This window comes from Microchirus variegatus, assembly GCF_963457635.1.
Source record: "Microchirus variegatus genome assembly, chromosome: 18".
Lineage (NCBI taxonomy): Eukaryota > Metazoa > Chordata > Actinopteri > Pleuronectiformes > Soleidae > Microchirus > Microchirus variegatus.
Window position 1 is genome coordinate 12,273,117 of NC_139819.1, and position 72,089 is coordinate 12,345,205.

At 40.5% G+C, this 72,089-nt stretch overlaps 3 protein-coding genes across 5 annotated transcripts in view; 2 read left to right on the forward strand and 1 right to left on the reverse strand.

The window, feature by feature from the left end:
* Window positions 1–29,549: 29,549 nt before the first annotated feature.
* On the forward strand, window positions 29,550–33,028 carry LOC310940304 (homeobox protein orthopedia B-like; the record flags this gene model as incomplete). Of its 2 annotated transcripts, none has more annotated exons than XM_083905241.1 (3): window positions 29,550–29,625; window positions 29,882–30,279; window positions 32,528–33,028. In XM_083905241.1, the coding sequence occupies 3 exons, from the start codon at window positions 29,550–29,552 to the stop codon at window positions 33,026–33,028; spliced, it is 975 nt and encodes a 324-aa protein (XP_083761367.1). The 2 variants fall into 2 exon arrangements, with proteins under 2 accessions (XP_083761367.1, XP_083761368.1); XM_083905242.1 differs by having other exon boundaries at window positions 29,550–29,586.
* A 12,471-nt stretch (window positions 33,029–45,499) lies between these two features.
* On the forward strand, window positions 45,500–53,846 carry LOC310939619 (corticotropin-releasing factor-binding protein-like). Of its 2 annotated transcripts, XM_083904423.1 has the most exons (8): window positions 45,500–45,548; window positions 46,672–46,764; window positions 46,847–46,931; window positions 47,194–47,351; window positions 48,007–48,217; window positions 49,530–49,684; window positions 53,061–53,181; window positions 53,302–53,846. In XM_083904423.1, exons 2-8 carry the CDS (start codon window positions 46,684–46,686, stop codon window positions 53,454–53,456), a joined length of 966 nt encoding a protein of 321 aa, XP_083760549.1. In that variant the 5' UTR covers window positions 45,500–45,548; window positions 46,672–46,683; the 3' UTR covers window positions 53,457–53,846. The 2 variants fall into 2 exon arrangements, with proteins under 2 accessions (XP_083760549.1, XP_083760548.1); XM_083904422.1 differs by lacking the exon at window positions 45,500–45,548 and having other exon boundaries at window positions 46,665–46,764.
* Window positions 53,847–68,237: 14,391 nt separating this feature from the next.
* Window positions 68,238–72,089, reverse strand: part of LOC310939947 (creatine kinase S-type, mitochondrial-like) — a gene marked incomplete at both ends in the record, with an annotated part of 4,516 nt that continues 664 nt past the window's right edge. The window contains 8 exons of the mRNA XM_083904830.1: window positions 68,238–68,354; window positions 69,955–70,080; window positions 70,175–70,309; window positions 70,539–70,662; window positions 71,125–71,210; window positions 71,340–71,561; window positions 71,650–71,745; window positions 71,840–72,038. Of these exons, the coding sequence (XP_083760956.1) occupies window positions 68,238–68,354; window positions 69,955–70,080; window positions 70,175–70,309; window positions 70,539–70,662; window positions 71,125–71,210; window positions 71,340–71,561; window positions 71,650–71,745; window positions 71,840–72,038 (1,105 nt within the window). The remainder of the gene's footprint in view (window positions 68,355–69,954; window positions 70,081–70,174; window positions 70,310–70,538; window positions 70,663–71,124; window positions 71,211–71,339; window positions 71,562–71,649; window positions 71,746–71,839; window positions 72,039–72,089) is intronic.

Consider the following 72,089-nt stretch of genomic DNA (forward strand, 5'->3'; position numbering starts at 1 on the left):
GTGAGCTTAAGGCATGTTGAACAACATCTCTCTTTCACCCACAACTGTCTCTCTTTAATAACACTTGAAATATCATGTGCCGTAGTTTTCCGCGGAAAAGTAGAAAATCGTGATTGTGATTGAACGTCTCTTTCCCCCCCGAAATGGCTCACGTTTAAGCGCCGCTGCTCAATGAAGTGTTCTCTGGCCACCTGTTCCCTTCTCTCTGCACTCAAAACTTAACAAAGTTCAGAGCAACTGCAAAACAGAGTGCCACAACAATTAGTTGGCAACAATTAAATATCATTACGCTGCAATTAATCTGCACACAATTCATTAAATACTAATTCCATATGAAAATCAGGGAGAGAAAAATGCCATCAATATGCTGCTTTAATTAGCGTGTGATTGACAGCTTGCTGAAATAGCGGGCCTTTGTATAGGATGTCATGGCCCAGTGTTTGTGTGCGTGTGTGCGCGTGTGCACAAAGTGGATCATCTTAATGTGTTGAAAGGTAAACTCCCCTCTGTCTGTTGATGGTAATTGAGTTTGGTCCCTGTGGGGTTGCTGGTACGGCCAGGTTGGGGAAGGTTGGTGGGGGCATGATCTGTGCTAATTATTGTACACGAGAGTCTGTTTTGGCCCCCGTGTGTGTGTGTATATATATATATATATATGTGTGTGTGTGTTGTAGATGTGTGAAACTGAATGGAGCCATATGACTCCGGGTCACACCCCGAGTGCTGTCGCTAGGTAACAGCATCTGAAGCATCGTGGAGGGGTGGTACTGGGGTACTCCATCTTCGCCCACTCCACCACCGACACCACCACCCCGATTCTGCTTCCTCTGCTGTGTCTCCCCCTCTGCCACTTCCCCCTGGGGTTTGGCTGAATGGGCTGGGCTGACAGCGGCTGAATGGTTCGGGGTGACAGGGGGGTGGTGTCCTATTTGTCCCTAAATGCTTCTTTATAGACCCCTGATAATAGACTGGCTGCCTGTTCCACTTCCCCACCCGCCTCGCCAAACCTCTGCCACCCTCACCCACTCTGTCTCTGTCTCCTTGTCTCATTGTCTCCCCCCTCATCCCCTCTGTCTCGCTTTCCTCCCTATAATATCTCCTTCTATTCCCATCTCTTTTTCTGTCTCTCTTTTTCTTTTCTGCTTCTGCACCTCTTCAGGTGCAGCTGTTGTTGGGCCCAGTCGTCTAATATTTATGCAGTCTTGCTATGTTGTTAATGGAGTGCATTTAAAAGCAGAAGGTCACTGCTTATTACTCACCTCTCCATCTCCTCAACATCGTCCAGCGGCTCCAGCTCAGCCCCTGGTAATAGGAGCAGCTTTTGATGTTGGTCTTTCATGCTTTGTTTGCAGACATAGCTGAAGATACCTTTGAAGACAACAAGGTCTGTTAGTCAGGCTGTGTGATTAATGAGAGGAAGTAGGGGAGAGTTTTTTAATGACCAAACTGTGCTCAAAAAAATAAAAAAATAAAGCGATGAATATTATGCGAGAAAAAGCTTTGACAAGAATTAAAAAAAAAAACTCTTTCTGTATTCACTACACACTCCAGGAAGAGGTCACCACTCTGCATCTGGATCACCATCTGCTGAGTGGATTTACTATGTCAGATGTTTTTGAGTACTTTCACTGTGGGGAGGAAAAAAAAAAAGAAAATCTGTTTACTAACTTGAATCCGCACGAGTGCATGCTTGATTTTATGTAAGTCTGTGTGTGTTTAGGTTTCTGTGTCTACGCCTGAGCATGCTCTCCTGTGTTAGGGGTCAGGAGTGAAGACGTTACCCTCTGGTCATTCATCACGCGCTCTCCCTTGCGCTCCAGTACGCAGAGGCAATGTTTTATAAAAGAATAACACGTCAGCAGACATTCGCTGGCCATCCATTACCACCCTGTGCGACCTGCACACACATGATAGACTCACAGATTACATGCTGTCACGTCGCTGCATACAGTAATATTCATAAGCTTTCAATGTCCTTTTAGGAAGAGACTAACAATTTGGTAAGATTTTGGAGTAACCAATAATGTCCCATGTCCTCTTGCACACCTCTTGTGCTTTTCTGCAAAGGCAGACTGAGGATGGAGGAAATCACAGGAGGCCCAGCAACCAGAGGCTAAGTTGGTTTATGGGATCTCAGCAGAGTTTGAAGGTCTTGGAAGTGTTAGTGGGTAACATGTCTTTATTTTTTCGTTTAACACACACACAAACACAGTTTTTTTTTTCTTAGCCCTAAACGTAACCAGTTCCTCAGAAGTAAGATTCTACCTTATAGGACCAGTTTTTGGCCTCCATTAGGACAAGTGGTCCTGACAAGGAGAGTGTTTATGGCAGAAAATGTCCTAAAGAGGCTGCACGTACAAGTATGTACACACACACACACACCCACACACACACACAGATTTATGGCTAATCACTCATCTACCTGACAGCAGCTGCAATGACCGTAACTAAACACATTCACATTTTTCAGTTTACTGCATTAATCAACAATAAAGCGCATTGCACAAGTAATGTAATTCACGATGTTACAAATATTTGCAATTGACTGCTCTGTTGAAATAACACAATTTAGAATATTTTCAGTCAATGGAAAGAAACATTGAAGTTGAACACAAAAGATATGTTGTATATGTTGTATGTTATTTAGTGAAGCAGCACAGAAATCAAAGTGTTATCATCTTTTAGTAGGTGGTAATTATATTTAAGGGTATTTGTGCAAAAACAAGTTAAACAAATGCACGCTGCAGCTTCACATTTTGGGAGTGATGGTGGTATTAATCTCATTTAAACATTCTCTCACACAGCAAAAAGGTGCATTGTGCAAGATTTTTTAATCTAACCCTAACCCACATCCAGCTGTAATCCTGGATATGGGTCATTTTGTCTTGATGTAAACAAACCAGCAACTGTTAGAGACTTGGATTTGTTAGAATCGGTTTATTTCATTGCCCGACTCGAGGTCCGTTCGAGTATCGTATTTTTTAAAGAACAGTGATCTTATGATTGCATTTACGCTGCATTTTGCGACATTTGGGCCATCGGTATTTTGGATGCAGCGGCATGTGCTGTGTAAGACAGAAGAAGTTGAGGACGCCGTGAGTTATAGAGCTCTTAGACCAATTTACGAGGACTATTATCTCTCAGTTAGTCTCAGTTTTATGTGCATTTTCTCTGGGCTGGTCTGGAACCATCAATTTAATGCTTTCATAAAGCAAGGTTAGATAGCACTGAATCAAACAGAACACTCGCTGACACTCTCCTCTGCTTTAGAGCTAAAGTCACAAAGAGGAGATGGAAGGAGAAGATGAGGAGAGGCAATGAAAGATGGGAGAGACAGTTTTATGATGTCTTTTTAAAGCCAATTTAGAGCAAAAGTTTTGTTTCTGGCTGCAATAACAATCGGAAATGTAGTCACATAGTGAAAGCCAAACAAATATATTTCCCCCATCCATTTGAGTGTCTGTTGCATGGACATTTTATTGTCTGACATGACTCTGTGTTCATGTATCAAGCAGACTTATGTGTTTTGTGAGACTCCCATTTCCATTGTGCTTAATGCCTGTTTTATAGCGGGGCCATTCCTTTCATGATGTTGCTCTATCACCTGCTGCTTTCTGTCAGCAGTCTGAGGGATAAAGACTTCTGTGGTTCCTCCAGCTTTGTATGAACCATGAAACATTCACTTCAAAAACAAGTAACATGCAGGAATCAATAAGTGTTGGGAAAAAAAACCCAAGTGTAGTCCTTATGGGCACTGACACAGTTTCTCAAGCAGGTATTCAATAAGAGCCTGTTTCCATTTCACCTCGTTTATGAGTTGAACGTGTTACTCTGTGTATCTGGTGTAATCCATCTGCTCTAGTGTGACACCTTATTTCTGAAGGCTGGTAGAGACACAGCGGGCGAAAAGGGAACGACTGGAATGAGAGTGAGGGAAGAAGGAAAGTGGAAGACGCTAAAGAGGGGCCAATGTGACGATTTTGTTGCTTTGTCGACGGAGTTGTGAGATGCAATGGCAGCAGTGCCTGACGGGGACGAGGAGATTTATCACCTCTTAGGACTGAACGGGAATGTTAAAATTCCCCTGACACGCACACACGCAAAGATGTACCCCAGTGTGTTGATTGTGTGTGTGTTGTGGTAGGCATGGTGAGTGTGCTGCAGGTTCTTTTGTTTGGCTTTGATGAGCGTGTCGTTTACCAGACACACGAGGAGAGACGCAGGGCTCATCAGTATTTAAATACACTGACATCTCTTGCCACTGCATCTCTGTCCTTCTACTTACCTTCCATCCATCCTTTTCTTGGCTCTCATGCCCTGTCGATACCCTTTTCTGGTCTTTTTTATCAGAAACTGTGAAATGTATTCCAATTCCTTTCTCTGAGTGTGTTGGGATTTGTCACAGGGCTTTTACCTGCTGTGCCTGACTACCTGGTGTTAAGTATTGGATTGTCTTTACTTTGGCTGTTCCGAGTAAGTTTTTGCTCCTTGTGAAATTCTGCGAGTTAGAAATGGTCCTGATTTTTTAATTTAATTTTTAATTTTTAGGCATTACTCCCTGGAAATAATAACAGCTTTGCCAAGAGGATGCTACTTACTCTTGACTAACACGTCTCACAGTAGTTTTGTTTATGCATATTGCTACTCATTGCAGGGCCGCCTCACTCTGTGCAAAAGAAGTACTTACATTTTCGGGAGAACGGCGAATAATAAAAGTCGGGTCAGGCTTAATTGTGATTTGAATGAGAAAGCACCTTGATAAAAGGGCCATCGAAGGCAGAGAGGTAAAAGGTTTTACCTTTAACAAGTGCTGTGCTAAAACAACTCTGAACCCAAAGAGGTGTGCACTGAAAGGCATTTTTAAAGCTCTTTGTGTCTGTTGTACATGTGTTTATACACACACACACACATACACACGGGTGATTTATTCCAAGCACATGGCAGGTAAATTGAAGCAGGTCTTTCAGGTTGGTTTTCAGCTCCAGGTCTAATGAGAGCAGCGTTTCCCGTCTCTCCAAACAATGCACTGCTGTCTCTTAAGAGCCCTTCCACCCGCCTGCAGCCTAGCCACTCTACATTAGATCTGTGGCCTGCAGCCTGTAGCCACTACAGTGAAAGGCCTCAGGCTCTGAAATGGCTGTTTGATTCTCTTCCTGCTTTGCTTCTAAATGAATGATTTATTGGCTGTCAATGAGGAGGCCAAGCGTAATGGACAAAAGCAGCACTGCAGAGCCCCAGTCAAGAGGATGCTGTTGTGGATGTTCTCTTTGAGGATCTCCCTGCCTCTGTCTGCAGCTGTAATGAAGAGTAAACAACCCTGCTAGTGCCAGGCCAAAGATAGTTTGGGCGCATTAAGAATCCTGTGAATCCAAGTTGAATGTTGACATCTTGCACCCTTAGCCCATAATTGAAACATTTCTTAAAGCTAATTCACATTTTGGGGAGGAATTGTTGGAAAATGATACTCCTTTTGACAATATTGGCGCAGCATTGGTTTTAAATTGGCGCCAGTCGGGTAAATACAAATATCACACAATTTGTTGACTCGGTTTTACCCACAAGTGACCTTTAACTCTTAGAATTACCTTCAAGGAAACCACAATTTCTTTGCCACAGATGCGAGATGATGTAAGCTCTCTGATACACCGCTTTCTTTTGCAAACACACACACACGACTACAATCAATTAACACTGCTGAGTAACCTACCACACACACACACACACACAGTGTGACTGGAGTGGCCGCAGGCGGCAATGGAGACATGTTATTTAAAATCCCCGCTGCTTTTGTCCCCGTAAAAGGGGACATTAACACCAGCTCGTCCTTTGGCCTCCGCTTGTCATCCAAACTGCTAATTTCTGCAGATCCCCCCCTAATCCCCCATGAGAGACAGCAGGGCGCGGGGCCAGCGGGGACAAGAGCCTCAGAGGACGGCCGCTAGAACTGAGTCGGTGGATGCTTTTAGAATTGACATTCTAAAATGGGCCTTTGTTTGCATCATGCTCCCTGGTGTCCCACCTTTCAGCAGCTCTAATGATAAGTGACAGGCCATTAATTGAAGCTCTTTAGGAAGCCATCATCAGACACGTCTGATCCTGCGCCACTAAGAGCAGTAGAACAGTATGCTTGGTGAGGAAATTGTTGGATTAGGTGGTTTAATGTGTTTGATTTTTATTGGAGCTTGTAAATCAAAGTGATTTTTAAAAAAAAACAAAACAAAGAATGGGGTTATTATTGGCTGGAAAATATTTTTATTTCTCCTCCGCCTAATAACCAAGTGCATCTTGTGCTTTGATCAATTAGGATTTAATGCCGGTAATCAAAAAACACGAAGCTTAATGTAAGTTGTATGAAGAATCCTAAAGAACTTATTGTTATCACAAAACCTGCAGGAACTTTTATTTGTTTTATGTGTTTTTGCGATCATTACTTTTTTATTCTTTCGGTAATCAATGGAAATACAATGCCACTAGTAAAAGCCAAATCTACTGGCGAGGTCATTTCTTTTGTTCCACGGTAATTTACAAACCTTCCAAGGAATAAAAAGAAAGAACGTAAAGATGTCAACACTCCTTTGTTTTGTAGCAGACTAGCTCTTGTCATAGTCGTTGCTCCAAAGAAGTATATTGCATTTATAAAACATAGTCTTGTGCAATCAATAGTTTTTATTTTGTTGTGATTGTGAGCGTCGTCCGTGGTCTTTAGTTCCCTGACATTCTACAAACAAATAAACAGGAGTGTTTTTCTCTGCATAATTTGACAATTGCTTCCCGCTGATGTAGAGATAATAAAAGCAAATTTATCATATGGGCTCACTGAGCTCTTGATAAGTACATAAGTATACGGTAATATTACTGTGCAATTGTCCAACGTGGTTAAAAAAAAAATGCATTAAAAACAGTGATTCATGTCACTTTGCTTTTTGTCACCCGTGGGTCTTTTGGAAATTTTAAAGGCTGAGAAATCTTCCAATTGAATACAGTCAGTTTGCACCCCCAGTGAACAGAGGGTAAACATAATAGACTATGTGGAGAAAGTGGAAACCACCAAAATGACACACTAATGATGTTTTCACACACTTAATACACTTGCGTAATCTTATACAGTCTGTTAGTTTGTTCAAATAAGAATTGTCTTTAAAACACAGCATGACGTATGGATTTTAAAGTATTTGTTATTGCTATTATTTCAATGAATTTTTTCACAAACAAAATTTGTTGCCTGTAAAAAAAACAACAAACGGCTCACTTAAGCGCACTGTCGTCTTTCCCGTGACACTATCATGTGAATGTCATAATCTCTAAGGTCAAAACTGACACTGGCCACAATAAATAGGCCAAATAATCCCAGCCTCTGAACTGAAGCCTGCATTGAATTTACGTTCCCAAGTCCAGTCATCCAGCTACAGTTCATTCCCCTCCAACCAATTTACCATCTGTGCATCTCTCCATCTTCTGCCTAAAACAGGGAAGGAAACAATTGACGCTGTTTGGGTTTTAGAGGCTAAATGATGTCGCTAATCACCAGCTTTTAGTGGGGCTGATTTATGGAAGGGACATGAATTGTTATAGGCAGACTTAAATATGTGAGTGTGTGTGTGTGTGTGTGTGTGTGTGTTTGGGTAGGTGTCAGAGAGGCAGCCTGTGGGATAGGCTAAATAGTCCTATTATTTATTGTCTCAGAGCGGCCTCTCTGAACGGAAGAGCAACTCTCCAAATTGAAATATAGCTGAGTTTACCCTTCTGATTACTGCAGTAGTTTACTCCCAGAGCCGAAGGAGATCATTAAACAATGGCCGCCACTAGCAACTCGGCGCCCATTATGGGCCAGGATAAAAGCTTAGACTGAAACATAGCTAACCCAGCTGACGGACTGTAAGTGTGCCTCGCAGGCATCGTTGTACCCCCCCCCCCCCCCCCCCCCCCTCAAAACCCTCGCGTTTATTTCCTGAGCCGGGGCGACCATCAAAACAGCAATCGTGTCTTGACTGATGTGCGCTTCTGCGCGAAAGATCCATTGTCTTCTCAACAATTAAAGGTACTCAAAATTCCTGCTAATGGGCAGAGCCACTTTGAGAGTAAACTGGCCCGCTAATGTTGTGACAAGCGCTGTAATTGGTTGGAAATTCTCCGAAGATAATTAAAATATGGATTAATAATGGATTATGAGCAAACACTCGGCACGCTGGGCGCCTTACTTTTCCTGTTATCGTCCAATTAGCTTAATTGCTGACATTGCACTGAGCCACCAAGGCAAGATACTCACCACTGAGGCAGCGAGTTGAGTTCAAAAAATGAAAACAAGTTATTTTATTTAGTTTTCTAAACAAAAAAACATTGAAATTAAATTTGCAGTTGCCCTTTGTTATTTGTAGGAGGAATGTTGGCCTCTAAAGAGTTAAAAGAGCCACTGATGGCTGAAGTATCGATGTGAGGGAAAAATGGAACCATGTCTCATTCTGTCCCGGGCATCGCCATCATCCAGCATTTCCACAATGACCTTTGCAGGCGTGATGCCGGTCGGGGTTGCAGGCTGAGTCCTTCACACGCTGCTGCTCTGATTACTGCAACATCTGTAACATAAACAGCAGGAGCAGGACATCAGCACAGCAGACCATAACAGCCGTGACAATGAAGTGACAGTGTCAGCTCGAGACAAGATGACAATGATGTTTCTGTCTCAGTGTGTTGATTATGCGCTGTGTACAGTGTGTCTCATGGAGCCCTGAGGCCGTTCTGGGCAAATGGGGAATGAAGCTCCAGGCTGTACATCACGGCAGCTTTGTATGTCACAAAATTAAACCTTGACCTGCCGTTGCTTCTGTGATTAAAAGGAACTGCACACATACACACACACACACAAGGAAAAAAAACATTTCTGATTACACAATGGCACCGTCTGGGTTGTGCTTTTATACGTTACCCCCAGAGACGTCCTAGGTTTTATTAGAAATTAGTATGTATGTCTGTGCACAAGTCACCCTGGACTGGCTGGAGAATCATTGCCAGTAATAATCAACCTTATTCGATAATAGCAGGATAAGAGAAAAATAGGCTTGCATGCTGCTGAAACTGGAGTTAATATGATGAGTCGTCTCCAGACGGGCATTTTATTGGAGCACTGAATGGAATTCTCCAGCTTTGTAAACAGTGTGAAGACACTGCTCATGAAGTTCACGAGTACGAACTGCATGTGAAACTTTATTTGACTTCTTAAATGAATTTGTGATTAAAATCATATTGTCGTAATGCACTGTTATCGGCGGAGAAAAGGGAGCAGGATTCTGCCTTTGAGCGCGTCGGCCGTCTCTCCCATGTAGCTGGCTGTTTTTTTGTGTGGCTGTTGTTGCTGTCTGTCCTAACACATTTACCTTAAGCCATCAGCACTCATTAAATGCCTGCTGGTGCAGGGAAACAAAGGCTGCCTGGCGAGCCAATATGCGCGTCTGACACGTCAGCCAATCCCCAGACGGTCCGCAGAGCCTGGCTGCGCCACGGAATTCTCAAACATATTTTTCTAATTTATGGATGGATAATAAATCAACATTAAGGCTTGGACAACGAGTTATACATCAGAAGGAGATGGCTGCAAACTGGGGCACAATGCAGCAGAGGGAAGCAGGCGCACATCTGCACTGAAGTCACACTGTGTGTGTGTGTGTCGTGTGTCGTGTGTGTGTATATTGCGTTGCTGTTGCGTGCATGTGCAAATATGTGTATACCTTTCGCTGCCAGACTCGGTTTAATTTCAAACCTCAAAGCCGCGGTGGAGACGCAAACATTTTTAATGTCACTGCTTGGAGGTGGCGAGTACGAATAGCATGAATAGGAAATAAGACCATTAAGATTTACTACTGGAGGGATGGTGCTTTAAATGCTTCATAAAATTTAACACTGTGAAATATGCCCGCGTTTGCATTTTAATGCCCATGAATTGGCCTCTCACTGATGTGGTAGGTCACTGGTTCTATACAGGGCCTATGTGCTGTAGACCTGCATTTACTGTTGGAGCCCATGTCCTGGTGCTGACTGACTGATTGACTGACTGACTGTTGCCTCAATATCATTTTTATTCTGAGTGCACACTTCAGCAAACCGTCAATATACCAAAGCAAATTGAGACACTGGGGCTTTTAAAATACCTCTGTTATACCATGACTTATATACGTCATGCTATATTGTTTTAACAGAGCTGTGAAAATTATGCAGATTCCCATATATACTGTATGTGATGTTTTGGAGCGTTTGGTGCGACTGATGAGATCCAGTTAATTTTGTTTCGTTTTTCGTAATTTTTTTGTTTGGTCTAATTTAAATTACAACGCTGACTGCAAATGTGTGCGTTCAAAAATCAAACTATAGGGCTGCAACTAATGATTATTTTCATCAATTAATCTGTTGATTACTTTTTTCAATTAATCAAGTACTTAAGAAAATGTCAAAAAAAAGGGTAAAAACTCTATATGAGGATGATGAAATTTCTTGTTTTGTCCACTAACATTATTCAGTTTAAATGATTTTGATGTGATATGGAGCAAAGAAAGATTGCTTATATTATATAGAAAACACTCAATCTGATTACTTAATTATCAAAATGTATTTAGTAATTGATTTCAAAATCAAACCAAGTTTTTTCAGTACTCTAGAGGCTTTCTCCTCTTCACATGGCATCCCCTGTTTGTGTCTTAGTTTCAAACCAATATATAAAGTGTATATATATATATTTAATTTGCCAGAGGAATATTTTCAGTGTAGTTGCAGATTTGCATCTCAGCTCCATGAACAGCACGACTGATGATCAAGACTTAAAATTCACAATTTCAATGCTGACGTTTTCCGGGGCGTTCTGAGGCATTTCCTACATCGCATTCCTGTCCTCATCACAACGCTGATTGTTTCTTGTTGCCGACGCTCTGACTCTGTTTGATGCGCCATGTGACTTAGCTCCAGCTCTACTACTGAAATTATTAGACCTAATCATTCATTAACCTCCATTAGACTGATAGGAGCGTAAACCTAACGCCTGATTACATTCTCAGTGTGTTGGTACGAGTGTGTGTCTATGTCTGTGTGTGTGTGGGAGTGAAGGATGCACTCCTGTACATTTCTTCCCACATTGCACATGTCTTTATTGTTCTGATACACAGCTGAATGGCTTCCTTGTTTGTGTGTGTGCACGGCGTGCGTGTGTGTGTGTGTGTGTGTGTGTGTGTGTGTGTGTGTGTGCAGCAAACACCGAGCTGTGCATGGAGGTTTGTCATTCATTAGAGAGGAGCACAATCAGAGCTAAACTAGCCATGGCGGCCTGACTCATTATAAGCTGAAGGTTTATTTAAAACCTCACTCTGCCTCATTCCCAATCCACTCACCACCATATGCATACAGTAATTACACAAGTGAGGAGGAGGAGAAGGTTAGTGAGCTGCTGCTGTTGTGTGTGTGTGTGTGTGTGTGTGTGAGAAAGAGAGCGAGCTTGAAAGCCTGTGAATATGATTATTTTTCATTCCATGTTTCGCCTGAGTTCTGCCCCTATAACTGAGGATCTAATCAATCTGCCGGCTATTAAGTTTGTTAATTGATAATGCATACTAATTAGGCCGGGCTCTGTTACCACAGTGATGACGAGAAGGTGATTGTAGGCAGGAGTCCAAATGGACTTTTAAAGCAGGGAGCGTGGGGTGGAAGCCATCAAGACATGCACACGTGCACACACACACACTGTGTACATGCAAGAATAATACATCGGACGTATAATTGAAAAATAATGGAAAATATCTGCACAAAAAATATATTTATATATATATAAAAAGAAAGAAAATGAATTAGAAGAGAAACATTTAACTCCAATTAAGTATTTATAGCAGTCTGTCAACCTTTAATAAAAGGTTTATGGTTGTGCGCAGATATAAGAACGTTTCCAAGTAAGCAGAGTACAATATTTGTCAATCATTTCAACGTCTCACATTAAACCCACATGCGTTTACTCTGTTATTGTTCGTTATCTTGTCATACAACAGCCGCCACTGATGCATGTTCACATAAGGAGATGAACAGTGTAAATATAATTGTATATTGTTCACAACTGCAAGAGGAGGGTTTATAATGCAACTAAAATAAATATATAAGGTGCCCTTATGTGAATGGTTTATAATATATATTTTTAATTATTGATTAAAAATACCGAATTTGCCGTTTTCTTTAATGCTTTGATTCCATCCTAATGTGATTATTTCTCATTCTCCTTTCTGTACTGCATTAACTTCAACGTTTTAAAGACCACCTGTTTTTTTTAGGTTTTTTTTAGAAGTTACATCAACTGTGAAATATGCAAAACTAAACCAAAGTTTGACTATTTACATTTAGGAATTGCCGTGCAACAGTGAGTTAAAAGATATGGAGAAACCTGGTGGAGCTAATAACCTGCGTTCATGAAGTTATCTAAAGTGGGAGCTGAATATCAAGGTTTATCTAACAACTAAACCATCATCAGATGTTTGATTAGACTTGTTACTATCATATTGTAAAAAAAACATATAAACTTTCTGAGACATCACCTTATAGACAGCCCATTTTTAAGGAAACAAGCAGTGGTTTGTGTGTTTGAATAGAGGAGGAGCTATGTTGCATGCACATACATGTGCATAGAACAGCAGCCATTAAGGAACATGCTTCACTTTGTTTCTTTTTTAAGGGGGCTTCATCTGTAGAGGAACCTTAAAATCTCTTTGATTCATTCAACATACATGATACATCACAATATATTCCCACAATATTAATTTTTTATATAATTTTATTGATTTAACCACAAAATAAATAAACAAATTTAGGTTAAAAATCCCTTTTTACAAGAGGATCCTGGCCAAGAAGGACAGCAGCACATGAAACATTAAACAAATAATACATTACAGTGCAATTTATAGAATGATGATGTAGTGAAACTGTGGTAAAATGCTCCTCACTTTTAAATTCATCACTCACAATGATCATATGATTTAAAATAACATGCTTAAACACTCACAGGACCAATTGTCTTACTCTTGTTATACATTTTTATACCTACTTCCATTGATGGGTTATTAGAAAATTAGAAGCCCATGAGCATTTATTAGGCTTTAATTGGAAGGACTTTTTCTGTTTTGTTTTTTTTTACATAAGTAAATGCAGCATTATAAGGACAAGTTTCTACTCAAACCATGTATAAGCAAAATAATATCTCAGGAAAGCACCGTCTTATCCGTTTTAATATAATATAATATACTGCACAACAAAGGCTGAGTCATGGTATGTATTTACTCCCGTTTGTTTAGTTTGCAGCCTCTCCATTTTTATTCCTGCTTCTTTAAAAAAAAAAAAAAAAAAAATAGATACACACACACAAGCACGCGCACACATGAACACAGACCATTTATCACCTGCAGCTCAAGACCCTGAATTATTATCTCTGTGGTTCAAGGTCAAGGAGATGCAGCAGGTAAATCGACCGACTGAGAGGTCAGTGTGGTTTGATCTCTCTGTTGTTCATTCAGAGTGAGAAAATGGAAGAAAAGTTGCATCCGGGCCTCGTGCCCCGTAAACCCGTGTCACTTCCTGCTGTCCGACAGGAAGCGGCTCCAGCGTCTTCGCGTCGCCGCACAGAGACGGCTTGTCAAACAACACTGTAAACTCGCTGCATGTACTGTATGTATACTTGTCTGTTTGCTTGGGTATTGCAGAGCTGAGGAGGATATTCCCCTCATTACCACATGATGAAGAGCTCACTAAATGGTCATATCACTTATTTATCCTGCCCGCTTTGTCTCTGTGACTGATGGTGATGCACGCGCGGGCCGATCCTTCATCAAACTATTCAGTCTTCGACAGCTTGAAATTTATAAATGACCCCAAACATTTTCAGGATGATTGAATCCGCTTCACTAAAACACTTTAATTGAGTCATCTGTACGTTTTTTGATTTTTTCCCCGCTTATTTTTGATTTTTTTTTTAGACTTTTTAAGGCTTTGATTTGTATGCATGTGTGACCGTCTCATAGCTTTGTTAAACCATAAATATGAAAAGTGTTCTGCTCTCTCCTCTCTCTTCATCCATACCTCCAACCTCCTTATTACCTTCTCTTCACCTCCTTTTCTCACCCTAATCAGCCGTCTTTGCTCTGTGTATCTCCAAATGTGCGTGTTGCGTGCCTCGTGTGTGTGTATATTCACTGAGCACATGGCTGCACGCACTTGTGTGTTTTTGTTTCCCTGGGAGCTGTGAGTGTGTGTGTGTGTGCGCACAGAAGGGGGGGGGGGGGGGGGCAGAGCAGCCAGCTGGGTTGGAGGGGTAATAAAGAAGGAGAATCAATAGGCCATGCAGTAGAGCCAAGGTGCTGCCATTTATCACACCGCCTCCCTGACTTCCATCATTCATCATGCCCAATGAGGCAGCAAATAGGAAAATGACTATTTGTATCAAACACATCTGCACTCATCCACTGAGGTATTTTATTCCCATTAACTCAAAGAGTCGAATACGCCAGTTTCAGCTGCTGCTGCTGCCGTTGTTGCTGTTGTGTTTGTGTGTGTGTTTGTGATTCTATTTGTTCTAGGCTTGTAGTTGTGGATTCAATGGGAACACATTCATGGCTGCTGTTGTTTTTTCCTGGGAAAAAAAACAAACCCTGAATGTATTCTGTGATCCACCCCCCCCCCCCCTTTTCTCCCTTTCTGTTCCCTACTTTATCTACTTTATTCCACATTGCTTCTTGTTTCTGAATCTTCCCCTCTCTGAACCCATGGAGTGATGGTGTGAATAATATCTCCTGGCTGCAGGAGCCATTACATTAAAGTTGCCTTTCATTTTCACCTATAAATTAGCCCCCGACACTGGTCTGCCCAGAGGTTGAGGTGTATATCCATATGTGTGTGTATGGGGGTGGACTGTGGTCATTATGGTCTAATATCCCATGAAATGGTGAAATTATTATGCAGTCCATTTTTATGAGCTGCATGTGAATATTAAAGATGGATATTCTGTGTGAGATCCCTCCCATAAATCAACGGGACTGTGTTTGTTTTTGGCTCGCATTCGTCCCTCTTAATAAAACCACACAGTCGCAGTATAATTCAGGGTCTTCACTGACGGGCCGAGTGCAAACTTTTCCCTCTGTGTCTCACACTTTCAGAAAACTAGAAATATCAATATTTGTTTGCCCTCATTTTTTATCCTGAAATTCAAACACATGAAACAACACTGCACCAAAAATGAATCTGCAAAAGTTATGAATGATTATCCATAAGTTAAGATGAAGCTAAACATCCTGTATGTGGACTGTGGACGTTTTTCTTTCGCATTTAACAGGACAAAATCATCAATTGTCAATTAACACATTTATTAATAATAATAATAGTAATACTAATAAATGCAGTGCATGCACATAAAATGCCATAAAGTGCTGTTATTTTAAAATCTTGACCGTCTTTGGACAAAGACAAACACACACTTGGTGAGCCAGATTAGACCAAACTAATCTTCATTTCTCTGGTTTTGAAGGAGAGTGTAATGCACCAAGGTCACTTAACACATCTATCTCTCAGACATTCATCAGTGCTCATATAGTGTCCCTCTTTTACTGCTTTCAGAAATACAGCTCTCTGTGGACCAAAGCCCTCACATGAAGAGGACACACACTCCAACACCGTGCGCCGTTATTAGGTGAATCCTTCAGGTAATGCATTTAACACCACGTCACACACAGTCAAATGACAAATACTGTACCTGAGCTATGGCCTCCTGAACTCCTGAATTTAAAAAAAAATATCCATTAACTTTGGAATTTTCTCCGAATGTTAATATATGTGAACTGGGTATTTCCTCTTATTATATTTAATATTTGATTTGCTGGAGGTGGACTGTGTAAAAGGCAACTAGGGTTAACATCATTACCTACTCACGGTCTCATAATCATTACTGATTGGACAAATTTCTAAAATTACCTTCTTTATTACCAATTACATAGAACACTTAGCTTTCTCAATATCAATCAGCTCACTGTGATAATGCATAATTAAGTCTCACAGACCAATCTGGTTGAATTATCTAATATAAACCTAATGACAAAATCAAAGGCTTCTTAATAAAACCCATAGAATTGTTTGTAACTGATGGAAAATGAAAAAGAAAACCATGGCCCTTGTGTCAGTGTTTAATAAATCAGTGAACAGGAGGCATAAAGCAAATGCCATTGCAGTTCGTTTAATCTAGTCATCCTGTGCTTTTATTTTGTCATACTGAATATCAATTAAAACAAATAATGTCACTATTTCCGCCACTACTGTATTTACAACGCGTGGATTGCTGCTGCATCATTTCCTGCCAAGTTTACTTCCAAAGCTCTCGCGTTCACCTTGAGCGCGTCTGCAGCGCACACGCGGACACGAGGCCGTGCCCCTGCACGCGCGCGCGCGCGCGCCCCCCCGCTCAAGCTGCTTCCTCTGGGAGCTGCAGGCAAAGTCACCGAGCGCAAGGGGGTCGGGGGTGGAGGGGGCGGCTTTCGGATTCATAAAATTCATAGAATCTTTCACAAATGGATGAACACAATTTCCTCCCAATTTCCTCATCATGCAAATATGCAAAATATCAAATCTGGACCAATTAGGGACAGCCACAGCTTCAATTTTTAGCGGCTTAAGCCATAATTGCAGAAACCTTCAAATAATTACGCAGCTAATTGGGAATATTTGTGACAGATACAACAAATTCTCCCCACAAATTACATTTCATCCGCGGAACCACCGCGCCTCAGTGGAAACCTATCGAAGTCTAATTTCTCTTACATAATGAAAGGAACTGAAAACTTGTTATCACATTTGAGCACTACGCCGCTTTTGTAATGTGGAATGATCAAATAAATTAGGCTGGAATTCATACACATTTCTCTAATCTCTTTCAAAGGCACTTTATTTGTGTAGGAAATAAGTCGGGGTCGTTCTAATATGAGCCATAATTGGCAGTTAGAGCGCAGTGGAGCCCAAGTGAGGCGGATGGATATACAGATACAGGGCGCGCTGGCTGCAGGTTTTCTCCACGTGCACGAGGAGTCACCTTCGAAACTTCAGCAGATTTTTTTTTTTTTTTTTTGCTGCTGGAAGGTTTTTTACCGGAGCTGTCTGTGTCCTCAAAGTCCCGGGTTGTCTTCTGTCTGTCGGTCAGGGATGCGTCACTTCCTCACGGGTGACCCCCCCCCCCCCCCATCCAAGGTCATCAGGCCGTTTGAGGAGCGCTCTCTCACACACACACACGCACACACGCACGCACACACACGGTCCATAAACGCCTGGCGCTGAGATTGAGCTGGTCTGTGTAAACAGGCAGTGCGCCGGCGGAGCGTAACTGCGCCTATTTGTCAGAAAGTCTCATAAATATGATCGCTCCTGATATCTTCATTTCTCCAATCCCACTGGATGCTTCACACACACACACACACACACACACACACACACACACACACACACACACACACACACACACACAATGTTTGCCTTTCAATGTATGTAATTAATGTAAATCAAAATAAATAAACACCAAAAAAAATAGGCATACCTATAAAATAAGTATTTTTTTTGTATTGATACAATTTACATTATTTTAGGTAAACCTAGGTAAACCTTGTCAGGACAAGTAGTCCTTATGAAGACTAAAACCTGGTCCTAATGAGACAGAACCTAATTTCTGATGTGTACAGCTTTAAATTGTGGTTATAGTTGAGGTTTGGTTAAGCCATTAAGGATAAGGTAAGGGATAACGCTTTGGGTTATGGTCAGTGGAAATCCTTTAAATGACTGAAAGGATGTAAAGACAAAGTGCCCCCCCCTCCCCCTGTGTGTGTGTGCGTGTGTGTGTAGTGTACACACACACACACGCAGCCCTCAGTCAGACCCGTTTATGCTGTGATTTTCTGGACACGACCGTCACTGACACCGGATAGATGAGGCTAATCTCAGGCGCGAGCAGACTGTCAGACGGCTTTGCTCTGACTCTCTCGGTGTAAAATGGCGCTCGGTTTGTCTCGTGTGTGTTGTTTTTGTTTTCCTCCCTCTGTCTGTCTGTCATATGCTTAGAGACCAGAACATTTCAAACACAATGAATGATGACTCACTGAAAACCATTCATTGTTGAAACCAATCCTCCTCTATTATTATTATTACTTACAATAATACTGTTATTACTAATATTTGAAGTAGTAGTAGACTGATTAGTAAAATTTATAATACATTATATTTCTCCTCTTCCCCCTCACACTTCTTTCTCCCCCATTTTCTCCTTTATCCCCAACCAGCCGAGGCAGATTACTGCACATCTGAGTCTGGTTGTGTCAGATTCTTTCTCTCTGTCTTGTAATGATAATGTATGTCATGATTTTAAAATAAATAGAATTTTATATTTGTATTAAAAATCTATATAACCTTGATAATGTATACATTACCTACATATACAACTTGCATAATGCCATCTAACATAATGACACAAATTACCAGCTCACGTCTTCACAGGTGACACCTGCTGGCAACAATGAATAATTACAGGTTTCAGAGAAGGTGGATTTATAACATAATATAATGTATAATAAAACAGTGTGAGAATGCAACAACAGCAGCTCAGCCTGTAGAGAGAGGGACACTATATGTCGTGTGGCATATGTGAATGCATGGCTACGTGTGTCTGTGTGTGTGTGTGTCTAATGCCCTGTTAATTGCGTGACAGTGTTCCCACACACACCTCCGCTAATGTTCCGCTTGCTATTCAGTCTGCGGCCTGCCTTCTTCTTCTTCCTCCTCCTCCTGCTTCTCATCTTCCCCACTCCTTTCAGCACGGATTGTTCCGTTACAATAGCAGCCTCGCTCTCTAATTACCTTACCTCTCCAGAATTGTGATCAGGTTCTTGTCAGATATGGCCACAAATTGAGAAAATGTAGATTAAAAAAAAAAAAAAAAAAGATTCTAAGGCATGCATTGCTGGCTTGGAGTTACCCACAACATTCAGCACATTGGACAGCTCCTGTGCACTCAGTTCATTTGGTGCCATAAGGTCAAGTGTTTTCCAGCTGAAAAAAAAAAACAAGTCCAGTTCCCTTTATAGTTTTCTTAAATACCGACAATTACATCCAATATTTTTCCCCCGGACCCCGACAGACGTTGCTTGTAAGTCTCTTTTCTCTCGGAGCGTGCCGCCACTCTCATTACACACGCTGATTAAAGCATAGATTAGCCAGCAGTGGCCCCGTGCGCTCCTCACCAGCAGCTCGCTCAATATCAATTAGAGGCTGCGCCAAAAGCAGCATGTCCACCAGTGGCCCTCCGTCTCCTGCTTCCGGCCTGCAGTCACAGCGACTGGCAGCCCCCTGCTATAGTAACCTAATAATATATATATATAAAAAAAGAAAAGAAAGAAAACTAGAACACATTAGAGTCTTGCTGTTGGTTTTTTCATTGTGAGGGATGAATAAGAAAGGACAGTTGAGGTAAAGCCGCAAGTCCACCTAACATGAAGCCCAGTTTTTAAGCAGTCACAGGCACATATTTGTAGTCAGGCTTCCGCACCTCAAGAGGCGAAATAAAGGAAAACCCACTCAGGCCTATTAGTCAAGGTAATGTAGCTCACCTCTGCGGAGTTCGTTTTGGAAATAATGAATAGTATGTGGGGATATGAAAAACCTTTCAACCCAGCATCAGTAGGTCGTTCCGGCTTCGACAGAATTAATTCACATTTCTCCATTTGTCTGACCTCCTTCTGTCTCCACAGAAATGAGGCTAATGGTGGCTGATTTCATTTACTGACTTCATTAGGTGCAGATATTTCTGTCAAACCTTATTGATCTCTCATCTTAATCATTCAACTTATATATGTTTTTTTAGAGGCGCTGTGTTTGGGTTGTAATAGTCCCCACTCACTTCAATTATAGGCTGAAATGGCATTTTTTAAAAGTGTCTTTATTTTTTGTAGCACTGGAAACGACTAAACACAAAATGATGTGTGAGATGCTAAACTGTGGAAATGCCTTTCGTTGTTTGCAGAGTAAATAATATTTAATTATTGTGGTGAAAGCACAGAGGCTGGACAAAACCACCAGGTTCATGTAGTTTTACTGTAAATTCATTTAAATGTGAGTGAACAGACATATTAATGTGTTCATCAATGCTTATTATGTAACAGAAGATTGATGCATTGTTTGGGGGGGGGGGGGTCCTTGACTTGATTTGAAACGTTTCTAACCTACTTATCGACAAAAGACACGTGGTGAACGCAGTGTTGCTCCCCCCCCCCCCACTTGCGCAACCTCTGCTGTCCACTAACAGACAGCCTGTCCAATTGAAAGTGGCCATCGATTATAGATACCTGCCTGCTGGCATATATGAGAGAGACAATGTTGGATGCTATGCCACTGCCAATACTGGCCGCACTTAGCCACGCACTAACCAGAGCTGACACCAGCATATTAGATCTGGACCGGGTTAATTCACCTGCAGTTGGCCCCCGTGTTGGCTCCGTGGCGTGGTGGTTTACCTGCCCAGTCTAAATGCTGATCATTAAGTTGCTTCCAGCGGCCATGATTGGTGCAGAGGGCCTCATATCGTTGATTAAAAGAGAAGGCTGATATTGCAGTTATTTTAGCTCCCTCCTCTCTGCCTGCAGGCACAGTGGAGAGGACACATGTATAAGAGCAAAATCACCTTTGTATAGGGTTTCGTTCATCCTCAATTTAGGTTTTAATGCATCCTCTGACTCTTCTATTAAATGTATTCTACACTAAGAAAATTGGAGTAATTTAATAGGGTAATATGAATCAATATTCTGGTGTTAACATCTTACTATCGTAGTAATATTCAAGAAGTCGTTTGAGACATATGGCAAAACAAAAAATGTCGTGAAGATATTAAAATTGTAGCCTCTAGTTATTTTAATTACCAAGCCATAACCTGGATATTACTTTAGATATCATTCTGTATAATTGTGATATCATCTCTGGAAATTCCAAAATCAGTCATTTGTAATCAGGACTATATTAGGCTACAATCACTGTAGAATTAGAATTAGGAATTTTTGCACACATTCCAATTCAATTAAATGCAGTTCAAATTAAAACAACTTTGTTAACAGTTGTCTAAAAAAACTAGAAAATATAGAAATACCATAACATTGCTTCCATATTACCATGTTGTTACTGTTACCAAAGGAACTAAAAGATCACCTTCAGGTGATCACTTTCATTGCAAAGCTGTGAAGAAAAATGAAGGCACTAATTTGTATGTTTGTGTGGAAACAAAGCCCGTGGCTCACACTTATCCCTTATTATGTGTGTGAAAGCCTCACAACCTAATTCTAATTTTCCCCTCTCCTATTTTCCAGCAAGCTGCTTTTCCATTAACTTTGGGAAAACACGTTGGCAGGTCCATTTAAAAAAGCCTGTGCTCCACCCTTCCCATAAGTGCCACCGCTGCAGGAAAATAAGAAATTAAGAACAGGAGCCATTTCATCATCAGCGCTTGTCTCCCCCTAAACACAGAGACGGCATCCTCCAGTGGAGGGAGCTCCCCGAGGGCGGGACAGAGGAGCTTTACCTTAGCATATGTTAACTATTACAAGATGTCTTGATGGAACACAACGAAATGACTGGTAATTGACATAAAATATGACAAAGTGTTTGAGTCTTTGTGAGGAAAGCGTCGCGTATTACGGCGTATCAGCTCCGTAATGTGACTGATTAATGAAAGATCGGCCTCACACTCACTCAGCTGATTGTGTGAAAAATGAGTTTTGTGTTGTCATTCCGACAAGCCGGCAACCACGGCCGGAAAAGACTATTAGTCGGAATCATTATCAATAGCCATATTTTCAAACTCTATTATGGCAATCAGGCTGGAATTTATTCAATAGATTTAGTTCATTTGGGTGTAATTGATAAATAATCAAAATTTATCAATGTACTTGCACACATTTCACTAACAATCAGGGAAAACTGCCCCATTTACCAGCTGACTTGGTCCAAATTAGAGCTAAATTGATGATCAATTAATCTTGGGAGGGGTAGTGCCGCCGTGTTTAACAGAGGAGCAGCAGAGATGTGGCGGAGAGGATGGAGGAGAGGAGAGAGAGAGAGAGGGAGGAGATGAGGAGAGGGTGATAAAGAGAACGGATGGATGGGAAAGTGTGGGATTTGTGAAGTGAGAGACGAGCTGAACTGGGCTGGGTGAGTACAACGCACTGAAAACACCAGGAAGGCTGCGAGATGTGATGGTCAGCGAAAGCAGAACCACATGCAAACAACACACCTCTCTCTCTCTCTCTCTGTCTCTCTCTCTCTCTCTGTAAGCCAAATATGGACGAAAACATTGTCTTAATTTGTAATGGCTTCTACATTTTTTTTCATCACAGATTGGCATTTCTACTCACACTGATATTAGTCCAGTACAATCTTTAACTTACTGTAGCTGTCAAAAAGACATTATTTACCTGTTTTGCCATCACCAGCCATTTAAAAAACCATCATGATCAAACTGCATGGCAGACATTTGCAGCGCTCACTCACCTCCTGGTCACGACAGTGCTGACAAACCGCTCTATATCTGTTAGTGAAGCATTTACATATACTTATTTTTTTATTATTATAATTATTATGATTTAGGGATAACAGATTGTGTTGGATAAAAAAAAAAATTCTGATATTGGATCCACTCATTATACTGATATTATATCGGCTCATCCCTAAAGTTCTAATGTGGGTCAAATTACAGGTGAGATGTACATTGTGGTATATAGAGGATTAAGACCTGGTTTAGGGTTATAATTGAGTTAGGGTTGGGCATTTAGTTGTGATGGTTAATGTTAGGATAAGGGGATAAATATATAAGGATCTATGAGTGTCCACATGTGTGTCCCATTGTAAGGAAAATATTGACTTATAAAACATGGAAAGCAAGGACATTTTGGCTGTTCTTCACTTTAAAATTAGTTTTAGGTTAGGTTAAGGGATCAAGTTAGTTGTGATAGATAAACTAGACAATGCATCATCATCTATAAGTGTCCTCATTAGGGGTGGGTCAAAATATCGGTTTGGTGATATACCGTCATCCTTCCTCGTGCAATATGATAATTGAATCCCTGGCGCAATTTTTTTTTAGATATTTTAATTAACAAATGAAGGCGCTCTAAATTAAAGAGTCCCTTTCAGTTTAACTCGCGTCACTACTTTGCGTCTCCTCACGGTGGCACTGCTCAAGTTGTCTAAGAAGAGGAAGTTTACTGTTCAATACACAGACTTTATGCACGTTGTTCTCTTCGTTTAAAGTTTTGTTTTCTTCAGTTAGACGTATACCGTGATGTATCGCTATATGATTGTCTTATATATTGGTTATCGCAGAATCGCTGCATTATTGGTATCGTGGACCATGTGTCATATCATATCATAAGGGTTCCCTGTGATTCCCACCGCTAGTCCTCATTAGCTGTTTACAAAACAGTGTGTGTACCATCCTGTTTCATTTCATGGGCGTTCTGCTTTCACATCTTTATCACAGGATGTGTTATATGTACATCTCTTTATTGATCCCTCTCGTAGTCTATATGTTGGCCCCACCTGTGTGTGTGTGTATCTTTAAGTCTGTGTGAGGTTCACCAAGAGTGAGCAAGGTCAAAGCGACTAATCCCATTTATTCTTTAATTTGCTGAGGCATAAAATTGCATGATGTGGCTTTGCTGCAGTTTGATAATTACTGGCACATGTTTCTAATTTGAAGCTACTCAGAAACACTACTGACCCAAGTCCTCCTCTTTATTTGGTATTTTAGGAACCACAAGTGTGTGTAGGAGGTGTATGCACGTGGGTGAGAGGACAAAATGTATTCTTACCACCTGCAATGGGGATATTTCATTCAATCACAATCTTCTGGTATTATTGTTAAGTCAAGAAACACATCTCAAATGTTATGTTTGACCACTGGTTACTGTTTAATATGTCACCATCACCTTACTCCGACAGCTTCTGGGCTAACATCAGTAAAATGCTGTGTTGTTTTCAGGTGGTGGTTTTAAAAAAAAAAAAAAAAAAAAATGAGGGTTTCATTCAGTGTGTCGATGGCTCGCTGGCGCCAGTAATGTAAGACACTCATTACCTTCAATGATGCATTACAGCTCCCTAATGATGGACTCACAGTAATGGACCTAACTAATGACCAGACTTAAGAAAGAACATATTCTAATAGCTGGAGCAGAACTGGAGGGGAAGTCAAGGTGTCTGGGAGGAGAAGGAGTTAGATCTGTAGGTAGAAACCTCAAAGACTGAGGTCAGGCTGCTACATTAGATGATTATCTTTAATATGTTGTCGGTTAAATATTTTTTCTGCTGCTTAAAATGAGATTTATCAAAGATAGGATGAGGATTCAAAAAAAAAAAAATCACCCTGCCTAGTTCTGCTTGTGCTGTTGAAACATCACAGGTCAAGCACAGCTTGTGACGGGCACTGCATCAACAGAGGTCAAATAAATGGGAGGGGAAAAGCACATTCAAACAATGATGCTTCACACTGCTGCCAGCACAGAGAAAACAAATGGAAACATACAGAGCTCATGATCAAGCGAAATCAAGCTTCTTCTTTCTTTCTTTTTTTTTTTATCACAATTGCACTGCAACGCTCAGCAGATACACTCTCAGTCAATAAACTGTCAAAATAGATTTGAAAGCAGATTTGTCGTGCTGTTGGCCTCTCACCCTGTTGTTTCCGGGGTGTATTCTCAGAAAGAGAAGAAAACTACTTTGATTTCAAATTGATCACCATGCTTCTGAGGAAGAAGAAGAAGAAGAACAAAAAAAGGGATTCTCAGCAGTTCAGTGATTTTCAGATTACACTACATCAGAATCAACGTTACAGTCGCTACTGAATCAACAAAATTAGATGCAGTTTGAGCGCAAAAGCACACATACTCAAACAGATATGAACATTATTAAGAAAAATAACAGTTCAGCAAAGACATTTGTAGATGCAAGTCCCTCCGGGTTCTCCAGTTTCCTCTCACAGTCCAAAAACATGCAGATTTGGGGACTAGGTAAATTGGACACTAAATTGACGTAGTGTGAAGAGAATGGTTATTTGTCTCTATATGTGTCCCTGTGATGGACTGGCGACCTGTCCAGAGTGTACCCCGCCTTTTGCTCTATGTCAGCTGGGATTGGCACCTGCAACCCTCGTGTGGAGGATAAAGCGTTAGAAGATGAATTAATTAATTAAATCTGAAGACCCTGTTTGCATTTAGGGACTTTATTGATCCCACAGTGGGTAAATTCACGTGTTGCAGCAGCCAAAGGACAGAGATAAAACAAGAATAAAATAAAACACCATTGTAGTGCAAGTATAGAATGAGATATACAAAACAAAAAGAAGAATATGCAATAAAATCCTTCAAATATCTATGACACTGTTTTCAATGACCTGAATATTAACAACTGCTTGTTACCTCATAAGGGCCCATTAACATGGGGAGGCGGCCATGTTTGTACAGTAGCCTACAATGGACAAATGACACTCAATGCCTGACAATGCATGAGGCAGAACGTGCTCAGTTAGTTGCAATATAGAACTTTGCCAGTAAATACCGTTAAATCCGACATACTGGTCCTTTAAGTGTGAATCTGTGTTGACTAGACACTATACTGTACATTATGTTGTCAATGTTGTATCATAAATATGACAGTATACAGTGATATTGGGCTAGTTTGGGTAAGTGTATTTTAAGTGTGACAGCCAGTGGTTGGTTGTTGTTGGTTGTTGTTGTGGCAGTAGGAGACAATGTGTGGGTCCAGAAACTTTCAGAAATCCTTCAGATTAGACTACAGTGGAGAAATGGCAGGTCAATGAATGATGTATATAATCGCAATACACTGTATGCATCGATAATCTAAGTATATACATCTCGTTTTGGCACACGTTGGCTGTTAAAATTCAGTGTAAGAAGTTCCATAGCCTTTTTTAAATTTTATTTATTAATGTTTTTTTTTTAAACGGCTATTTGATTTAAATGGCTTCATCTATGTTGTAGTATAAATAATATCAATAATAAAGTTTTTATTATTTTAAGAGGCCTTTTTACACTGAAGATTGATGATGCTGACGACAGCATTTTCAATGAAATCTTCAAATTAATGGGTTTAAAAAAAGTGAAAATAATTATCAGTTCCAGATGCAGGACTATATGAGGTTTGTAGTTTTATTTATTGTTAATAATTTATGAATTCAGCTGCAAGCACCCCCATGTGTCTGCCTCCAAAGTTGGTGCCACCCAATACAGATTATAGGAGGGTAATTTTCCTTGATGATGTTTAGATATCCCACCTTTTTGACTGACACTATAGGGGCCAACATTTACCAATTTAGAGGCGTTTTAAAAGGCTGTGGAAACGACGTACCAATGACGCCTATTGTGACTTGTCCATTGTTGCGTTTAATAACCACACACACACACACACACACACACACACACACACACACACACACACACACACACACACACACACACACACACAAAACAAAGAGAGGAGAAAGAGGTAGAAGTCCACGCGCGCACTCACGCCGCCACCTCACCACAGTGTCCGTGACCGACGCCTCGTCTTCCTCATTAAGGAAATCGCTCCTCTTTGCTGATTATTTTATTTGAAGCCCTGATTACCGCTCCGTGCACCAGATCACGCAGTGACGGAGAGCAGGCGGAGGGCAGGAGGCCTAATTGGGGCATGAGATGCGCAGGAAGGTTGCAGCCAGGTTGGGTGGCCGGAGAGGGAAGCCTCTAATGGCTTTGGCTGTCTGCGGCTCTCCACTCTCGCGTCTCTCTGCATCTCTCGGGCTCGGATGCAAAGCTCTTATTGGTCCGCTCCAATTATTCCTACGACTGTCATCAAATCACCCGCACAAAACTACAGCGTTAGGGAGCAAATGGAAAATCGATTTTTTTCCCCTCTTCTCTCCTTTCAGATTTCTATAACTGGGTGAATGCAGAAACAGGCCAGAACATAATATAAAACCAGTTCTCCTCCTGCTCCTTCATACAGTGCGGGTGGTGTAAAGAATCTCAAATAGTGCATCTGCTTTGCCTTGTGCTCGTCTGCCTCCTCTGTGGAGAAACATATGAACAATGGATTTAACGCAGTTTGATTGCTAAAAAAGCGCGGAGAGGGTGGACACGGAATTCTTGATCTTTGAAATTGCTCTACAAAATTGCATTTGTTTTTGGTGCGCTTCCATTAAAAAGTGTCTCCTCGCGTGTAAACAGCCGTTCCGCACTCAGATGCGCCGCATTAACCCGCGTGGATCGCGTGTGAGTGTGTGTGTGTTTTTTTTTTTACTGGGGAAGATTGATGTGGTCCAGTTAGGGAGGCTGAGTGAGATACAGACCCATTTCAAGTGGGTTCCTCTTATTACAGCAATAAGTTAGAGCGCGAGGGTCGGACAGCTGGACTGTTTTCAATGCAGCAAACCACACACATCAATATTTATCACGAAAGTCTTTAGATATAAGTAGACTCAAGGAACTACGACCTTTTGATTTTTATTTCATGCATATTTAGTAAATAAATAATAAATTACAATTAGGCTTTTTTTTTGCTTTAAAGGGAAAGGCATACAGCTATTTCCAAAAAAAGAGATTATGTTGTTGTCATAAACAAAAGTGAATAAATTAAAAAACACAACTTGCAGGACACATTTTCTGATAATAATAATAAACATAATAATAGTAAAAAATATTTGCCTAATTGTGAGGAGAATTAGACTTTTAATTGAATTCGCCCAGTATTTTTTTTTTAATCCTGAAAATAATCCTGAAATGTAATGAAAATGTTATTTAAACTTGATTGACTTTTTCTGATAATATATGAAACATTCATAGTTTCTGATTTGAGAGTACAGTTATTAATTGTTGTGTTCCATCATTCGTGCGTATATACACTTGGAAATCAAACAACTTCCAGAGCGCACACCGTGCGTCCTGCACGACTCAAGCCCTTCACCATCACATGGTCTGCGGCCTCGCAACTCTCAGCACAGACGCTCCATTTTCTCCCTCCTTGTCGACACATGTGAATGAAATGAATCGAGGCTCTGCTGTAGTTGCTGTATAGTTGCTGCTGATTGCTTATCCTAAAACTTCTGCACCTGTCCACATGCGCCAGTCCATTCCCTTAAGTTCCCATGCTGTGCCACATTATAGGCTACTTCCCTGCGCCCCGGCAGATTGCGGTTAAGGAGCATAAAGGATGAGCTGCCTCCATGTGGTGCAGCGAGAGAGAGAGAGAGAGAGAGGAGTCCTCGCTCGGACGCCTCCTTTGTGCGGCTGCAAAGAAACCTATTTAGTCCCAGGCGGTGGTCCATTCAGCAGACTCACCCTGACATCTGCCAAGAGCCGCGCGCTCTAACCACGACTGTCTGGAGAAGTGAGAGTCGAGCGCAGATCAATGACTGTCCCGTTAATTGTATAATAGACCTACTTATAGACCACTGCTAAAGGGGGCACGATCGTTTAGGATCCACCACGTCTGATTTTGTTGGAGCCTAAATAGCTTTAATTGCGCCGGTGTTGATGAAAAGTCGATGGGAGTTAAAGCGGCCGATCAGTAACAGAGCTTAAATCCATCTATATTCGTTTATTTATTTATTTCCTCGATTTGTTTCCACAAATCACCTGCCACGGGAGCGATATTCGTTCTGTCTGTGATCCAAGGCCGTGGGAGGTTGAGGGTGAGGTTTCCAAATCCAATACTGTGTCACCACAAATACATTTAATTAGCGTTTCCTCCCAAACGCAGAATTCATTTTTTTAATCAACAAAACAAAACTAAGAGTAATAAACTGAAAATACCATTTGGGAACTCATTTGTCCATATTCTGACCTGAAGCAGAATCACATAATATAGTAAAACTGATATTTGAACATGCAATTATTCAGTTGGAACCTCCTTCTGATGGCGACAACTGTAAAGGCCCAATCTCCAAAACAAGCCCGAGCTCACTCCAATATGTTACACGTATGTGTGTCTACAGACAGGAGTGCTGTCATGGCACAGGCTCTATATGAGATTAAACAAACACATTAGGACGTTTAACGTGGAATAATTTGAGCATGAAAAGCTAATAAATCAGAGGACGCAGTGGCAACAGTGGCTTGAATTGAATTGTAGAGGGTTTCGTGCACGTTTTGGTATGTGCGCGTGCGTGTGTGCGAGCGTATGTGTGTTTAATAAAAAAAAAAGAGAAAGCAAAAGAAAGGAGGGAGGAAAGGATGGAGAGGGGGGGAGTCACGTCGTTGACATTTCCAAGCTCTCGCTGTGATTGGCTCTGATTTGAGGAAGCGCACGGCTTCTTTCAGCTAATAAGCGCCTCCCCGTCGCTCTAAAGGACATTATAATGCAAGGGACCTCCCTTTTTTAACCACAAACTGAATTTTCGTTCATTTAGACGAGATATACTTTTGAAATTGCCCCAAAGTTGTAGGGATTTTTTTGGACCGCATTTCACCCTGGAGCGGTACGCCATGCTCTCTCACGCCGACCTCCTGGATGCTCGGCTCGGCGAGTTATCATCCGTCAACCCCGGCCCTAAACTCCAGTGTAAGACTTCCAACTTCTTATTTATTCATCTTTTGAAGTGATAGATAGGCTGTGTAGTTAATTGTGTTAAATGGTTTGTCTCTGCGAGTGTTTTCGTGTAATTTATCAGCAAAATGACGCATGAAATTGTGTCTTAGGCTACTTGTGTGTATTTATTTGTATTAACAATCTACATTATTTCATATAAGGACGCCATGCTCATTGAATACAGCTTGCCGTGTATTTATCCACTGAAAGCCTCTCTTCTTCCTCTCAGGGATGAAGGATGCTGCAGAGTTACTCGGACACCGAGAGGCTCTCAAGTGCAGACTGGGAGGCGGCGTGTCGGACCAGGGGCATCCGGGAGACATGGCCCCTGGTTCGGATTCAGTGGAGGGAACCACTCTGTTGCCGGGAGAAGACATCGCCACTGTGGGATCCAACTCTGCCGTCATGTCAGTAAACGGGAAGGAGCAGGAGAAGCAGCAGCAACAGCAGCCGCAGCAGAGCTCCAGTCAGTCCGCCAGTCAGCAGAAACAGAAGCGGCACCGGACACGCTTTACCCCGGCACAGCTCAACGAGCTGGAACGCAGCTTCGCCAAAACCCACTATCCCGACATCTTCATGAGGGAGGAACTGGCGCTGAGGATCGGCCTCACGGAGTCCAGAGTTCAGGTATTTACAAGCTGCAAATTCTGACATGGCAAATAGTTGGTTTTGGGTCCACATTCGATCTTAATTTAGCACGAATAAGGGTCCAAAAGCGATGATATATAACACCTCATAGGGGGCAGTGAGAAATCGGCTGAAATCACGTCAGTTTCCCATGTGTGTTTGTAAGATGAAGTCATTCACCATAGTCTATTTTCAGTTATTACTGTTGTTACTCCAAGTACAAAATCTTGCCATATTATCACTTGTAGATATTTGTAATTTCGAAATATATACATTGTATGTATTTCTTGAAACAAGCACCGAGTATATCCGTTGTATTGTGACATTCAAGAACCAGATAATATAATCGAAGATTAAAATAATAATAATAATAATAATAATAATAATAAACAATGCTGTTTAAATAAACGATCTTACGTTTATTTCTATAGTACATTAAAAACATCAGTTGGCCAAATGCTATAATACAAACATTAGAGATATAATTAAATCAGAAATAAAAATGTACCTCAAGATGAACGATAAATACATTAAAATAATATAATAAGCATACGTTCATAAGTTGTTTAGCTTTATAGTAAAATAGATTTAAAGTTGAAGAAACTGTTGCTGATCGAACCTTTACATGGTCTCTGTCCAAGGTGCTGAAACATTTCTCGCCTTTTTTCCACGACAAACGAGAACGGGATGCAAATGAAGTTAAATAAATACATAAATGCTTATATTATATGTCTATTTAATTTTTCAGATATTTAATAACATCACCTTTGGTGCCTGTATACCCTGAGGAATTAATTTATTTCTGTTCCTTTTTGTACGGAGCCATTGCAAATTGCAGTTTTTTACTTTTAAGTGGTGCCATTTAAAATCCTATAATAATAAATTTTTACATTAGGGGAGGGAAGTAGTACACTCATACTAAAAATAAAAATAAAACTTTTTATACTGCATAATGCTTATTTTTCGAACAATCATACGCCGACTCCATGCAAACCACACACATTATCAGCCATTTTCAGTCTTATTTATAATAGTAAACGGGTTATTAAGCAGTGATGTAAAATTCATGCAAATTATCCCACTGAAAGCAATAAAAGCAGCGCAATCATTAGTCACCTTAATAATCAATTCTTTGCTGCATCCAGTGCTGCAGGTTCCAAACCTCGGCTCCATGGTTGCTGTTGGTAAACATTTAATGGTGGCTCGTGCAGGTGCAGCTGAGCCTTCACTTGGTTCGCGTGCGTGCGCGCGTGCCTCCACGCGGACTCTATTTTTAAAATGCTCTCTCAGCGACGTCTTAATAGGACTCAAGAATATATTGTAGTTTTTTAATGGAATGAGAAATTGCATTTTCTTTCCCCCCTAGTGTAATGGGTTTGGGCGACGTTTCACGGATGGCTGAGCGGAATGAGAGCGAGATTTCACTTTTAATACGGAGGCATCGACTCAAGGCCTCGCGCGCGCATTAATCACTCCCGAAGATGATGAAGTCTTTATAAAGCCCAATGCATTTTCTTCTTTCTTTTTTTTTTTGTTTGCTGTGTACGTGTGTTTTGTGCGCCTCGTGCACGTGAGTGGATGGATGGATTTTAAATTTTCCGCGTATATAAGTTTGTATTTAAGACTGAGTTAATCTGTTTGTGGATACGAATAATTATTTCTGCTCAAAAAACAGTGAAGTGGTTGTCACATTTTTATAAAACGCCTTCAAAATAAAAGCACCGTACACACTTACAATAGTGTATAATAGATGTTATAAAATTGTAAATAAATAAACAAATGAGTCGTTGATTGGTACATTGATTGCCATTGAAGAGAAATCAAAGCTTTATCTATTCTGCTGCTGCAGTGAATATATACGTTTATGTGGGTCCATAGGGCAGCTGGAAAAGGTCGACATTTATCTCCTGTTAATTCAGATTGTCCAGTCATGTGATCATTGCTTATGAAGTCAGACTCTGACCAGTTCTCGTTGCAGAAAAAGAATGCATGATGCTCAAATCCGCTGTTGCTATGGTGCAGAATAAATAATTATATATCAATCTTTCTTGGAATAATAATATGCAGACCGAGATGGAGCCATATTTTTGGAGATTGTCGTGCGTAAAGGTGGATTATTACTGTGGAGACCTGCTTCCTACACATCCACCATCACAATCATCTGCAGATAATGTTCCTCATATCATCATCATCATCATCATCATGCTCGTCCTCCTGGTTATTCACGATCTCGATTCTCTGCTCGAAGGTTTGGTTCCAGAACAGACGCGCCAAGTGGAAGAAAAGGAAGAAGACTACCAATGTTTTCCGCTCCCCGGGGACGCTGCTCCCAACACCGGGCCTGCCCCAGTTCTCTGCCGCGGCCGCCATGGAGAACAGCCTGTGCTCCTTCCACGCCAACGACTCTCGTTGGGCCACGGGGATGCCGGGTGTCTCCCAGCTGCAGCTACCGCCCAATCTGGGTCGTCAGCCGAGCATGGCGCAGTCTCTGTCACAGTGCAGCCTGGGCCCAGGCCCGCCAAATTCCATGGGTCTCTCCAACGGCCTGTCATCCAACGGCTCTGGTCTGCAGTCCCACCTCTACCAGTCGCATTTCCCCGGAATGTCGGCCTCTCTCTCTGGCCCCACGAACGTATCGGGCTCCCCGCAGCTGTGTACTTCCCCGGACAGTGACATGTGGAGAGGGACAAGCATCGCGTCACTGCGGCGCAAAGCGCTGGAGCACACAGTGTCCATGAGTTTCACTTAGTGACCCAATCCCAGCACCCACCACCACCACCCTGTGGCTCATTCCCCCGCTTCCGCCATTTAGATCAACACGAGAGAACGAACGAGCTAAAATGGACTTAAATGGAGACTGTGTGTGTGTGACTTCATCTAGACATAATGACAAAAGAGGGATGGACAAACGGAAGGGGAAAAAAATGACTTGAGTTTGTTATTTATCTTGTAAACTCAAAAAGGATTTTATCAGCTATTGATAATAAATATTGTATTGATCTCTAGACTATAGGCCCTAATTACCGAGAGCCAAACAATTGTCGTATTTGCGTTTTCATTGAGTGTGTCTTTACGCACACGTTATTGTGTTCAGGTGAAGTTGTGTTAAGTCAAAACGGTTATTTATAAGATTTGGTATACATTTTTGTAACAGCCTACCAAACACACGCATCACATACTGTAGGTGGGGGCCTGTGGGTCTCGGGCATGCACAGTTGCATGTGGATTTAAACACTTGGATCATTTCTGGAGAAAAAAAAATGGTTCCCACTCAGATTGAACAGAGATACTTTTGAGGCGACCATGTCTCCGTCTGCATGAGACGGGAGCGACAAATCTAAAGAGGAAAACATATATACAACAGTACACTTATCTTTCAGTAGGCCTACTATGTTTTAGGATGTTTTGTGTAGATGAAACATTCTTGCTATGTACCCGCTGGTCTTTTTTGTGACATGTTTTAACTTATTGTATGTGCTATTACTTGACACATTTCTTAAGTGTTTGATCTTTCATCGAAATGCACCACATTGACGGGGTTTGTACCAATTTAAAAATGACAAACGAATAAAGGTAATTTTCAAGAATGTCAACACAAGGATGATTCGTGTCTCCATTATCTGAGCACAGTGTTGTGTCATCGTCGCTGTGTGACCTATATCCTGAGCTTTATTGTGGCGTCAAAATGTGCAGGTTTTTGTTGCGTAAACGTGTGCGCCCATTGCTCTGCAAGATTTATTTATTTAGGCTATTTATTGGAGTCTGTGCGGTGGCTGGGGTTGAGTCTTTTTTGAAGGGTGAATGGTTCCACGGTGCAGGCAGACAGCACCGGTAAAGATGTCAGTGCTGTAATGTGACGGTCATTGCTTTTATTTTAACCATGACGGTCATCTCACTGATCACACTGTCAACACTAGACTATATAGTTTTAAGTTTCCTGCCATTAGATATTATAGCTATAATATATTTTATTAGATTTAAAGTCAATTGAGGGCCCCCCCCCCCAATTTTGTGGATTGTACACCTGTATAAAAACTAATTCCACCAGATTTATTCTCATAATAATACAATAATTATCATAATTCAATACTGCGTTACTAGCGGGGAATATTTGCTGCGTAATTTGGTCTTGGCTGTTTGCCACATTTGGCCCCAAGTTCATCAGTGTGCAGATGATTCTAACCAAACCTATGCGTTAAGAGGTGTTTTGCGGTAAATATGGCTCACCTATTGTTTTTTTTGTTTTTTTAAATTAAATTTATTTGTAATTTTTAAAATATAACCTGTACTCGAAGGCAGTTTGTTGGAGGTTGACTTGCAGCTCGGAACTGTTTTGTAAAATGATGGATGAGACGTAAAAAGTCCACATAATTAACATTTGGTGAGTGTTTAACTAAAAAAAAACACACATCTATTCACAATATGGTGAATACAATGCAAACTTATATTAGTAAAAAGTGAAAAGAAAACGTTCAGAAATGGGCGTTTACAAGACCTCATTATTATTTACAAATCTGTCACAATTTCTTCCAATCCCTTTGATAGACGTGCGCAACAGCAAGTGTGTGCTCATTTGGATGAAATCAATCATCTATTTATGACTTAACTGTCATTAAACTAACGTGTTTTCATGATTACACTCATCATGAAAGGGACCATGCGCGTCACAGCAAAAAAAAAGACAATAAATAGTTGACTTTTCACCTCTTGATTATGTGTTTTCTTCTTTACCTTCTTCTGCGTAAAACATTCAAATGAGCTTGAAGCTTCCAAAGAAGTAAATAAAATGTTTAGTCCGTGATGAGAGAGTGCGGACCTCAACTTATACTGTCTGTGTCAAAGATTAGAAGTGTCAACTTGAGCCTGAAATCACAGCAGCTCAAATTAATCAGCGTGTTAACCTCATCTCGTTGTCAGCGCTGAGGCCAATTTACGGTCACGCGATGGTAATTGATGAGATATGGCATTACCATAAGCAGTCCCATTGCCGGGTAAACTTATAATTGGAGTTTCGGTAACAATGCAGCAGGGTTAAACCAAGGATTAATCATAATTAACAAAAGTATATTACTTTTTTTCCCCACGTTAAACAGTTGGTTCCACCTTTTTTATTAACATAAATTTGTTTGCAGTCACTTACTGAATTATTGAAAATACCAACCTAAGTCAAGACCCTGAAAAATTCATTTATTTCTTTTCCCTTTTCCGCGTGTGTGTGTGTGTGTGTGTGTGTGTGTGTGTGTGTGTGTGTGTGTGTGTGTGTGTGTGTGTGTGTGTGTGTGTGTGTGTGTGTGTGTGTGTGTGTGTGTGTGTGTGTGTGTGTGTGTGTGTGTGTGTGTGTGCGCGAGCAAAATCTTGTTATACCCAATTAACTTGAATGAAATGACCTGAAGTTTTGAGTTGGTGTTTTTTATAACATGAGAAACATTATATTTTTATATTGAGATTATATACAGTACATGCCCATATGTATGTATATATGTATTTATACGTATATATATATATATATATGTATATATTTATGTGTATATATGTATCTGTATATATGTATACATATATATGTATGTGTATATATATGTATACGTATATATGTATGTATACATATAAATGTATGTGTATATATATGTATACGTATATATGTATGTATATATATGTATATATACGTATATATGTATGTGTATATATATGTATACGTATATATGTATGTATATATATGTATATGTATATATACGTATATATGTATGTATGTATACGTATATATGTATGTATGTATGTATACGTATATATGTATGTATGAATACGTATATATGTATGTATGTATGTATGTATATATACGTATATATGTATGTATGTATGTATATATACGTATATATGTATGTATGTATGTATGTGTATATATGTATACGTATATATGTATGTGTATATATGTATACGTATATATGTATGTGTATATATGTATACGTATATATGTATGTGTATATATGTATACGTATATATGTATGTGTATATATGTATACGTATATATGTATGTGTATATATGTATACGTATATATGTATATATATATATGTATACGTATATATGTATACGTATATATGTATACGTATATATGTATACGTATATATGTATACGTATATATGTATACGTATATATGTATACGTATATATGTATACGTATATATGTATACGTATATATGTATACGTATATATGTATACGTATATATGTATACGTATATATGTATACGTATATATGTATACGTATGTGTATATATATATACATATATACATGTGTATATATATATTTGTATATGTATATATATATATACATATATACATGTGTATATATATTTGTATATGTATATATATATATATTTGTATATATATATATGCATATATATTCTTACTTTTTATCCATCTATCCATCTATCCATCTCTGTTGCATATACACACGTACACACACATACTGTATATATATATATATGTAAATACATACACATAGTTGCTTATTCCAGATGGAATTAATTGTATATATAAATAAATGAAAAATAAGTCATATTAAACAAAATACTTTGTTGTGAAACAATTATACCTAAATTTCATGACTGCGCTTTTTCAAATGGTATAACCACTATACAAGCAAAAGGACTGCTTCTCCATCCATCCAGGCTGGAGCAGCAGCCTGAGAAGGTGTTGTGTTGTCCTGGTGAATCCAGCTCGACTGAGCTCAGCCCACTCGATCCAGCTTGTGCTGACTATGCTGTGTCCTGGGCTGCAGTAACAGATGTGAAATCACATTACCCAAACGCTGCAATTAGTCTCACTCGCTCGTGGGTTAATGAGTTTGTGGAAATGTGCGACCCATTCCTCATTAGGTAATTTCTCATGCACTGATGAGAGAAAGAGAGAGAGAGAGAGAGAGAGAGATGTGGGCATAGCAACTTGGTGGCACTGGCACACAGTCTGCTGCAACTCCTGTACTGTAAAGCAGACTCACAGCTGTGGAGAGGAGGAGGAGGGGGTGCAGATGGACAGTTTGGTGGACGTGTCACCTCATCATGAATTATTGAGTGAAAACTGCATGTTTGCTTTTTTGCTTGTGAGGCCATGAGAATACAACAAATATACAACATTCACACTGTCAGGCTGTTCAGTAACAGTAAAGCACTTTTCTGCTGCCTGCTAGAGTCACATCAGTCTGTCTCATTGTGGACTGTCTATGCTTATTCCCTCATTGTGAGGCCAGTGTGTGTGTGTGTGAATAGACAGCCCCGGGTAAAGCTCTGTCAGGACACAATGGACGACAACAAAGGGACTAATTAGCAATCAATTACCGACATGTTTCTGTCCTGCACCTTTTATCTGGTTAGAGTGTAGAGCAGGTTACCACTCAACATATCCCATTCTCTCTCTCTCACACACACACATACACTCTCACACACACCACCTGCTGCCTTTGTGTGTGTGTGTGTGTGTGTGTGTGTGTGTGGTGCAGCCAGTGTGCAGTGAGTCTGGATTATTGCAGGGATGTAAGGTAGCCCAGTGATGCACGGTTTAATGCAAGAGAATGTTACTGCTCTCCATGTGTGAGATATAGAAAGGCCTTAATTAATCCAATTAAGGCCTTTCAAAGTCTTTGGTGCTTATGAGTGTAAGTGTGAAATAAAACAACAACAACAAAGATAGTTGACCATCATGCACATCTGTGCCAGCCACTTACTATAGAACATGCTCTGCTTTTCTTTTCGTCTTCGTGTTTTGCTTTTATCAGTGTTATCTGCAATCTGTTCATCTGAAGACTCACCTCTGTGCCGTGTCTTGTATTTTGAGAGGCTTTATTCAATTCTGGAACGGCATATAATTGAATTTTCTTACAGCGCTCAGTTTACACTGCATATAGGAAAAGCAGTCTATTGTATTTATTTTATTATTAGCAGGGGCAGCTCAATTTAGGACATTCAATTTACATAAAATGACATCAATATGACCTATACCTATTACAAAATTGGATCATGTGCGATGGAATCATGACAAAACCATAATCATCACAGCCCTAAAACTGACATATATTATTTTGTATAGTATGTTAACCTAGTTTTGGCCTGTGGTTTGCTCATTTCTATCTCACACACACACACACACGGACATCTGGGGGGAAAGTGTGTGCTGTGAGGAGGCAGCAGCAGCAGCAGCGAGAGCCTCTCATGATAACAACTCTGCATCTCAACAACCTGCATCCATCATCATCAACAATAACATCTGCTCTGAGCCTCAGCCTTAAATCTCTTTCTAACCCCCCCCCCCCAACCCCTTTCCCTCTCTCTCTACTTTTCACCCACTCTTCCCTTTTTTTTTTTACACTCTCTCCTTTTTTACTTCCGCTTCTATTCTGTCCATCTTTTTCTCTCTCTCATCATGCACAGTAGCTTGCCTTTAAAGAAGAAAAAAAAAAGAAGAGGATTCCGTTCAATCTGCTTTGACTCTCGTCCAAATCCCCTCATCTGCAGCCTGTGCCTGGATTTGTTTTTGTTTCAACCATCCTTAAAATCAATATTTAATGATGATGTTATCAGTGCTTTTATGTGTAATTTAGCCGGTGTCAGTATGAATGAGACACTGTCAGTTTTATGGCGTCAAGCATTTATTTTCTGTTAATGGCTGCTCCTGGTGGATATACAAACCAAAACCCATTGGACGTCTGATGGATTTCTCTGTTTCATTTCTGTTCATGCGTGCGTTCACACAGCCGTGCCTGTATGCATATGCAGTGCTACAAAACTCTCCCTGCCTCTTACACACAAATACTAACAGATTAAAAGACCATTTTTGAAAGTATAAAACAAAAAAATGCCTCAGCTGGAGGACGTTGATGTGACATTTCTGGCTTTAAAAACACAGAATGAGGGACTGAATGTTACAGCGTTGTCTCCCATTGCTTTCCTCTTAAAACACAATCAATCAAAGCAAGTGTTTGTTCCAGAGGAGACTGCGTCGCCCCGATTTTGACATTTTTTCCGTGACAATTATGTTGCCTCTTGAGCTGTGGGAGCCAACATTGTTGAGAGGCAATAATCATGATAGTTTTCTCAGTCATTTTTCTCCCAATAACAAGCCATTTTTAATCCAATTAGGGGTGTTAACGTGAGAGGCATAATACCACAGCCCCTGGGACAGATGAGAGAATATGCAGGACATCTATCCCGACAGTCAATATTGGATTTCTCACTAAGCAGCTGTGCCTGCTCTCTCTCTCTGACATTCTCCACCTCTGCACAGTGATCCGTCCTGATTAAACCAGCTTTTCTACTTTATCAACATTCATTACTTGACCTGATCATGCATGGCCATGGAGACGGAAGAATAGAAAAGTTACAGGGCCTCACATTGGGGTTTTCCTTTCATGCCTTTTTTCTTTGAATTTCACTGTTTAACAGTGAAAGGTGATACATCACACGGCTCTTGTTTTGTTTTATTTGACGGTGCCGTTGAAACTTTATGAGCACATTGTGTTGCGGTATTCCCCAAAAACTTTCCTCACAGACTTACAGGTCAGGTTAGACACCCCCCCCCCCCCACCTCCCCCATACATGCTTATCTTGACTGCAGATGGGTGAATTTGTTTTGTTTTTCCCATATAGTTCTGCGGTTATAAATATAACATATAAATATACTCCTGCATTTTCAGATTATGAATTCTAAACAGTTTTTGCGTCATACTTTAATAAGGACCTCTGTTAAAATACAAAATATTTAACAGTTAATGATGAGAAAGGAGCCAAAGGCTGCCAGTACTATAAAGCCAACAGCAGCTAAACACTGCCACCTTCTGGTGGTCATTCAGATTTTTTTTTGAAATTAATTTATTATATTATTTTTTTTATTCTACACAGATGGTGCATTGATTTTTATCTCATCTTGGTACCACTTAATGAAATATGTCTGTTGATGCTGCAGGGGGGTGGGGGTGGGGGTTTGCACAATTATTGTTTTTCCATCAAAACTTTACTAATAAAATGCAGAAAATGCATGAAAAAGAGGGCCGCTGATTGCAGTCAATACAGTCATGCAGTGCACTGAATCATTGTCATTGAGTGCATTGATTATGTGGACTAATCAATGTTTATTAGGCTGGGGGGGGGGGGGGGCAGACCACAGTGGAGGCTGAATGATGAAGGAACACATTTATGGAGTGTCAAAGGCCCACCCAGCAGAATGTGAGGGAACCTCAAACCAGAGAATGTCAGAAACTGTACGAGGAGAGGACCCCATACGGTCAAATTTACATACATTTACATGAATATAGAGTCGTTCCATACCACTACTGCACAGTGACCTCCTGGCTCCATCCTGGTTGCACTTTAGTAAAATAAAAGCACCGTACAGGAGCATCCACTTGCAAAGATAGTTGATGTCTTGGAAGCTGACGTTTATTTCTGTCATGTTTAACTTAGGATTCTGTATCAGAGACAGAATCAGAGGATTTGGCAACAATCAAGTAAACCCTTAAAATAAGACGTTCACTGTAATTTTGATGTGTTTCATTTGTGTTATCCCTGCAGTTAATAGCCTAGTACCTGTGTTTTATAATGTCCAGTGATAAACATTCTTATTAGCATTAATTAAAACATATGTCAATGTTTAATTACGCTGCTTTTTCCATTACTATATTAAACCATCTATACAGAGGCTATAAGAATGTGCAATATAGTGTCTTATATCAGTTTTTTTAATATATTTTTATGTGCACACCTGAGCAAAAAGTACGGAAATACGGAAATATTTTTTTTTTTTTTTTTTATGAGCAAATATAGAAGAAAAATTGTCTATTTTGCGACTTTGCCACAATTATTACTACTCGATATAGAATAATCGAAATGGAATTAATCATGACTTTGACAACACAACACATAAAAACCCCAAAAACGCATTTTGTAAAGCCTGAAGACCTGAAAAACACACCCCCAGGATGACCATATATGGAGTTGTTTACTTTCTGTGTCGTGCGAGCATGAAGGGTTAAAGTCTGAATCTATGAAACTTCCCAAAGAAAAAACATGTTTGTGAATCTTTTCTCTGTCATAATGAAGAATTGTGTGTGTTTGTGTGCTTATTAGGATGCTGGGACATCTGGGCCTCTGATGGCTGTACTCCACTCATGTGACACCTCAGCCACAGCTGGGCCTGTGCTGCTTTTATCGTCGCTGATGAGCCAAGTGAGGTCATGACTCTGGAGCTTTCTGACATCAGCATCGACCACGGCACTGAAGATTTCATCAAGGTTGGCCCCCCTCACCAAAAATAGAAGCCACACATCCAACACTGAAGAGAGAGGAAGACAAGAAGATCAGTTTGTGGCTGGTGTTGAAAACTCTGTTGACTGACAGAGAAGCTTGCACAGATAGTTGATGCCCTGCTGTTTTTTAATAGCAGTAATCAGTTGCAGGTGTTTTGAGCCCAAAAACTCTTCTTCAGATTATTGACTACATATTGACCCATGTTGATCAAGGGGTCAGACTGAGGAAGAGGCCTTTTTATTTAAGCTTGGAACAAAATAACACGTCGGCATTTAAAGCCTTTAATGGGAACTCTAAGGTGTGCGATCTTTGTTTTGCCAAATCTGCTCTCTGAGATTTTGATGATCCATGAAATTAGTTTCCTTGTTTAAAGTATTCTTATTCTTGAATTACACCTCTTACAACCATTACAGGTTTCTAACGTCTGTCCTTTTCATTTTTTCATTTTATCATCACTAACCCCCTTCCCTACCCTAAGGCCTTGACCTTACCATGTAAAGTGCCTTGTATGTTATGAATCAGAACTATCATGAGGAGCTGTGCCAATCTCAGCTGACATAGGGCAATAGGGGAGGGTACATCCTGGACAGATCGCCAGTCCACATATAGAGACAAACAACCATCCACTCTCACACCTATGGTTAATTGACATTGTCCAATTTACCTAATCCTCAAATCTGCATGTTTATGGACTGTGGGAGGAAACGGGAGAGAAAACCCATGCACACACGGGGAGAACATGCAGAAAGAACGGGTCTCGAACCTGCAGTCTCCTTGCTGCAAAGGCCAGAGTGCTTACCACTACCATTTAAGCAGATTAGAGAATTTTTTTTTGAATTATCATGATTTCTCTCCCTCAGTCAGTTCTAGGCCTATTTGCTGTCCGATTGCATGTCAAATAGGCCCAAAGACAACACATATATCTTTACATGATGCTCCAGTGTCAATACATATTGTCCAAGACCTTGTTTATAAAAGTTTATTGTGCATATTCTTCTGCCATGGCTTAACCATGAATAATGAATTGTTTTTTGTATTCAGACTAAAACAAATTAGGTGAAGAACTCTTACCGTCCTGAACGCAAATCCAAACCAAAAAGGCCCATTAGATGGGAGTCGCCCGACCTCCGCTGACGATCTCGGATGGAAGGTAATTAAAAGAAGAGTGTGTTATCCATCGCTCCTCATTAATATACTTTGAATTAACCGCTTTCAGGGAAGAGGGATGAGCAAGGAGGGGGCAACCGAGAAAATCCATGGAGGCTTTCGTGTAATCTCTCTCTGTCAGGTCAGTCCAAACGGGGAGGGTCAGCTCATTACAGCCCCCCCACGGGAGATGAATGGGTCAGTCAGGCAGTGAGGAGAGCTGGGCTTAGACTGCTGCATTGACAGACCCACACAAGGTGTGTGTGTGTGTGTGTGTGTGTGTGAACATTTAAGCAGAGATACTTAGCTTTATGTGCTATCTTTGACAGGGAGCAGGTGTGCAGACAGAGGTTCCATGCTGGGACGCAGGGAAAGGTTTCGGACACTAATGCCTGGAGTGAACACGCGCTGCTTTAACTTTGACCACATGGAGAGGGTCCTCGAACATCAGGCCAGCTGAGGCTATCATCACACACTCAGAGGAAACTCACACACCACTGCTTCTGTCTTTTCTGATCAACACTTAGTTGCACAAAACTGTATTTATGATTCTTACATTGTAGAAAACCTCTGACTAATAATTAAACCTATTCCTACATTTGCCACCAGATGGTGTTATAGGCTTTTGTCTTGTGTGTGAGAGAGAGAGAGAGAGGCTAAATTTATTTTAGTAATTAGACCAGGAGCTTTGTGAATGAATTGAACCTAAAACGGATGAAATTGAAGTCACACTTGCATAACTTTCATAAATCATCGCTCAATGTGTACTTGGTTGGTTCAAGCTGTGTTTTTAAATCACATGTTGGTGGGATATCCCACTAATAATACTTCATTCTTGTATTGTTACTTTGCCGCTCCGTCAGCGTGGAAAAATTTACGAAAACAGCGGAATCTTAAAGAGCTGGTTTTTAAATGATCTTTGAATCACCGTGAGTCACATTCTTGTGGCTGTGTTCCATCACAGTTGAGGGTATATACTCTGTATACACTTGAACAGAATCACACAACCATTTTCTTTTTTATCACTCAATATTCTCACTCAAAGTTTTATGACGTATAATTTGATACCTTATCGTTCTGCCACTGCCTGCCCCGACTGCCTCACTCTCTTGGGAAAAATAGTTTTGATCTCATTAAAGCCTTCCTGGTGTAAAAGGATAATTATAATTTTGCTACTTGTGCATTTTTGTATTCCTGCAGAGTGACATTTGCAGAGAAATTTCACCAGGACATTATGTTTATTAATTTGGAATAGTATAAACCAGGGGTGTCCAAGAGGAGGGCCAGGTTTTTTATTTTTCAGAATTATAATTTTTAAATGGAAATGTAACCAGATCTTAGCCACGCACGAGTGAACAAATGGAAAAATTCTGCACATGGAGTCGGATATGCACTCTATTTTCAAAGAGCAAAGTGGTTCCGTCTCACGTCGTCACTGGTCGTAAATAACACATTATAAAACAGAAGCTGGACAAAAGATGTGATTGGCCCGTGGGCCGGACTTTGGACGTACCTGGTTTAGACCGATGTTCTCAAACTGAGGAAACATTGAGCTCTCTCGATGTTAAAAGACAGCGACGTAAACAGACCGAGCAAAGTCAGCTACGCACAGGAGGCAGATTTATGCCCAATAAATCTCGTCATCGTCCTTTGCCTCACATGTACTTCACACACTGGTGTAGTGAAATTAGAATAAGATGGCGTGAGAGATAAAGTCACTCTAATTCTTATTATTTCATGTATTATAACTAGTTTTCTTACTTTCTCAACTCCATGATCACATACCCTGGTGTATACATACTGCTTTTCCTCCAGTTACCACACTTTGAGAACCCTGGGTATAGACTGTTAGATATGATTATGTTAGATAAGAAAATATAGAATAAAAAATAAAGATATGAGCATGACTAGCATAATATGAGTTGATATCGTTGTTCATTAAAATCCATCGATTCATTTGATAAATTGGATTAAAACAAATTACAGTATGTGTCGCAGCACAAGGCACAAGAACTTGTAGCAACACGACGTTACACATGCACATAGATGCACACACACCATGCTGCATTATGGGAACATTTTTCATTCCCGCTGCTGTCGTTCACATTAGCAAAACACACTTAAGCTGCCACGCGTCCGCTAATCGGTTCAGACAGGACTTTGTAAGATGACTAATTGTTATCACTGACCACTGGCTTTAAAATGAAAGTAATACACCTTGAATAGGTCATCATCAGCACCATAGACAAAGAAGTGAGGGTGGGGGCGTTTGCTATTCATTATTGTTTGTTTTTTTTCAGTTTCGTGCCCTCATACATGGCATCAGAGACCTTCAGGACTGCGGGATCACGTCAGCCTTCGTTAGCTGAAGATAATCGCGAGGCAGAGTCTCACACAGAGGCTTTTGTCCTTCCTTCAGATGTGGGTTGTCAGACACGTGTCGCTGCTGCTCCTCAGTCGGTTAAATCATTTTTTTAATACCACGTTTTAATGCTTTGGCCAGCTGTAGACCGCTCCAGAATAACACAAGCGTAATCTGCATCTCGCTGTCTGGGTGTCTGGTCGCAGCTGCAGTCTATAACCTGTGCCTGCCAAGAGCAATTGGAAACAAACCGTATAATTATCATAAAGGTAACTGCACAAAATTCACACAAATGAACCTCTGCCCTGATTATATAACACACTCTGTCTACACGAGTCCGAAGAAAAAGAACTGACAAGTGAATGTTCCATTTTGTTTCAGGACAGAAATCCCGTTTGAAGGATTTGGTTTTATGTTTTTTCTGCAACAGCACAGATTGAGAGCTGAGATCGATTTTCAACGGTTCTTTAAAAGTACGTAAACCCTTTTCTTTCCAGTAGTTCCCCCTTAGTTTCGCTAATAACGACGACCAGCTCAGTGAAACAGTTGTAGGAGATTATTTCTGGTCCAGCCTGTGGTTTTATAGAGATCACAATCACTGACCCTAGAGCAAAGAGAAGGGAGAGTGGGGGGTAAGATAAGAGGGGGGTAAATGAGGTAGAGGAGGCAATTTGATGTCATCAGTGAGACCAGATGGAAGCTTGCGTCCTCTCCAGGCAATCTCTGGCTCCTATAAATGCAAAAAAAATTGAATGAATCACAGTGTTTGCGTAAACACACACGCATTTGGATGAAGTTCAGTCCAGTCTCCTCTTCAACGAGCGTGTCCTCTAAAAAAAAAACGTTCACAGATGTGTGGATCTCAGTGGCCGCTGTCCTGTCATCCCTCAACTGTGATGAGTTCCACGATGAACAATGAGAATCAGAATCTGATAACGTGCCCTGAGATGACTCTCCTCTACTGTGACTTTATACCAGGTCACCACAGGGTGCAAACGGGAAGCATTTCATTCCTTGAAAATACATTTAAACGCATTTCATGCTAAGCATCAGGGACAATAAGCCTCTGAACTGCAGAGAAAAAGTTGTCCTTTAATGCTCAGTGTTCGAAGAAAGCACTTCATAAATACACTATAATGCATGTGATTGAGGAGATTGGCTTCATCAATAACAATTTTGGAGTGGAAAGAATATGCCATGACTTTTAATTCAATTACTAAATTAGACGCGGTTGCAGCCGAGCGCGTTTTCCAGTGCATTAACGTGGCTTTGAACAACTGCGTTTCATCTGAATCACTGTAAATACCCTTGTTTTCCAGTGACCCTCTATGATGTAGGCCTGTTTGTCTGTGTGTGTGTGTGTGTGTGTGTGCGTGTGTGTGTGTGTGTGTGTGTGTGTGTGTGTGTGTGTGTGTGTGTGTGTGTGTGTGTGTGTGTGTGTGTGTGTGTGTGTGTGTGTGTGTGTGTGTGTGTGTGTGTGTGTGTGTGTGTGTGTGTGTGTGTGTGTGTGTGTGTGTGTGTGTGTGTGTGTCATGCTCCTATAAAAGCTGCCACCTCACAGTCGCAGCCGTTATTTCCCCCCACACTCTGCTTCAGAAAACACTCAACATGTCTCTGCCTCTGCGCGCACAACTCCTTCTCTTTCTCATCTCCCTTTCTTCAAAGATGGGGATCAGTCGCTACATTGAGGTAAGATCCAATTTCTCTAAGAGTTGAAATGTTGTGTCATTAAAGTTGAAGCTGTAACCTGTAAGTGTCACGTTTATTCCAGGACTCTGAATCTTCAGAAGAATTAGATTCTCTCTTCGGTGTGGAGCAGAAAATAAAAGAGGATTTTATTTACCGCCGACCTCTGAGTAAGTGTTGCTGAAAACGATGGCTTTGTTTACTCTGCAAGTAAACCCTTAGAATAAGATGTTCACTGTAATGTTGATGTATTTGTGTTGTCCCTGCAGTAAATAGTCTATAGTAGCTGTATTTTAGAATTTCATAGTCCAAACTAATGAAACTTCTCAAAGATGAAACTCAATTCAATGAGTTTTGTTCGGATAAAAACTAAACTCTCTGTCATAATGAAGAATTGATGTCTCGCTGTCTTGTATTTGTGTGGTTTTATAGGATGCTTGGACATGCTGGCCACTGATGGCGCCTTCACTTTCGTGGCATCTCAGCCACAGCTGGCCTGCGCTGCTTTTATCATCGCCGAGCCAAATCAGGTCATCAGCGTGGAGATCTCTGACGTCAACATCGACTGCAGCGCTGGAGATTTCGTCAAGGTTGGCCCCCGTTCACAGAAACTTAGAACTCACACAGCCATCTAATAATTGGAGTGAGGAAGACAAGAAGATCAGTTTGTGGGCTGGTGATGACAGCATTGTTGGACTGACCTTAATTGTCCTTTAAATGTTTCAGTCTTTACACAAAGTGGATTGTTGAGTCAAGGTTAAGTTATTGTTCTCACTAGATTTAAAACATTTAGTTTCCACTTCTTTAAGGTGCATTATGTAATAAATCTAAAGCAACTGGTCATAAAATCCTCCTAATATGTCACAGAGACTCAGGAATAATGTTCATATAACAAACTGAACTCACCAACAACAGCAGTACAGCCAAAATATTTGCATTAAAAAAATATTGCAAATCATGTTTATGTTTTGAAATCATGTTTTGGCATGTGGCGCCACCTACCGTCGTCTATCAATTATTGCCGTCAGTAGAGTCTCCGCTGCCGAGCTACCACGGGTTGCCAGTTACGTCAAAAAAACGAAACCTAAATACCTCTGTATTTTGAATTTGATGTAGTAACAGTTTTTGGCCACATTCTTACATATGGCACCTTTATCTTGTGTTTTCCACTAAGCAATTTTCATGATGAACCACTGGAGCAGTTTCTGAACAAAACAAAAACATCCGTGCGTTTCCCCCCTGCAGATGTTCGATGGCTGGGTTCTGAAGGGAGAGAAGTTCCCCAACACTCAGGACCATCAGCTTCCACTTCATCAGCGCTACACAGACTACTGTTCCAATCCAACGACAGGAACCACCAGCCGCTCCTCTCAGAACGTCGCCATGGTCTTCTTCCGCATTCACAGCCCCGGCAGTGGATTCACCCTTGTTGTCAAGAAGATACACAACCCCTTTCGTGAGTCCCACTATGAAAATAAAGTGAAACCAAGCGAAAGTTACATTTTAAAAGAAACCAATCGGTGAAACAAATAGCAGCTAAATCTGATTTGTTTTTATTTGTGAGTCACGGTGGTTCTTTGCTTGTGTGCATGCATGTGTGTTCCTCCTGGACACGTGCGCTTGGCTGAGCATTAATCAAGGCCCAGAGCGACAGGCAGAGATTGAATGAGAGGGATGATGCACCTGTTTTCCAGCTGCTGCTTGACAAACACGGCGTTAACACTGTGTCGAGCAACATAACATAGCAATCGCCATCTGGCTGTAAGGCAGAGACGTACAAAGAAAGAAGCGCAGACGCAAACAAGGGTGTTTGAACGGATTATCTACAGCAAAACAGTGTAAATCTTACAGGCTGATATATGTAAGGATTGGATCATTAGCTTGCAGCTGTTCACAGTGTCTCTTTATTTAAAGGTTCATTATGTAATACATTTAAAGCAACTGGTCATAAAATCCTCTTAATATGTCACAGACACTCAGGAATAATGTTCATATGACAAACTGAACTCACCAACAACAACAGTACAGACAAAATATTTGCATTAATAAAAATATTTTGCAGACTGCAAATCATGTTTATGTTTTGAAATCATGTTTTGGTATGAGGCGCCTCCTACCGCCGTCTACCAATCATTGCAGTCAGTAGACTCTCAGCTGCCGAGCAACCACGGGTTGCCAGTTAGGACAGAAAACTAAACCTAAAAGACCTCGGTATTTTGAATTTTGAATGTAGTAACCGTTTTTGGCCACATTCTTACATATGGCACCTTTAAGCCCTATCGCTTGAATTTACTAAGACTGGCTGCAATGCATTTTTTTTTATATGTATGTAGGAACAAATGTGTGTCATTTTTTATGTCATGTGTGGCAGATTTTTTGGTATTTTATCCATTCTGTTCGCCGGTAAGCTTGAGTTATTATAGCATCTTCTGATCATTCACAGACGAGGCTGATTTACAATGAAAATGATTCTTAAATGAAAAACAGGCCCAGAGGAGTGAAGTGGTCTGATTCCACTTGGTGCCCGTCCAGTCGACCATACTGTTATCAATTCAAATTTCATTATTTTTCTATCTGTGTCATCTGAACTGAATTTGATTGTCATGCTCCTCCCTAATCCCCAATTATCTCCAATTTATGGAACTTGGTGACAATAATGAGTTTCTCTGGTGATGGGGAACTGTTCATTTGACTCTGCATTCTCTTCTCCCTCGCTCCCTCCCTCCCTCCTTCCCTCTCTCTCTCTCTGTGTGTGTGCGTGTGTAAAGCCTGTAACGTCATGTCTCAGAGACCAGAGGGCAGTTTCACCATGGTGTTGCCACACCAGCGCAGGAACTGCAGCTTCTCCATCATCTACCCTGCGGAAATCAAACTGACAGAACTCAGCCTGAGGCAGGCCAAAAGCAATGACCTCCTCCCACAGGTGAGACAGACAAAATCGACTGACTGACATCTAGTGTTTCTCTAATATACACAACTTACTTGATGAGTAAACTTTACGTGACTGGAATGCTTCTTTAAATCATCCCATTTATAATGCTTTGTGACAGAATGATGGCGTTCCAAAGGACCAGTCTTCCGTGGTTGTACAGTCGTTGCCACTCTGTGCACTGTATGTCATTGCAGCTTCCTATTAATGCATATTTTCTATTTATTTAAGCTCTGGTCATCTAGACTAGCCATTAAGATTCATCAAACCCACTGAAGTATAGGCAAATCAGCCAAATAATCCGAGTACCAAATCTCTGAATCAGTCATCGGAGGTTTCTTTGCCAGTCCACACATGACCGGTGCTATGCTCAGAGCTCAGTAGGTGTAACCAGAGAATGTCAAATATCTTCCTTACTACACCTCCATGAAAAACAAGCATGTCGCTGCAGGTGTTGCAAGTGTGTGTAATTGGACTTGCATGATTATCGGGCTCCAGGCTCATCGTCATCATGATGTTCTCATGGATGAAGAAACCTTTATAACTCATCCACTGGCTTTACAGTACTTTTAGCACATTAATATTTAATGTAATGTGTGAATTGTCTTTGTCACGAGATTAAAAGCACTCTCCTCTGTCTGATTCACATGAAGCTACAGTCAGAAGACAGTTCTGACTAAGGTATCACAGACTGGCTCTGTCTTAATGTAATAATACAAAACAAAAACAAAAAAACCCCACCGGAACCTTTAATTAACGTCTTTAACTCGGTTAAATATCGACAAATACACGTTCTCGAGCTGCTTCCACCAAGAACACGAGGCTACACAGATGCAGAAATATCCAATGAAGCGTTTTTAAGATGTTCCCTCTCTGGTGCCAGAGAACGAAGATAACATCCGGAGAAATCAAACAACTTCGGAGTCATATTCACACAGCAATTTTTAATGACAGGTGTGTCAGGATGTATTTGAAGACAGGGCGAGTGAAGCCAGGTCCGATCTCATCACAGGAGATGTAGCCAGGAGACATATTTGAATTTGAATTCGAGACTACCTGCTGTAAGATTACATCACAACTGGAAGCTTGACTTCGGCTGGAAACAAAGGAGTGTCTAAGAATGGTTAGGCAGAGTTTTAATGTCAGTTTTATTGTGAGCTTTTCTGTATCGGGAAGCCGTTATATATAAGCCGTTATATAGTTTGCTGAATCTGCCTCGTGTGAAACGTCTGACTGAATTGGAGAGGCACATTTATGTGCTTTCCATAAAAAAACATAATTGCAGCTAAATGTCGGGAATATTAAAACACAATAAAACACAAAACCCCAATCATAATAAACGTAAAACAGAGTACAGGGAAATAGAAAGACTAAAATAGAGCATAACATATGACAATAATATACTTAATAAAATAGTGTTCAATGCAGTAAAAACCTCTGATGCGTCACCATATTTGGTCTGACATCTGGGCTCGATTATGTGACCTGAGTCAGAAGATCTTAGATTCATTTATATTCTTTTAATATGTAATTTATGTCTTCTGGACAGAAAACCTTTTAGTGATTTGTAGGCCAGCAGCAGAACTTTAAAGTTAATTCAAAAACTGACTGTGAGCCATTAAAAACTGGAGTAAGACATTAAAACCGGAGTAAAGTGCTCTGATCTTTTTGTTCCGCTTAAAACTTAAGTGTGTGGGGAGTCCTGTCAGAAGGACTAGAAGACAATAGTCAATCCCTCTGTAGATGTCAGCATGGATGAGCTTCTCCTGGTCAGTGTGGGACACGAAAGCCTTCACTCAGGATATATTTGAAGCTGATATAAGGTTGTTTTTGTTATTGATTTGACTGCTGTAGGTCAGATCTGAATCTGTTAGCACACCTTGGTCTTTGGTTTTAACGTTGGATCGTAACGGTGAAACCTCCATATTTACAAGTGGGATTCAATTCTGAGAAGCAGTGAGTAACAGGAAAGAAAAGTGTGTAAATCATGTTCATAACAGTCTCCTGAAATGCTCCTGAATACATTTGCAGCTGCTCTGACACTGACTGCCAAACTTGTGAGATGACTTTTAGCGCTGCTGCTGTACCGAGCCAAACATAACAAGCTGATATTTGTATTTCTGTTCGATCGTCAAGAAGAGTTGTGAATATACAAAAGTCAAGTGTTTTGGGATTTTAAAGATGGACTGTGGGAAGCCTTTTACGAGCAAATGCAGCTGCGTGAAGTCATACCACATGCAAAAAGTATGTAACTGAAGATAGTAATGATGGGCTGGAACCTGAGATATTATTTAGCTTTATGTGGCTCATGGTGGGAGACTTAAATCAATCACAGGTCAGAGAGAGAGGGCACCTCTATTCGCCGTTTCTCAACATCTACTCTGCATACAAGTATCTTGGGTGAAGTGATCACATCTCCAGCGTTGGCGACAACCTGCTACGATGCAAAGAATTGAAGAGTCTGAAAGAGAGTGCTCTCTGACGGGTTTTTACTGGATACTTTAAGAGATGGAGGGACTGCAAGTGTGTCTGTCCATGTTCATCTTTACGAGAGGAATGATAGTATTTTGGCAGCTTGTGGTAGCTGGTTAGGTTAGGTGAGGTAAGGTAAGGTTAGGTAAGGTAAGAAGGTAATGTTAGGTAAGGTAATGTAAGGTAAGCAGGTAAGGTAAGGTAAGAAGGTAATGTTAGGTAAGGTAAGGTAATATAAGGTAAGGAGGTAAGGTAATGTAATGTAAGGTAAGAAGGTAAGGTGAGGTAAGGTTACACATCATAAATTACAAATGCAAATAATTATTTAAAAAGAAAGACAAAGGCCAGGGTTAAATACATACAATTAAATCAACTAATTTCATAATTGAACTATTAAACATTTAAAGTGCACTTCTTAAAGACAATTTCTTATAGACATTTCTGATCATGACTAGGCCAGAATGATCATGGTTGCAGCAGGACGGTTCTCCATCACTGTCAGTGTGATGCAATGAAATACTAGTTCCGTTATTTATGAGATCTGACAAACGTGCCGAATGCATTTTCTTCCATATTATGTTGATGCATTTGTACGTTCTTGTTCATATTTCCTTCTGTTTTCGAGCATGCATGTGGCAGATGTCAGCGATAGTAACCTGAAAATATATGCAGCAGTACAGTTGGTCCAAACTAAACACAGGTACAGCTGGTTAACAGCTGGTATAGCTCAGTGGTATAGTCCAAAGACCTTGGTGTGGAGGCCTGGGGTTGAAATCCCAGTCAGTGTAATATCCAGTGTGGGCCCTTAATGCAACTTACCTTTCTCAGATGTGAGAATCGATCAATGCTAAAATGATATGTAATGTAATGGGACAGGTCTTCTGTTTGTGTTTTGCAGAGACAGGTGTGGTCGGGCTGTTCGGGGTCAGGTGACTACGTAGAGCTGCTGGGGGGCAACGGCATAGACACCTCCAAGATGTTCCCTGTAGCTGACCTGTGTTTCTCCCTCAGAGGACTTGGTGAGTCCCAGCATTGTTGGGGCGTGATTCTGTAAATGGCTTAGAGAACAAAATGTTCTTCATGTGGTCCAGAGTAAACAATCCTTTTGTTTTTTTTCCTTCTCTGTTTTGACCCTGTAGCCCAGATGAAGGTTGGCTGTGATAATTCAGTGGTGAGGCTGGTGTCCAGTGGGAACTATATCAATCGTGTCTCCTTTCAGTACCGACTACTGGGACGCAATGAACTCCCCAAGAATCGAGAGAACAGTCTGGAGAACTTCTGCTCTGTGGAATGAGAACACACACACACACACACACACACACACACACACCAACACAGAGACTCACACATGAACACAGTCATCCGCTTCTTTGTAAATAAACCAGTTAACTAATTAGTAACTATAAAGTATTTTTTTTTTGTCTTTGCCAGATTTTGTGTCTTAACTATTTTAACTTTTACTATTTATTTAATGTATTATTTTTATTCATTTAATATTTGCAGATGGACGATTGCTCTCTCATTTGTCCTGACAAATCCCAGGGTTAGGGTTATTACCACTCTTGGCGAGAGCAAGCGTCCCTCTGTTGTTGTTCATAGTTCGTATCAGTTTCAGTTGCCTTTGGCAGGGTTTTCATCTCTGCTATCTCTTGGTTGACAATCCAAAAATAAATATGACTTGCATGATGAAGCACGTTTGTAAGGCTCTGCTTTTTGTGAGTGACTGTATTTTATCCCACTTTTTTTTTTTTTTAATTATTATTATTGTTATTATAGAACATTATGCTCTGCACTTTGATTTATGAGTTAACCACAAAGGTGTTTGATACTTTTTTAAAGGGCACAATATGTTCTTCAGTCAAGTTCAGCTAGTACAACTAATGACGGGGGGACTTGTTATTTTGGTACTGTGTGTAGAGGGAAGATAGAACTATGAATTATAGAAAAGAAACAAGTTACTACATGGTCAACTATTAGTGAATTTCCTTTATTTTGCTGTGAAATATTGATGATTAAGGGAACCAAAGTTGTAATTTGTTTTGTAGTTTTAGTAAGTGAAAGACTTGAGGATTTGCACCCCAACCCCCAAACTGTATTTAATTTTTAAACAAACCACATCTCTGAAGCAGACCTTTGCATTTGGCTCTTATATTACTAACAAAAATGACAGGTCCGTGTATTAAGAGGTCATCATTTATATCGGCAAAAAGCCATTTGGAATCTTAAAAGTCATCAGCAAGATCCTGTAAACGTTTCCAAAATATACTGGATGCCAGTGTAATCAAGGAGAACGAGCTAGTTCTCCTCTGGGTCAGATTTAATCCCTGGCAACTGATTTCAGAGCAGTCTTGTGTTGATTAATAGATGTTCTTTGGCTAAAACAAGGAGAAAAAAAGGCTGTTGCAATAATCAAGTCATTGAGAAACAGGATGAAAAACAATATCCTTCCCTGACCCCCTTTTTGGGGTCCCTGATCGAAAACGCCCAAACTAAATAGAGTAAATCTCTGCTATTACAAGATTTATGTGAATTATCCTAGTATCGAAATAAAGATCATTTCTGGTGAGATTCCACCAGAAATGTAAGTTTCACTGTCGATGCCACTGGGTCAGAGTAAATGCAGATGGATTTTTTTTTCCTACGCCTAAAAAAATATTGCATTTTGAAGTAAATATCACCCTTAAAAATATGCCCGTAGGAGCTTAAAAAACGAAGGAGGTCATGTAACAACATGCGGACATGAGCCGGGCAAAGTCTGATGCTGCTGTAGTGAAGCAGAGTAAAATTACAGAGCTTTTAGGAAAGAGATGCCTAGGCGTTCTCTCATTTGGCACAGTTTGGCACCATCTGTGCCATTTGAGATTTCTTGGATACCAAATTATTAAAAAACCATTTAATCTTATTTACGTGTCACTATTGATCAACAAAAAAGTAAAAAAAAAAAATACATTTTAAAAAAGAAAGAAACCTCGCTGTTCATCGATGCTCCCTGTGTGGAGCGTAAAGACAACTCTGAATGCAGCATGTTTTACGCAGGGCCATAGCTCTGGCTTACATTGGTCAATTTGGGTGATTGACAGCTTGTTTTAATCCTCTAAACCAATAGAATCCGGTCTCCAAAATATGGAGACCCAAAAGCATGCTGGGAAGTGTATTTCTCATTAGAAGTGGTTTTGTTCCGGTGGAAATCACTTGTTTTGATAAATAGCAAAGGAAAGACAACATTTCTGATGGTATTTCTTGAAGGTGAGTTGTTGTTTTGCTCTTATTTTGCGGCAGGATCCGCGAATCTTGGTCGTAGAGTGATTCAAATTGTACCGTTGGAAACCGTGGATTCTCACCTGTCTCAGCTGTTGTTTGTTTACTTAATCAAGCTGATTCTCCGGGGTCTCTTTTCAATGTTTACGCTGTGAAGGTGTTTTCTGCTCCTGTTTTGGTTTGATTGATCGGTGTTTTAACTGCATTTGGTGAACATAATAGTGGTTTTTATGAGCTTTTTGCCGAGTTTCTGACCTTTCTGTGGGTATGCAGCATGTCTGTGTTTATTAAAGTTACACATGTGTTTATCACGTGTTTGTTTGGCCATCAGGGAAGAAGAGTAAAACAATGTTGTGTTAGAAAGACTTGATAAGATTATTTGTTTTATAGTTCTTCCAATATCTGGTTATTTACAATTCACTGCATGTTAAAATAGTGAATTAACTATTTAAAATCGAAAAACTAAAACTTTTATTTCGCAAAAAACGTTGTTGTACACAAACACCAGGCTTTGCATGTTACATTTTACATTTGAACAGCATAAAACAAATATAAAACTAGAAAAGCACTCAGAGAGCACAGACCTCCGCCAAGGCAGCTCAGTGCCTACAAAATAGCAACAGAAATAGTGATAGCGGATCATGCCCAAAATTTAATCACTTGTTCCTGGTCCCGTTACGGACATTTCCTGGACAATTTCATCCAAATCCGACCGTGACATTTCGATGTTGCTAACAGACAGATACACAAACAAACAAACAAGCAAACAAACAAACTCCTGCGATAATATTTGTGTAATATATGTCCAGGCTCTTTCTTCTTTGGTGTCAAAGATACTGATTCGCCGGCTTCCTGCACTAGCACGAGTGAAGTTACCGTAATAACCACATGTCGGTTTTTGACGATGAACTTCTCAGCTTTTTAGAAATCTTTGGAATTTTTTTCAGTAGCACAACACTGCGCAATTACGGTAATGCAAAGTGCGCTTGCGCAAACGTGTCGTTTGCGATACGCTCGGTGTTAGAGGGTTAATTTCAAAGCATCCTTGATCCCGTCAAATTGAACTGTGTTAACGTCAAAGATTCCTTAACTTTAAAACTTTGAGTCTGTCCTCTTCAGTTGATGACGTCGAAGTAATGTAATGCATGCAATAAAAAACTAATGACGTCGTAATCTTAAGCGACTAAACAAAAGTGCTCTTGCACAAAACGAATACGAAACAATATTCCCATCTTAACATTGACGTGGTAAGCATGTTATCGTGCTCATATTTGCATAATCTCAAAGCGCAGCCTCACTGAGCTGTTACTGTGGCTGTGGACTGTCCATTTTCAGGTTGGTTTTGATAAACTGTTCCAATGCAATTAGAGAAGACACCACATATACATATATATATATATATATATATGTAAACCCAGCCATGCAATGTAACTGTGTAGTATATTCCACTGTATTAAAATATCCTTTGCAATTAGGATTAAGCAATGACGCATCTTCTTGTTGTTTGTAATCCAATCAGTTCCATCGAGAAACTCTGTAAATAGCTTCAATTATGGATGATCCATACATCTTCTACCGCTTTATCCTCCACATGAGGGTCCACAGGGGTACACCCTGGACAGGTCGTCAGTCCATCACAGGGCCACATAGACACAAACGACCACACACTCTCACACCTACAGTCAATTTATAGTGTCCAATTTACCTAATCCCCATATTGCATGTTTTAGGACTGTGGGAGGAAGCCGGAGAAAACCCGCACCCTTATTCCAACCGGGTCATGAACCTGGGTCTTCTTGCAGCAAAGGTAATAATGGATGATCTTTTTTTTTAATTAAATCACAATTAAAAGAGCTTTATCCACATACTTACACATACTACAGTGTTGTAAAATAGTGAGGTCACAGATTTGCTTTAGACCCTTCTCCATCGCTGACTGTTAGACCCTAATCTCTAACACTGTACAATTGTGGATCCTCATTCTGAATGAACGTGCAGCTCTTAATGGGATTATCCCACAAGCCTCAGTGCACTCATTCTCATCAACATCCTTTCCGACTTCTCCTTACACGGAATTAAACTCAAACCTGCTCAGCCGTGATGATTCAGTTAACCAGCGGATGTCTTTTTTTTCCTCGCCTGATGCGTTGCAATTTTCAGTCTTTAGTCGAGAATGAAATGCACTTTGAACGCCATCAGAAGGGATAAAGTGTGTATTTGTTGATAGCACTGGGCACAGCTGTCAGGAACAGTAACGTATTTATAGTGCCCTGTGATGGTGGGCTGCGACTCAGTTTGTCACTTGTTGGGCCAAGAGGGGTCATAAGTCCTTACGGATGAAATGTGACGCTGTACTGAATGAGACAGGCTTGTGTTATTAATAACTTTACAGTAACATACAGAGGAAATTATGTTTATTTAAGATCTTACTCACACTGGAGTGGTTTCGTGAATATGCCCCCGTAGAGAAAAATCGAAAGTTACCGCTGTTCTACTTCATTACTGTCTCCCCGTCTCCAAGAGCTGCTCCTCATCAGTTTGTCTTCCGTGCCGTTCAACAGATTAGGTTTATCTTTGGTGACATTAACGTGACACACAGTTGAGCATGTTTCGTACACGCTGTATTCTCGCTTTGGACTGTGGCAAAGCAAGATGATCATCAGCAAAGGTTCGAAAAGAATGAGCTCAGACTTCTTTTGATTTTAATTCCCCGAAAATATCTGATTGAACATCACCTTACAATGTCTTCTTTATATCCAATCTGATGTGGATCACAGTTCGTCACATACAGTTAGTTCTTTTGCTTTTGTGGTGAAAGCTTTGGCCAGTTGACAGTAATTAGTGATGGTGAGACTGCAGGGCTCCACTTCACTCCTCCACTCGTCACCTCTTTCATATTTCCTCCTTTTTCATTGCTTTACGCAGGCAGAGCTGTTTTTCTTTGTTTGTATTTGGGCTGCTGTATAAATATCGGGGTGTTACGTGGACGTTCTTCTTCTTCTGCGGTTCAATGTACGCATCCGGATGTGCCCGGACTAGTGCCCGGAGCAGGAGGATCTGCTGTTCAGGAGACAGGATCTTTACGTCACGATTCTAGGCTTTTTCAGACCGCTTGCAGAGCCAGAGAATACAATAAAACCCAGCGTTCTCAGTGTGTTTGGTAGGTAATGGCGCAGATACACACCAAAAAAACAGCGTTAATTGGTACTTCTGGTCAATGGGAGCTTTAAAAAGTCTTAATCGCGATTTCGTGAGGTATTATTATTATTTTGCCCATAAAGTTTGGCTGCAAAAAGTATGCATGAATGTATTTATTTTCCTCCCTTTGTTTGTTAAAACCAACGATGCACAGGCCTGCTCTCCCTGCAAGATGAGGTCATTTGTATGGTTGTGCTCTATAGATTTCATTGCAAACTATAACAGTTTTGTAAGTTAGATATGCGTTGCTGATTACAGCTTGAAGTGGCGACAAGGTCTTAAAATATTCAGAGAAGGTCTTGAAAAAGTCTTTAAAAGGTATTGAAATGAACTTCAGGATTCCTGCATTTACCCTGAATATGTAGACGCAGGATGGTGTTCTCCATAGAGTAAAACTGCACACAGAAGGGTGATTCCAATGCTCCAAAATGAAACCATTTTCATTTTAAAAAGACGATAGAATTATACAAACACATTAATGGATAGTGTATTTACTTATTTAGGGACACTGAAGCCTCCTAAGTGTTACACGCTTGACCTTTAAAATGTAAACGTTGTGTATATTCAAAATAAAATGACCCCCATACTTTTGAGTCCTGACCTGGGAACATGTACACACATCATGTGCTTCTTTAAGAACTAACATGATGTAAAGAGGGTGTGTATGACCTATGATCCCTTCAGCCGGTCACAGAGAACAAACACTTGAGATCCTTTCTTTAGGAACAGTAAGTGTCAGGAAAAGTCAAAGTATCAACAGTTTACACAACTGTTGAATTGGTTGACTGACTTCTTTCAAGAGAACAAGAGGCCTCTCTGTTAAGAATACCTCGAAATCAAAAGTCGCCGGTCTGGTGCCTGAATAGAATTGTAATTCAAGACGTATACTTGGTGAGCAAAAACAAAGGTGGAAAATAATTTCTCTTTCCTTTTTTTTTTTTTTTCGTATGTGAGGTGACTGGTGTCATTGTCTCCATTGAAATAATTTCTGTCCAGTGATGTCAGTGAGGCCTTTCATGGAGATTGCATGTTCTCCTTGTGCATGCGTGGGTTTTCTATGGGGTCTCTGGTTTCCTCCCACAGTTCAAAAAACATGCAGATTGGAGGATTAGGCAAATTGGACACTCGAAATTAACTGTGTGAGAGTGAATGGTTGTTTGTCTCCATGTGTCCTTATGATGGACTGGTGACCTGTCCAAGTGTGTCCCCCGCCTTTCGCCCTATGTTAGCTGGGATTGGCACCAGCAAACCCCCGCAACCCTCATGCGGAGGATAAAGCAGCAGATGGTCATGAGTATTTACGGATCCTCACTTAGCATGAGATTATTGAATTTAACATCAAATAAATACAAATATTCTGAGACATTTCTATCTACAGTATCAACCAAGTTGTGTCTGTCTGTGATGGGCATATCTCGTTGACCGTTAGTCAGTAGACAATTTTCGCTGATTTATCACACCAGGCAGCGGCTCATCAGCAGCAGTTGTGCTGTCTGGAGCGGGGAGGTGGGAGTGAAGAGGCTGTCCTCATGGTGGGTGAGACATTTTCACATGGTTCAACGCAGAACATGGTGTTATACTGAAACAACGAGGTGTCCATTCACCAATACGCGAGTACATATTTATTTTGCATTAGCATGCTACTACTTTGCGGCTAACTTGGCGAACCTGTTTCCAAAGGTAAGCTCACGAGGCTATGATTAGCATTACTGTAGGGCTAACATAATACACTGTGCAACAAAAAAGCAAGCTACGCTAATGCTAATTGAAAATGAAAACATTTGCGTTGTGCCTAATGAGGCTGCACAGTGTTTTTTATTATGTTAGCCTTTATGTTCCTTATCATGCATTACCATAACTGAAAAATCTTCTTCAGCTCACATTAGCGTTGGTTCTCAAAGTGCGGCCCGCGGGAAACATTTCAGTTGATAGTTTTAATCCAGGAACTACTAAGTTTGTTAAATGTTTATTGGACATAACTGGATACAGACCAATAAGTGTAAACTGTAGAACTGCAATCTGGTCATTAAAATTATAACAAATTGGATTTCTTTCTGGTTTTTTTTCCTTTTTTTTTCTTTGGCGGCCCTCAGTCCAATGTTGGGTTCCCAAATTGGCCCTCAGGTATCAAAACTTTGGGAACTCCTGCACTATAGGAATACATACTTCCTACGGGCACTGCACTAGTTACTATAAAATAAGATTTCAGCTGTTTCCTTAGATACACATGTAGCTGTAACTCATCACAAAATAGAAAGAAAAATCCAAATAGTAATAGTTCAGAGTGCACAGCAGCATCTGGGGCATATGCAAAAAATAATCCAAGCATTGAAGCTTCAGCCCGGAACATTCAAGCAGTTTGATATTTTTTTCCCCCACCAGCTTCAGTTCATGTCGGAATTTGGAAAAACTGGCAGCAAGCAAGCACATTTTGTTTGCGTAAGAGTTTTTGACTCGACTTCAGAGCAACACAGATAATCATTATAGGTTTTACACGTACAATACGTTCATTATGACAACGAACGTGCATGAATCAATTAACACTTTACTGCCAGTTTGCACCTAATCCCAGCTCTGTATCTGTCTCTATCTGCCTCTTTGGAGAGAATTAGATCAATAAACAATTTCTTACAATTACAAAATTGTACCTACTCAGTTCATATGATTCGTAATGCTACGGAGTCATAAGGCGAAGTCAAGTGTGATCAGCTGAATCACAGGACATAATTCTGTGATTGTTTGTGGAAGATTGTTATCCTGATCTAAGCTGTGATACATTTCTTACAGTCTTTCATTTCTGCAGATGAAGAGATTATCCTACAATGCATGTTTATTCAGTACTTATATATATATTATCTACAAAGATAACATCATGAATTTCAAAGGCACTGTAAGCCGTGGTGAACACACATGGGGCAGAGCAGGTCCTCAGAGTGCGGTGATTGAGTAATGGTTAAAGCGCCGTGGTTACGTTTTTGGCCGTTTGTTTTTCGCGAACCACTTTACCTTTGGAGTGACTGAACAAAGGACTTGAAGTTTGCATGTACACAGGCGCTGTGTCATAAAACACACAATCAGCTGGGTGTGCTCTTTATCTGCTCTTTCACAAAAACTTGGCACACGAAAAATGTGATAATGTCCCTTAATTATACAATTAAACACAAAACCTAGGAAATCAAACTTCTGGATGGCCTTAAATCAGTATATATAGATATAGATATATATGTATATCTATATATATAGACATAAAATGAGGGGACTGATTTGCCATCTTTTTTTGTTTTCCTATGCTGCCCTCTACTGTGAAAAATGTGCATCTGGTTGAATTTGCCAGTGACCGCTCCTATTATTTGTGAACCCTTAACTCCCAAAGATTTGCTGCCATTCTGAAATCAGGATAAAGATTTTTAAATGTTTAGTAGTAAAATGATGAAACTAGACTTTAAAAAGAAAAGTCAGGAAAGCGCCGCCTCTTAGTGCACAATCAAATAAACTATTCCGTAGAAAAACAATATCATATAATATCAGCCAGTCTGGAAAGCCTCAGAATCCTTGGCTGACAAAGATCAGGTTATTCCATTCATCATCAGGCACAGAAAAGGTCATCAGTGCTTTTATTTTAGTTAGTTGAACACGAGTTTTATCAAAACAGCAGTAACAGACAACACGCGCATCGACTACAAGTTGCCCTTTTCTCTAAGGAAATGGTGAGTAGTCCCGCATTCGGTTTGGTAAATGAATCTGAAGATTTTTAGATTGAAGAGCAAAAAGAGAGATTTGAATGATGCACAAAATGAAGTCGTCTAAGTGTATTTTCAGAGAAAGTCACGTTTATTCTGTACACATACATAATATTGGGAAAATATACAGTGCTATTTCATATGTGGAGGATTCTAAAATAGTTTACAGCACAACAATGTTAATTTTCTTCAGCCGGTCCATCAAGAGGCGATCTTCCCATGATATAACAGACTGATGAGATATTACTCATCAATTAAAAAGTGTACTAATGGCTATGGACACCAGAAGAAGAGGGACAAAGACTCCAGTGTGTGTCGCTCCATTACACAGGTCTTCAGCACAACATCTGATGCCAACCGTATAAACATTTGTGCACATATCACTTCTCATACAGTGTTTACTGATCAAATTTTGGGAAACTGAAAAAGAGAAAAAGACAAAATTTCATTTTAATTTCAAGTAAAGTGACTCAACTGTTGTTTTAGTGTTGTGTGATTGCACAAGCTTTGCACCTAATTAAGAAATCATTTAATATATAGTGACCCATTAAAAGTACCTATTGTGGTGGCGCAGCGGTCATAATGATGAGGACAGGTCCATACTTCATGACAGTTGCCCGGGTTGTTTTCCCAGCAGTTGTAACACCTTAACCCATTCACTAAAGCAGAATGCACAATGTTTACTGAAGCTCGGAAAACTACTCGGGCTTAAAATTCAGATTCTTTATTGTAACCGTTTAACTGTTCTTACCTGCCGACAGCATCATACAGACGAACGCCAAAGTTCCAAACAGCCTCATTTTGAGCCTTAGACCAAACAAGCAGGAGCAAAAAAAGTGGACGAAATGAACACTTTCATTTGTATTTTATAGCCTCAACAAGCTCACCACGTTGACTAATTATGATTGGACAGTGTCAGATTAGGGAGTGTCCAGGTAAGGTTCACATGGTTGATATTTAACCCTGTGAAAATGGATTGTTCTGTAAATTCCCGTCAGGTTTGCCTCCCTCGAGAGCTTGCTTTGGAAATATTTGTTATTTGTCCTCATGATTACTCATCACATTGATGAAAACTCTAGACTGAGAGTGAAGCTGCCACACCTCAAGATGTCAATGTGTAACCGATACATGTTTTTCAACGTTAGTGGCTACTGCTTTAGGTGCACAAGTTCAGCTGTTTGTTGAATGTAGACATTGTCTGTGAGGAGTAGTGGTTTGCACTGTTGCCTCACAGCAAGAAGGTGCTGGGTTTGATTCCTGGTCTGGGACCTTTTCCATGTTCTCCCCCTAGAAATGGGAGACACATTGAGTCAGGTTGTTTCCCTTGTGGCATCTGACCTGGTCATTTCCGTTGTATAAGTCAAGAGGATCAGCTGAATTTCAAATTGAGCATCACAGTGGGGGAAGTAATGTGATTTAGGGTGCTTTCACACCTACAGCATTTGGTGCGCACCAAATGCTGTGGGTCGGTTCGTTTGCGTAGGTGTGAATGTAATCTCGGTCCTTTGGTGCGCACCAAATCAACCAGTCTGAGACCCGCCTGAAGGGGTGGTCTCAGACCGCTTTATCCGCTCTACTTTGGTACGGTTCCTCTAGTGTGAAAGCAACCAAACCAAATGGGACAAAACAGTGTAGTTTAATGCATTATGGGTATGAGATACGGGATAACCCCGGATTTCCATTGGGGGTTGGTCTGGTTCCGGTGCCGATGGTCTTCGCGGTCTATTTTGGTTCCTTTAGAACTCTGCATATGTGAAAGCAAACCATACCCACGTCTGTTTGCTACATTGTTACATTTTTCTGACCGGTGCGGACCAAAGCAATCGAACTATAGGTGTGAAAGCAATGACTTTGAACGTGTTGTGGTTGTTGGTGCCAGATGAGCTACGACGAGTATTTCACAAACTACTGATCTACTGAGAATTTCACACACAACCATCTCTAGGGTTACCAGAGGAATGGTCCTAAAGGGAGAAAATATCCAGTGAGCGGCAGTAATCGGGGAGAACATGTCTTTTTCATGTTCTCCCCGATTCCAGAGGTCAGAGGAAAATGACCAACACCAGCAGATGACATTTCGACCCCAAACCATCACAGGCTGCGGTTCTTTCGTTTGGTTGTGCATCTTTTTCTTTCACACTTTTTCCTTCCACTCAACTTTCATGCTTGGATTCAGCACTCTGTGAACAGCCAGCTTCTTTGGCGATTCATTTTTGTGACTTCCCCTCCTTGTGAAGGGTGTCAATGATTGTCTTCTGGACAACTGTCAGATCAGCAGTCTTCCCTATGATTGTGTAGCCTTGTGAATCAAACTGACCATTTTGAAGGCTCAGGAAACCTTCGCGTGTGTTTTGGGTTGAATAGCTGATTGGCATGTGACACCATAAAGTTACAATAGTAAATACATTTTTTTCCACCATATTCTATTTTTTTTGAGATACTGAATTTTGGGTTATTTTTAAATGTGAGCCAAAATCATCACAATTAAAAGAACCAAAGACTTCATAACTACTTCAGTATGTGTGTATCGAATGTATATAATACACAAGTTTCACTATTTGAGTTGAATTACTGAAATAAATGAACTTTTCCACGATATTCTAATTTACTGAGATGCACCATTATGGTCCGTTTATATTGATGACTGCTTGTATTTCGGAGTAGAAAATACTTCAAAAAAGTTAATAATTAAATTCATTTTGCACTTTATTTTAATGCTGTTTGACTTTGGTCCCACTAAATGTCATAAAAAAGTAATTTGATGTCAGTGATATGGCTCTGGTTTAGTTCCTTATCTGTTATTGTTATGTTTGGCAGTGCTTCCTCCTTCATACAGAAATCCCATTTTACCTTTTGTGTTTTCCATATTCATGCGACCTCATGCACAGACATAATGTTGATTTTCAATAATATGCCAATAAGTGTTGTCCTGTCCTCATTAAGTTTAATACCAGTCGTCCAGTTTATCAAAAAATAAGCTTTCTCGAACCCTGTACTTTCTACATTTACAATTTATCATCTGGTCCACGTGCTTAATGTACGAATAAGAGACCGCATTATAGGGTACGTGACAATCTGGTGACTGATGTTATACAGTCTCTTTCTTTATCCAGCAGATATCTATCAAAGGTCAGCTTATTCCATTCATCATGAGACGCAGAAAAGGTCATCGGTGTTTTTCTTTTTCCTCCATGAGTTTAACTCTGGTTTTTATCAAAACAGCAGTAACAGACGGCACGTGGAGCGACTACAAGAGCCCTTTTCTCTTAGAAAATGGCGAGAAATCCTGCATTCGGTTTGGTAAATTAATATGAAGATATTGGATTGAAGAGCAAAAACAAAGTGTATTTTCATAGAAAGTCATGTTTATTCTGTACACGTACACATTATTGGGGGAAAATATACAGTGTTATTCGTTTGTGGAGGAGTCTAAAATAATTCACAGTGCAAAAAAATAAATTTTTCCAGGGATCCATCAAGAGCGTAGGCGATCTTCCCATGATATAACAGACTTAGATAGTTAATCATCAATTAAAAAGTGTACTAATGGCTATGGACACCAGAAGAAGAGGGACAAAGACTCCAGTGTGTTTCGCTCCATTACACAGGTCTTCCTCACAACATCTGACACCAACGGAATAAACATTTGTGCACATATCACTCCTCATACAGTGTTTACTGATCAAATTTTGGGCAACTGTAAAAGAAAAAAAAAAGACAAAATTCCTTTTTAATTTCAAGTAAAGTGACTCAACTGTCATTTTAGACTGTGCTGTGCGATTGCATAAGTCGCACAAGGAACAAACTTATATATTTAAATCATTAAATATATAGTGACCCATTAAACATACCTGTTGTGGTGGCGCAGCGGTCATAATGGTAAGGACAGGTCCATACTTCATGACATTCGCCCGGGTTGTTTTCCCAGCAGTTGTAACACTTTAACCCATTCACTAAAGCAGAATGCACAATGTTTACTGAAGCTCCAAAAACTATTCAGGCTTAAATTCCACGTTTAATATTCATACAGATTTTATTACTGTAACCGTTTAACTGTTCTTACCTGCAGACAGCATCATACAGATGAACGCCAAAGTTCCAAACAGCCTCATTTTGAGCCTTAGACCAAACAAGCAGGAGCAAAAAAAGTGGACGAAATGAACGTCATCCACTTTCATTTGTATTTTATAGCCTCTACAAGCTCACTACGATGACTAATTATGATAGGACAGTGTCAGATTAGGGAGTGTCCAGGTAAGGTTCACATGGTGGATATGTAACTCTTGATTGTTCTGTGAAAATGGATTGTTCTGTAAATTCAGGTTCATCTCACTCGAGATGATGAGCTGGTGAGCACACCAGATTATTTCACAAACGACTGCTCTACTGAGAATTTCACACACAACCATCTCTAGGGTTTACAGAGGAGTGGTCCTACAAGGAGAAAATATCCAGTGAGCGGCAGCAGTCGGGGAGAAAATGTCCAGAGGTCAGAGGAAAATGACCAGATTGGTTTTGAAATAATGGAAATACAACAGTGACTCAAAAAAACCCCACTTGAATCAGATGGTTTGGACCTTGTTGGACCTTGAATCAGATGGGTTAACGCAGCAGACTGCAGTAACTTTATTAGGTATTATGTGTACCTAAACTTAACAAATTCCCTCTTGTAGGTCAATATTGATGGTATATTTATAGTGATAGTGAAAGTTATAATGAAAATCCCAACCACTCATTGGTTCTCTGTCCACTGTCCCCTCTCAGAGAAAATGTAATTCCATAGAAATGTTAGCGTCATTCAGATGTGACTTAACAAACACACACACTTTCAGAGCTCTGTAGTTAAGATCTCTAATAGCGTTACGAGAGCTATGTCAGTAATCTGATGTGAAGTGACTCTTTTTTTTTTTTGAGCACCAGGATTTAAAGGACCAACAGTTAAAATGCAAACATCCCATAGCATTTATGTTGCATTTTCCTCTTTTGTTTCATATTTTCTTCTTTTTCCAGTCCAAAAATGTACAAAGCTAGAGTTAGGGTTAGAATTGGGATTAGGTTAAGGTTAGGGTAAGGGGCAAGGGAATGCATTATGTCTATGATGTGACCTCATTAAGGTTAGGGTTATTAGTCAGGCTATTGGTAAGGTTAGGTATAATGCTTTGTTTGGATTATCCAAATCAATGGAAATCAACGCAGTGTCTGCAGAATAATAACTGTGCAAGTGAGTGTGTGTGTGTTTGAGTATATGCTTTATTTTGTACCTTGACACGACTGTTTTATAATCTTTATAATCTACTTTCCTGGTTGCACAGTTTAATGATTGTTGAGGATCACTCATCTGATTTCCATTGGTCAGACTCCTTTGAAAAGATCACAAGATTCCGTGGAGTGCCCACAGTGGCTAATGAGGCAGCAATGGGGACATTTTTTTTTAACGTTTTTTGGTTAGGTTTTGGGAACTTTTGGTAATTCTTTTGGGGAAATGCTGGATTATATAACCTCAAATAACAAAACAAGATACAGAATTTAAGAGAGCTGGCAGGAAAAAGTATTTTTGACAAAGGAGATCACAGATATGACTCACTACAAGGGTCATGATTGTATATTGTGCGTCTAAAAGTGGATACAAGACATTCCTATGAATACTATTTACATACAGGACCTAAGATTTTACTTAACTCACCACTGCTGACAAGTTTAGTTTTCATTTTCCGCACAAACATTAAAAAAAAAAACCTAGCCAATAAAGGATTACTAAGAATGTATACTGAATTAAAATCAATTTAGTGCTATACATTCCAGAATATCTTGTAAGACCAACAGTTAAGTGACAAGCGGTTGGAGAGAGTTCTCTATTCCAGGATTCCATGGGGTGATGTTCACTTCCTGAACTGGGAGATGGGAGACGGGATCTTGATTTCTTGCCCCCTTTCCAACCTCTTCTCACATTCAATCAGGTAGTTCACCCCGTCAACCACCACCTGCACCAGCTCCACCTGTGAAAACAGGGTCATTAGTGTGACAAATCACAGTTTCTGTTATATACCTGTAAAATGAATGTACTATGATCCTGATAATGATCAAACACAATGTGTCATCACTGAGGCTCAGGTTTTTATTAGAGTGCCTGTTGGCAGTGCATTTATTATTATTGCCTGGGGTTATTATGGTGTCTATTTAGCAAGGCAGAGCAAGATAGAGCTCCAGAGCATGGCATATATTATTATTATTATTGTCCAGGTTTTGTTATTATTATTATAATTCCTCTTCCACTAAAATTTGAGAAAAACCCCACATACTCTATATCAAAACGTGCAATTCGACCAGAAATAGTGTGCTATATTATATATATTTGGGATTTTACACATTCACAGTTTAAATATGATATTTTTTGGGTCCATTTCTCTGATTGACAATGGGTGTGAGGTCCATGAAAAATAATATCAAAAATCTCTGCAAAAACTCTTTTCCTGCCAACAATTTCCAACCTACACAGATGTTGCTATGGTTGTTGTCTAACCCTGTGTGTTGTTTTTATTCTCATGTGTTTTTTTTTTTAAATCAACAACTAGAGTGCAGAGAAACCCCTCATTTTTAAAAGTACACTTTGGACTCCAGATGAGATTTGTTTTTCACACATTTCAATGAAAGCCTCCTTGCGCTCACAAACCAAGAATTTAAATTTGGAGCACTTACAACCAGCTACAAGAGTCAGTCTCTCGCTCTACACCTACGCTCCTGTTAGGTAAGGTAGGCAGTAATGCGACTCTGAGATTGTTTGCCAGCCACATCTAGGGCCCTAGTTTTAAAGGTAGAGCCACAACAAAAATAGTACTTTAAGTTTAAATGTTATTGGAGCGCCAAGTGATTTAAGTTTGTCTCTCTCATTAAAAAACGTGGATCTTACCAAGGATTTATTGCATATGTCGTTACATGTGTTGTAAAAGGTCATTTGAGAAGAAGAGGAAAGGAACTAACTCTACATTTTGATTTGTTGACCTTAGGTTAAGAGACAGAACATGAACTTGCACTCTTTCAAACACAGAGCACCTTAGAATTGCTGACATTTATTAGTGTATTTACTGTTTTTAACAGTTCTATGAGATCCTATCCTATGAGATTCAGCTGCTTGTTTTCTACCAGAATACTTAATGTCCAGCACCAGCTGGCTTCTAATTGGCTCTAAGTACCTTATAAATGCGTAGAAGAGCTCATCACAAGGCAGTGCTAAGTTCAACTGTAACACAAGATACACGGTTGGTTCCTGAGTTTAGTCTTTTTGGGTTCCTACCTCAACTGTATCAGTTCCGAGTGGAAGAATCTCAGCTACCATAACAAGCTATGACCTTTCATAGCATTTGATTAATAGCTCGTGTGTTTGTGCACAGCCTGTGTGTGGAAGTGACACATGAAAGGCTCGGCTCAGGAAACTAACTGACATAGAGCCGTGCTCAGACGGAAGATTAAAAAGCAGCAGGGGGATGCAGTTATTCACAACCCAAGCCAAGGCAAGTCTGTTCTCCTCTGTGTCTTTGTTCCTGTGGCTTAATTCAACTCTTGCTTAAGGCTACTGGCTTCCTTTTTCACAGCACTTACCTCTGACCTTCCCAGTCGGTCAAGGTTAGAGATATCAAAGGTATCTCCGGTCGCAGCTGTGTCGACACCTCCTGTGCCTCTCTTCTGTAGCCTCAGGTTATCCAGGATCTTTTTGAAGCGGGGATCCTAGGACATAAATATCACGCGTATTCAATCGTATTCAGGCATGATACTGGCAAAATGGCAGGGATGTGTATAGTCGCAGTTGCCAGTGCATTACCTTGCTCATGAGGGGCAGGCGAATGTGCACACCAGCCCTAAGCCCTGTGCCGAGGTTTGAGGGGCAGGTGAGGATGTAACCCAGCCGCTCATTCCACATAAACTCCCAACCTCTCTCCTGAATAAGATTCTCCACCTAGTAGAAAACATCAGTTTGTATCAGTATTGTGTTTGGCTTTGTGGAACACACTGCATGGATAACTTGGATTCTAGATAGTGGAGATGCTCCTGATTGGACAACTGTCCTCTATATTTGGTGTGTTCATCCTACTTTCTACTTTTTAATGGCCTGTTGTGTTTCGATACCGTCTTCTAGGGAATGTTTTTTACCTACAGTTTTTTTCTTGAAAGAGAGACACGCATACCTGTTTCAGACCTCTGCAGAACCTTTCAAACACCCGCTTCATGTTCCCGCCTCTCTCCATGGATATGATCCTTGTGTGATCCTCCTCATTGATCCAGATCAAGAAGTTCTTTTCATTGTTGTGCCTGAGAAAGGAAGGCAGATAAAATCAAAGTCGGCATTTCATATACATGTTTGCTGGTTCAATTTTTTCTTTTTACAGCATAAGGAGAGGAGAAGCTCATTTTTATTCACATTGAGCAGGTCATGTGCTTCCAGTGTCAAGAGGGGTCATGGAGGCAGAGATGCAGAGGTGGAGGTCAGAGCAACACTAGACCTGGAGTAGGAGTTCTAGGGCTAAAGGGAAAATATGAGAAAATATTCTGACTTTGCAGTGGACAGTTATAGATGGAAAATCAGGAGAATACATTTAGTTTGGGTCTGTGAGAGCTACAAATGCAAGTACTTTGGCCTCAAGTGAAAATAGCACTACCGAGTATTGAAAAACTAACGTGAAAAATGCTTAATGCATTTTTTTAAGTGACTACAGCTTTTTGCAGGGTCTCTAATGAGGGACATGAGAACTATTTCTCTTGGACTCTTCTTACCAGATGCCACGAGCATCAGGCCAATCTCTGGCCATTCCAGCTGCCGTAAGCAGAGGTGACACTGGTTTATCAAACAGGAAGTGCTCCTGATTGACCAGTGAAGGGGAACAGGAGAAGGAGGATGAAAGGTCACCGAATGGAAATACAGAAATCAATTGTTTCTCTGACCATGTGAATGTGCACGTGTGTCGAAGTGTTTATGATTGTTCACCAACGTTAATCAGCTGTTCCTGCTCCCTGTCAGACATGTCGCCCAGGCTGTAGTAGCGACCGGCCAGGTCTCCCTTCAGGCCGGATAAAGCCGTCACGACCACGTGCTCGACTTCACGGCGCTCGGAGCGCGAGCACGCAGGGGGAAGACTCAGCCCGCGGATGCTACGTCCAGTACGGACGCGAGACGACAGCACATAGTGCTCGTCGAACATTCCTGAGGTGATCTGGCGAGGAGGAAGCATGAGTTCAGTGTTTGTAGGAGGAGGCACAGGGATTTATAAACTATAGAGTGAAGAGGAATGTGTGTGTCACCTTGGAAGCATCCAGGTCAGTGGGGTGCTTCATTGTGCGGGGGTCATAGCCATTGTGTCTGTCCTTGATCACGGGATCAAAAAGCTCAGCAAACACCTGAGTTAAAGATGGACAAATAAATAAATGAGCACTCTCTTTTATGCATTGTAGGGTTAAAGACGTACAACTTACTGTTAACATTAACTCCAACCTCATAGCTCTCCTCGTCACCGGCCACCATTCCTACAGTCTTGATGAAGGGGTGTCCAGGGTTGTCCACTCCAGTCTGGATGCACTGGTCCAGTGTCCAGTTGTTTGGAGTTGTCTTGTCCCTCAGTTGTGCATAAACAGATGGAGTCAAGGCTGCGGCCATGCAGTTGTTGTGTTTCCTCAGATCAGGGAAATCAGCACTGTAGGAAGTGATGGACAACTATATTAGTGTATAGACGCACATTCCTATA

What these genes read in the sequence shown, in the direction of transcription:
- LOC310939619 (XM_083904423.1), top strand. Translation starts at nt 46,684, where the DNA reads ATGTCTCTGCCTCTGCGCGCACAACTCCTTCTCTTTCTCATCTCCCTT. An exon ending in GCGCTGGAGATTTCGTCAAG is followed by an intron (nt 47,352 to 48,006) that starts GTTGGCCCCCGT and finishes TCCCCCCTGCAG; the next exon opens with ATGTTCGATGGCTGGGTTCT. An exon ending in TTTCTCCCTCAGAGGACTTG is followed by an intron (nt 53,182 to 53,301) that starts GTGAGTCCCAGC and finishes TTGACCCTGTAG; the next exon opens with CCCAGATGAAGGTTGGCTGT.